Source organism: Anomaloglossus baeobatrachus, chromosome 8 (assembly GCF_048569485.1).
Source record: "Anomaloglossus baeobatrachus isolate aAnoBae1 chromosome 8, aAnoBae1.hap1, whole genome shotgun sequence".
Classification (NCBI taxonomy): Eukaryota; Metazoa; Chordata; class Amphibia; order Anura; family Aromobatidae; genus Anomaloglossus; species Anomaloglossus baeobatrachus.
The window spans coordinates 207,524,298-207,594,558 of NC_134360.1; the positions used below are offsets into that span (position 1 = coordinate 207,524,298).

The following is a 70,261-nucleotide window of genomic DNA, read 5'->3' on the forward strand; positions in this document are numbered from 1 at the left end:
TAAAATATACATTTTCTACCATTCAGTCGTTGTACAGAATTTTTTCTCTTTTTTTAGTTACCTGCGTGACACATTGGTTTCACCCATTTGGATGATTTTTATCTAATGTGTATTGGTGCCTATAGGATTAAAAATTACATCCAGATCCTTCTCGGTTTTACCTTCTCCTCTGTCATATAACCCAGTAGATCCAGATCCATGGTGGATCCGGAGCCAGTGGTCACAGACTCTGCCGTCCTTGTATGTTTTCTTTGTCACATGCACATTTCGAGACTAAATGCTTTGTATTTTCAGCGCATACATTAGGCAGGACCCGATTGTGTAACCTCATTCCTCCTGGTGTAAGACACGCTATGCTGGTACAGATGTGTCAATCAGCCGGTTATTTAATGTCACGGTGATTAATGTCACCCTCATGACTCCGCCGCGCTCATCACTCTCCATATAATGCCACAAAAACAACAACTTTCATTATATAATGTTTTTCTTTAGAATCCTAGAATGGGAATATGTTAATATCATTAAAACATTCTCCCGAGCCTGTGTAATGTGCAAGGAACAATATGTTTATGATCATAGATACTTACTTTTATTATTTTACATCACCACTGCATGTGCAAGGGAGAGTAAAGGTTAAAAAACTGAATCAAGTATAACTATTATAGCAAGTGAGTGCACCAGTGACGTAGAAATGACAAGGCTACGAGAAAAAAAAATATGGGAAAATGCATTGATGTATATATAAAAACACTTCAACTTTGAAATTGTTAAACCAAGAAGGAAAAGTTGTGGAATTACCGTATTTTTCTTTTTATAAGACGCACTGGATTATAAGACGCACCCCAAATTTAGAGAAGGAAAATAGGAAAAAAAAATGCTAATGTTAAAATGAGGTTCCGTCTTATTAACCTAGAATGGCTTATAATGGCTCACCAGGGGGGAGCAGCGGTGGTATTGCAGCTCAGGAGGGTCACAGGAGACAGGGTCAGCGATGCTGTGGGCTTAGAGCAGGGTGTGTCGCGGCTCAGGAGGATCAGTGATACTGCAGGCTCTGAGGTATCGCGGTGGCGGCGACCGCAATTGATCTGCCGATGTGCTGTGGGCTGCGGGCTCTATTGATCTGCCAGCTGTTGATGTGATGGACTCCAAGAAAATGGCCACGCAGGCGCCACATACGCAGATTGGCCTCCATTGCAATTTTCTTGAAGTCCATCGTGTCTACAGCTGGTAGTTCAATGGCGCCCGCCACTGCAATACCCCTGAGCCCGCAGTATCGCCAACCCTCCGTCTACTGACCCTCCTGAGCTGCGACATCCCCTCCTTAGAGCCCGCAGCATTGCTAACCTTGCCTTTTGTCACCCTGCTCCACCATTACGCTCCAAGTAAGACATATCTGTATTATAAGACGCATTCCCAATTCCCCCCACCCCGACACCCACCTCAGTTTTTGGGGAAAAAAGTGCGTCTTATAATCCAGAAAATATGGTATATAAATTGCAGGATGGATAAATGTGTAAATGATCTGCAAATGATGATGAAATGGAAATTAACTTTCAAATTATCTCGATTTCTTCTGTATTGAGTCTGTGCGTCATGTACACAAATCCTCGCACTTACAGTCTTGGCTGCTATCAGTGGGGTTATTAATGGTCGTCTGAAGAATGTTCTGCCACTCTGAATGCACTAGGGCAAATCATCAAGATCTGCTGCTGGCAGCTTCCTTTGTAACCACTGAGTAATGACGTTCCAATTGTGCTTGACAAGAGACAAGTACGGAGATGTTGGCGACCATGGCAGCACGTTTATGCCACATAAGCTGCTCCCAGTAGCACAAGCAACATGCGACCTGGTGTTGGCATGATGAAAACCAGCAGCTAGGACACTTTGGAGAAATGGCTATACTACTGGTTCCATGAACGTACCAGCAGACCTGGATGAAGGCTAGAGGGGTCCAGCTACTTTACATAATGCTACCCCACATCATAAACCAGGGAGAAGGACCGGAGTCCCGTTCCCTTGTGAAGGCCTCTTTATTGACCTCACATCACAGTTATCAAAGCCTATAATGGTGCAGGATAATACAGTAATGGAGGCTGGAGTGGAGGTCTGTCCTCTTCAGCATAGAGTCCTTTTTTTTGTCTTGGACACAATTCTAGCTGGAGATTGGTCTGAAGAACAAATGGACAACACCAGGAAGAGGCCTTCGTGAGGGAACGTAAAACCAGTCCTACTCCTAGGATCATGGTGTCGGGTGGCATAATGTACAGTAGACCTCTACTCTTCATTGATTTGGTTGGAAAACCAGTGGTGCGAACCTTTCTTTTCCCACCATCCTTAGCCTATTTAAAGGTTAGACATTCCCTTTAAGGCATTGTTTATAGAGCTAACATCTGATGACATTAGGACGTGCAGGAGCAGAGTATTACCGAACTCTCAGACGGATATGTATCCTCTCTCTTTGGATTCAGTCTCCACCCTTGACATATACATTTATTTTCCCTGCTGTTCCCCACCCTTTTCTCTGCCCTGTCATCTTTACTCTTCTCTGACTCACCTTCCGCCCCAGTCCTGTCACTTTTGCTGCCATCGTCTTCCCCCTTAGGGGGGAAAATGTAGCAAACTCTTTGTAATGTGATAACTAAATCTTTCTGAAGGGGTAAATTTCTCGAATTTGCAAGACAAGTGTATCAGAGAATCTGAGTGCTCTGCCTACGGGGGAAAGAAGTTCAGTTTCTCAGATACCGGTTCTCAATTTGGCAAAGAAAGATGAAATTCTTGTTGGGAGATGAAGCAAATTACAATGTGATCTGCATTTGCTTTGCACTTATCCATCTAGACTATGTTCTACGTACACTGATGAGGAGCAAGAAGTCCAAAACAGCTGCCTGCAGATGAGTTTCTGGCTGGTCATTTATCTATGGTCATTTCTAAAGACTTATGGTTAGATATTTACATTGTTTGGGATGTGACGCGCCCACGGGGTCAGAGGTTACCCGTCACCGGGACGCAGTTCTTCTCCTGGTTCGCCATGATGGCCTCACCCAGTTCCTTGACCCCGCCTGGTGTCAATAAAGCTTTGGGATGGGGATGATGGGGGTAGTTGCTCATGCCGCTGTGACGCCCTGGGCAAGCCAGGGGTCACAGGTCACAACATCACATGCACCCCACATTCCCGGCAGGTACATCTATGCTAACCTAAAATCCTTGTTGCCTTCCTCCAGGGGCTGATGTCCACACCAGGGGGTGGGCTAGGCGGTTGGCTCCGCCCACCGAGGAGTACACAGCCCTGGAGGCGGGAGAACCAGGCAGTCAAGCTAGGGAAGTGAAGTGTGGAGGAGCTGGAGAGTGCAGTTTAGGAGGAGGAAGTAGAAGGAAGTGGTAGAGGAGCAAAGGAGTAGAAAGTGACAGTTTGAAAAGCCTGAAGCTGGTCCGGGTGTGTGCCCCGGACTGAGACAGCAAGGTCAGCAGACGGCGGTGATAGTCTGCAGGGGGACTGCTTGGAGGTTGCTGGAAGGACCGCGGACGGGTGGTGACCCGGCGGTACCGGAGCAGTATACGAAGAACAGTCAGCACCAGGGCAGGGGCCTTTCGGATCCCGGCAAGGCTAGGAGTCGCCATAATTTGCCAAATCCGTCAGTGAAGGGGACGTCTGTCTCCTAACAACCAAGTCCCGATTGAAGGCAACAGTCCGACCGATGAGGGGAGACACCGCCACCGCCAAGGCACCAGTTTCCCAGGGCCAGCGCCTGCGGGCAAGAGTAGAGCTCCTTCGGCCCAGCTTGAAGCCGAGGAGTGGGTAACCGGTGGGAACCCATCGCTACCAAAGAGACTTTCATAGGTGCAGGGAAGAGACCGTCACCGCTAACTGCAGGGAACATCAGCACCGTGAACCGTCGGAGGGACCCGTCCAACCAGCCGTTTGTTTACCGAGAACTGTGTCGTGTTTACTGGCTGAGTGAGTACCTCCGTGCCGTGCGGCACAGCGCTGCCCCTGCGCCCCTGCACCTCCACAGGCCCCATCCCCGCCTGTCTACCATTCCAATTCCATCACTGGGCCCCGGGATCACCAACCCCTACCCACGGAGGGGCAAAACAACAACTGGCTGCTCCATACCATCACTCCCAGGATCCCCAGCCAAAGCAGCGGTGGTGTCCACATAATCACCACAACCGTGGGTGGCGTCACGGACAATAAACTATCCCCGAACACCAACTCCACTTTTCACTCACGGGCGAGGAGCGCCGCTCGAGTCCCCGGGATCCGGCCCATCGCTCGAGCCACCGAGCAGCGGCAGGCCGCAGCGGCAGCCGGACCCGAGCAGTGGGAGAGCGCGGCGTCCCCTCCTCCGCCCGCGACAACTTGGCGTCACGAACAGGATCTTACCGCTCTGCCGTTGGGTAGAGGTGCGCCTTGTGACCGCCGGAGGTGTCCGGCCGAAAATTTTGTAAAACCGCCATCTTGGGCGCGAAAATTTCCCGCTCGAGCGTCTTCCCCGAGCAGGAAAGGCGCGAAAGTGGAGCCCCGCCCCCTGAAGAAGGAAGTGCTAAAAAGAAGCTAAGGGGGATGCAATGGCGGCTGGCTGCATGTGAACGCAGCTATAAAAGCAGGGACGCCAGGACCCTGTGGCCATCTTGTTGCTAGTTCCTGGAAAGCACGACTGCCGAGATGTCCGCTCCAATCAATAACAGCGAGACCCCCGCGCCCAGCATGGCGACGTGGTTGAGGGACCGGACCGTCCCGCTGAGTAATCGTCTGCAGGCCCATATGCAACTCCTCCTGGAGGAGTGGGAGACCGACATGGCGGACGTGGTGGCTGCTATGTGGAGACGCGAGGTAGAAGAGGATTTGGAGGAGCGGGTAAGCGACCCACGCCCCTGTATTCCTGAGGGATCGGCCATTGGAGCTGAGGGGCCCGGCCGGCTTCCGTTCACTCTGCCTCTCTCCCCGCTACCCGTGATAGCTGCGGCCGCCCCGCCATTAGGCCCGCTACCTGTCCACCCGGTAGCGATACCCTGCCAAGCCGCCTCGGCGGGCGAGCCGGCTGCAGACGTCCAGGACGTCCCTGAAGTGCACCAGGGGAAACCGCTAGGACCGCGGCCCCTTAACAGCATGGTGCCAGAAGTTCCGGCAGTGATCGTGCCAGACCCCGAGTCCGGGACTGTGGCCTGGATGAAAGCCCGGGTGATTCGATTCCACCAGCGTCAGCAGGATCAGATCTTCGGGATGATGGAGCAGTGGACCAACGAGGTGGAGATGCTGATTGCAACTGCGCTGATGTGCGGAGGGGGAATAGATGTAGCAGAACCGACTGGTGACCCACGTCCCTATGTCCTACCAGGACCGGCCGCTGCGGCTGAGGGGCCCGGCCTAGTCTCGACCTATGCATCATCCTTGCCGTTACTTCTGGGGCGCCTCAGCGTAAACTCGCCTGACCTGCTGCCCCATGCTGCTGCAGAGGGCTCTGATGTGCTGGATGCTGGAGGCCAGGAGGCTGCGGCAGCTGGCGGTAACCCGCCTGGCGCAGGAACAAGAGATGATGACTCCGGTCCCAGCCCCGGGTCCGCTGCTGAGTTTGAAGAGGCGAGTGAGCGTTCCCGCTATGTGGGAGACCCCGTGGTTTTCCATACCCCGCGTACCGGTGGAAATGGGTACCGGGTACCCCTGTCACAGCAGGCATGTCAGTGCATGTTTGATATGCTGGTGGCAGAGGATGTGTCCGCCTCAGCAGAAGAATCTGAGTAGGGCAGCGGAGCACCGTTGCACCGTCCCCGTTGGGACCACCAGTGTTTGTGTTTGAAAATGAAAGATAATAAGCAAAATGAAACCGTGAAGTTCACCTGATCGTCTAACCGTGATTGGAAACCGGCCGTTGCCGGCACCGTTGTCCCCGTGGGGACCGTTTAAAAAGTTGCATGAGGAACTGCTCATGGACAAGCCCGTGAACTTGCAAGGCAACCACAAACGTTAAGTGTCTTGTAAATAAGTTGTGTTACCGTTACCGTTTCCGCAATTACCGCCTCCGGAGAGGCAGGTTGGAAGGAGGGCCCACAGCAGAGCAGGCTGGGGCCCAGCCACCACCGGAACCGGTGGCTACCCTCTGGAGGGGAAGGACAGATCCCGCTCGGGTGACTTGTGCTGGACTGGGGTCAAGGGGTGCTGCCTGGGTTTTAGGGGCAGCATCAGGGCCAGGTTGCTTGGGTGGGAGAGAGCGGAAACCGTAACCGTACACTGTTTGCAACGTTTAAGAAATGTGCCTCCCGATGTGGGATGATGTCATAATTTGTATATATGTTACTGTTTTTTCATATCTTTTTCAGAAAAACAAAAAGGAAAATAAAACCGGTGTTGGACGGGCAGCCCGAGGACGGTCTGCGTTTTGCTAAGGGGGAATGTGACGCCCTGGGCAAGCCAGGGGTCACAGGTCACAACATCACATGCACCCCACATTCCCGGCAGGTACATCTAGGCTAACCTAAAATCCTTGTTGCCTTCCTCCAGGGGCTGATGTCCACACCAGGGGGTGGGCCAGGCGGTTGGCTCCGCCCACCGAGGAGTACACAGCCCTGGAGGTGGGAGAACCAGGCAGTCAAGCTAGGGAAGTGAAGTGTGGAGGAGCTGGAGAGTGCAGTTTAGGAGGAGGAAGTAGAAGGAAGTGGTAGAGGAGCAAAGGAGTAGAAAGTGACAGTTTGAAAAGCCTGAAGCTGGTCCGGGTGTGTGCCCCGGACTGAGACAGCAAGGTCAGCAGACGGCGGTGATAGTCTGCAGGGGGACTGCTTGGAGGTTGCTGGAAGGACCGCGGACGGGTGGTGACCCGGCGGTACCGGAGCAGTATACGAAGAACAGTCAGCACCAGGGCAGGGGCCTTTCGGATCCCGGCAAGGCTAGGAGTCGCCATAATTTGCCAAATCCGTCAGTGAAGGGGACGTCTGTCTCCAAACAACCAAGTCCCGATTGAAGGCAACAGTCTGACCGATGAGGGGAGACACCGCCACCGCCAAGGCACCAGTTTCCCAGGGCCAGCGCCTGCGGGCAAGAGTAGAGCTCCTTCGGCCCAGCTTGAAGCCGAGGAGTGGGTAACCGGTGGGAACCCATCGCTACCAAAGAGACTTTCATAGGTGCAGGGAAGAGACCGTCACCGCTAACTGCAGGGAACATCAGCACCGTGAACCGTCGGAGGGACCCGTCCAACCAGCCGTTTGTTTACCGAGAACTGTGTCGTGTTTACTGGCTGAGTGAGTACCTCCGTGCCATGCGGCACAGCGCTGCCCCTGCGCCCCTGCACCTCCACAGGCCCCATCCCCGCCTGTCCACCATTCCAATTCCATCACTGGGCCCCGGGATCACCAACCCCTACCCACGGAGGGGCAAAACAACAACTGGCTGCTCCATACCATCACTCCCGGGATCCCCAGCCAGAGCAGCGGTGGTGTCCACATAATCACCACAACCGTGGGTGGCGTCACGGACAATAAACTATCCCAAAACCCATACCCCTTTCACTCACGGGCGAGGAGCGCCGCTCGAGTCCCCGGGATCCGGCCCATCGCTCGAGCCACTGAGCAGCGGCAGGCCGCAGCAGCCGCGGCAGCCGGACCCGAGCAGCAGTGGGAGAGCGCTGCGTCCCCTCCTCCGCCCGCGACACCGCCACCTGTGGTGTGCGGCTAATGTGGGAGCCGCCGCTGCGGGTGCTTTCTTTTCTGGGGCGGATGGTGACGTAGCTCGGGTGTTTCAGCTCTCCACAGGTAGAGCTAGGCCCCAAGTAGTACTTGCCTATGGCGCAGGGGCGCAATGGTGAGGGCACCAGAAATGCGGAGACGACACAGAGGGCGCAGTTCAAGTTCTTTTTACTCACTGAAGTCACTCTGGCCTTGGTGTGCCGCATCCCGCTGTGATGGGCTCCAGCTGATCCCGGATCCTTTGGAGGTCGAGGCCGGTGTTTCCTTCTGTGCGTCTTCGTTCGATGGTTTCCTTCCATCCCAGCTCCAGGGCTGTGGAACAGTTCACGGGTGCCTTCCGCACTCCCCGTGAACCCTGGGATCCCCCTTCTTTCCTACGAACCCGGGTCAAGCTCACAGCTCCAGGCCACGGGCCCCGAACTATCCGTGTCTTTGCTTGCTTTGTCCCCTGAATCCGAGCTAACGCTTGCTGCGCCCGTAGCTAACTCACTGTTGTCTGTGAGATGGCTCCTACTTCCCCTGTGGAAGCCCCACCTACCGGATTCCTGAACTAGAGGGCAAGAGGTCCCATACCTCATGATGGCCACCCCAGCACCTACACTAGCCCGCTCCCAGTGGAAGAGGTACCGTGTTATGTGTTGGATGGGTGTTTTGGTGGTGGTTACCGGTGACGACCTCCTCCGTATCTGAGATGAGCACCGCACCTCGTGTGAGGTGCAGTACCCTGTAGCACCTAAAGCCTCAGGTGTGCCACATATGTAGTAGAGATAAGCAAAGTGATTAGTAATAAAAAAAATTGCTACAAATTTCCCCCCAAAATTGATATTCTATTAAAGAGAAGTTGTCAGTAGGATTTAGCATCATAAAGTAAATACATGGCCATAATGGTGCTGTGATGCTGATTAAATAAATACCTGCAATGAAGAAATCTGATCTTTGGTTGCTGAATAATCTTCCTCTAAAGTTTTCATGATGGTGTCATCCGTGCATCGCATGTGCATCAAGCAGGACTGCTTCTTCTTCGCCCATCCGCCTGCATCCGGCACCATTTTATTGAAGACCTGTAGACCGCATGCAGAATCACACTTGTTACGCTCACCGAGGAGCGGCGAACGTCCGAAGGTGGACTCACTGGACCGTGCCCCGGACTCCCCTGAGAAGGCGACCAGCAGCAAACCCCTATACAGGGACTGTGCGGTGCGTCCCCAGAAGGCCTAGAGGCACGGCAGCCAGGAACTGGTGGTAGGAGTCTCTGTACGGCCAGGCGTAGCTCGGGTACGACGTCCGCAGCAGGCAGAACACGGGTGTGGCACCGGAGATGATCACGGCAGGTGGCACAGAGATGTTCACTGTGGGTAAGGCCGGTGACGCCCACTACGGGTATGACCGGTGACGTCCACTGCGGGTATGGCCGGTGACGTCCACTGCGGGTATGGCCGGTGACGTCCACTGCGGGTATGGCCGGTGACGTCCACAGCCGGAAGGTACAGATGGCACTACGGTGAGATAGAGTATTAGTAACGGGCATGAACACACAGATAACAGTAGTACAAAGGGGCCTGAACACTAGCAGGGCTCTAGTAGAAGCGTTGCTCGGACGCCTGCTGCCGGGAGAGGTGAACCTAAATAGTCTTTAGGTAACAGGTGGCCTCTGAGGTCAAATGAGGCACTGCTGCTTTAAGAAAGGGGGCGTGGCATCGCGTGAAGCCTAGAGTTGTTCACTGCAGAATTGTGTGGACGGGAGACAGGAAGAGACTGCAGCAGCTCCAGGAAGAGGACGCCTGACCCGGGAGTGAGCAGAGCCATGGGACTGGTAAGAGGAAGCACGTCGCTGCCGGGGGCTGGGACCGGGAGTGCACGTGGGGGCCATGCTGGGGCTGGGCAGATGTGAGGGAGGGTGCCCCCCTCGACATCTGGCGGGACCAGGCGCTACAACACTGCGCACATGCTGCCTACTGCAAATGTGACGCCCTGGGCAAGCCAGGGGTCACAGGTCATCACACCACCACACCCTACACCCCAGTTAGGAACACCAAAGCTACCAAAATCCTTGTTGTCTTCCTCCAGGAGCTGGTGTCCACACCAGGGGGTGGGCCAGGCGGTTGGCTCCGCCCACCAAGGAGTACACAGCCCTGGAGGCGGGAGGAACCAGGCAGTTTAGCTCAGGCAGAGCTAGAGTGAGGAGCTAAGTGAAGGAGTAAACAGTGAAGTGTAAAGAAAGTGAAAAGTGACAGAGGTAAAGCCTGAAGTTAGTCCGGCTGTGTGCCCGGACGGTGACAGCAAGGTCGGCAGACGGCGGTGATTGTCTGGGGGGGTGACTGCTCGGAGGTTTCTGGAAGGACCGCGGATGGGTGGTGGCCCGGCGGTCTGGAGCGGTGTACAGAGGACAGTCAGCACCAGGGCAGGGGCCTTTCGAATCCCGGCAAGGCTGGGAGTCGCCATAGTTTGCCAGGTCCGTCGGTGGGGGGGACGACTGTCTCCCAACAACCAAGTCCCGATAGAGGGCAACAGTCCAGCCGTAACGGAGAGACGCCGCCACCGCCAGGGCATCAGTTTCTCAGGGCCAGCGCCTGCGGGCAAGGTGGGGCTCCTCCGGCCCATATCCAAGCCGGGGAGCGGGTTGCCGGTGGGAACCCATCGCTGCCAACACAGGAACATAAGGTGCAGGAAAAGGGACATCACCGTCACCTACTGGGGAAAGCAAATGCAGCCGTCCGTGGGAACCGTCTTTCCAGCCGTGTGTTTTACCGAGAACTGTGTCATCGTCTCAGGCTGAGTGAGTACCACAGTGCCGCAAGGCACAGCGCTGCCCCCGCGTCCCTGCGCCCACCAGGCCCTGCATCTCCCGCCTCATCACGGGGCCCCGGGATCACCAACCCCTACCCACGGAGGGGCAACACAACAACTAGCTGCTCCATATCATCATTCCCGGGATCCTCATACCGAGCAGCGGTGGTGCCAACAAATCACCACAACCGTGGGTGGCGTCACGGACAATAAACAATCCCCACACCCAACAACCCCCTTTCACTCACGGGCGAGGAGCGCCGCTAGAGTCCCCGGGATCCGGCCCATCGCTCGAGCCACCGAGCAGCAGCAGGCCGCAGCAGCCGCGGCAGCCGGACCCGAGCAGCAGTGGGAGAGCGCGGCGTCCCCTCCTCCGCCCGCGACAACTTGGTGTCACGAACAGGATCTTACCGCTCTGCCGTTGGGTAGAGGTGCGCCTTGTGACCGCCGGAGGTATCCGGCTGAAAAATTTCAGAAGTCGTCATCTTTGGCGCGAAAAGTTCCCGCTCGAGCGTCTTCTCGAGTAGCAGAGGCGCAAAGGCCAAAACCCCGCCCCAATAGAGGAGGGGCCGGAAAGAAGCTAAGGGGGACGCGATGGCGGCTGGCTGCATGTGAACGCAGCTATAAAAGCAGGGACGCCAGGACTCTGCAGTCACCCTGTTCCTGGAAGAAGTCACCATGTGGATGCCGTCCCGCGACACCGTAGCCCCCGCGCCTGGAACCGCGGCGTGGGTGGAGATCCGGACCGCGCAGCTCTACCAACGGCTGCAGGTCAGGATGCAGCTCCTCATGGAGGAGTGGGAGACCGACATGGCGGACGTTCTAGCAGCCGTGCGGAGACGCGAGGAGGAGGCGGAGAAAGGGAGGGTGAGTGACCCACGCCCCGATGCCCTTGAAGGGTCGGTCATCGCGGCTGCGGGACCCGGTCCAAACCCTCTCCCCCTGCTGCCTTCCTCGCCACCCGTCTTGGAAGCCATGACCCCGACACTAGGCCCGCTACCACCGCAACCGGTAGCGATACCCAGCATGCTCACCCAGGCGGGCCGACCTGTAGCCGGAGCCCGTAGTCGACCGGAGGTGCTGCCTTGGAAGGCTCCGAAAACCGCATCGGAGGTGTCTCCAGAGAAAATCCCCAAGCCGGAGCTGATGGACCGTTCCGAGCCGGAGGCCCAGCTGCGGAAAGCCCCTGTGCCCATCCCCCACACCTCGGCTGAGGTAGCGCCGGGTTGTCGCTGCAAGGTGGCGCCTAAGGCCAAGACGCCGCGGGACTTGCTGCCCAGATCTCTGACAGTGGGCAACATCCAGAATGTCCCGCGGGGCCCGACCCGTGCGCCGGAGCTCGCAGCAGCGCCGTATTGGGACAGGGAGCCGGTACCGCTGGGCCTGGAGATCGGAGAGAGAGAGAGGAAGAAGGCGTAGCTGGTGGCCCGAGCCATTAGAGAAAAAGAAAGCCTCCGTCAAGCAACATTCCGGGTCCGGGGCCCGCTGTACGAAGGGCAGGTGAGGCGGTTTGATGTACGCCGGGCTATGGGTTTATATACGAACCGGGCCTGGAGGCCGAAGTGTTTATAGCCCGGCGGGATGTGAATGCCCACTTGCCCGAGGAGCACCCCGGCCGTAATCTGATGCCGGGTGACATTGTGCAGTATACCCGGCACTGTGGAGAGAGGGGGTGGTTCGCCCTGGATGCCAAACTGAGGGGCAGCCAGGAGAGCCGAGTGAGTTCTGCCCCCCCTCCCTCGGATGAAGCTGAATATCCGGAGTAAGGGCAGCGGAGCACCGTTGTCCAGTCTCCGTTGGGACCACCAGTCTGTGTGAGTTGTTTTGTTTGTTTGCAAAAATGATGATAAGCAAAGATGATTACCGAAGCTTCACCAGATTATCTACAGTGATTTGCAACCGGCCGTTGCTGGCACCATTGTCCCCGAGGGGACCGTTTAAAGGGTTGCATGGGGAACTGCTCATGGACAGGCCCGTGAACTTGCAGGGCAACCACAGACGTTGGTGGAATGTGGATGAGTTGTTTGCCATTGCCGTTTTCGCAGTGCCGCCTCCGGAGAGGCAGGTTGGAGGGAGGGCCCGCAGTAGAGCCGGCTGGGGCCCAGCCACCACAGGGACCGGTGGCTGCCCTCTGGAGGGGAGGGACGGATCCCGCTCGGGTAGCTTGTGCTGGACTTGGGTCAAGGGGTGCTGCCTGGGTTTTGGGGGCAGCATCAGGGCCAGGTTGCTTGGGTGGGAGAGAGCGGAAACCGTAGCCATGAACCGTTTTGCAACGTTTAAGAAATGTGCCTCCCGTTGTGGGATGATGTTATGCTTTAAATGTTACCGTTTACCTTTTTATACTTTTACAGAAAATAAAACCGGTGTTGGACGGGCAGCCCGCGGACGGTCTGCATTTTGCTAAGGGGGAATGTGACGCCCTGGGCAAGCCAGGGGTCACAGGTCATCACACCACCACACCCTACACCCCAGTTAGGAACACCAAAGCTACCAAAATCCTTGTTGCCTTCCTCCAGGAGCTGGTGTCCACACCAGGGGGTGGGCCAGGCGGTTGGCTCCGCCCACTGAGGAGTACACAGCCCTGGAGGCGGGAGGAACCAGGCAGTTTAGCTCAGGCAGAGCTAGAGTGAGGAGCTAAGTGAAGGAGTAAACAGTGAAGTGTAAAGAAAGTGAAAAGTGACAGAGGTAAAGCCTGAAGTTAGTCCGGCTGTGTGCCCGGACGGTGACAGCAAGGTCGGCAGACGGCGGTGATTGTCTGGGGGGGTGACTGCTCGGAGGTTTCTGGAAGGACCGCGGACGGGTGGTGGCCCGGCGGTCTGGAGCGGTGTACAGAGGACAGTCAGCACCAGGGCAGGGGCCTTTCGGATCCCGGCAAGGCTGGGAGTCGCCATAGTTTGCCAGGTCCGTCGGTGGGGGGGGACGACTGTCTCCCAACAACCAAGTCCCAATAGAGGGCAACAGTCCAGCCGTAACGGAGAGACGCCGCCACCCCCAGGGCATCAGTTTCTCAGGGCCAGCGCCTGCGGGCAAGGTGGGGCTCCTCCGGCCCATATCCAAGCCGGGGAGCGGGTTGCCGGTGGGAACCCATCGCTGCCAACACAGGAACATAAGGTGCAGGAAAAGGTACATCACCGTCACCTACTGGGGAAAGCAAGTGCAGCAGTCCGTGGGAACCGTCTTTCCAGCCGTGTGTTTTACCGAGAACTGTGTCATCGTCTCAGGCTGAGTGAGTACCACAGTGCCGCAAGGCACAGCGCTGCCCCCGCGTCCCTGCACCCACCAGGCCCTGCATCTCCCGCCTCATCACGGGGCCCCGGGATCACCAACCCCTACCCACGGAGGGGCAACACAACAACTGGCTGCTCCATATCATCATTCCCGGGATCCTCATACCGAGCAGCGGTGGTGCCAACAAATCACCACAACCGTGGGTGGCGTCACGGACAATAAACAATCCCCACACCCAACAACCCCCTTTCACTCACGGGCGAGGAGCGCCGCTAGAGTCCCCGGGATCCGGCCCATCGCTCGAGCCACCGAGCAGCAGCAGCCGCGGCAGCCGGACCCGAGCAGCAGTGGGAGAGCGCGGCGTCTCCTCCTCCGCCCGCGACACAATCATGGCGGTGGTGCGGAATTTCAAAAAGGAGGCATCACTGAATAATCTGAGAACACTGTAGAAGAACAGAGGAGGCAGGCGGATGGGTGGAAAAGAAGCAGAAGACCCTACCCCCAAGTCCTGCCCTAATGCACGGATGACGTCATCATGATAGCTTTAGAGGAAGATTATTCAACAACCAAAGATCGGATTTTTTCACTGTAGATATCCATTTAACTATCCTCACAGCGCCATTATGGCCATGTATTTACTTTGTAGTGCTACATCCTGCTGACAGCTTCTCTTTAAATTTGTCTCTCCTTGGCCTTTCACATACCTATCCCGCTGCAGTCCGGTAATTCCTCTTCGGCCTCCAGGGCACCCTGCACCATCCCATAGGATACAACCAATACCATTGACATTAATGATGTACATTGCACCCCACGTGCTCTCATGTCACTAATGTAAATGCCTTATGTCATGGCCATATGAGGGCCAAGAGGAAAAAATAGAAAAAAGTAGAGAAAAGACCGATGATCCGATTGGAGAACCAGTGGTGGCGGGAGTGGTATGGGTAGACTGAGGACAAGTAGATATCAGATTTTACTATTTTACTCTTCTTAACCCCCTAATTGACAGATTTGATTTGCACTGAATTTATTCATTGCAAAGTGAATTTCCATACCAAATCCGGGCGAATCTGCCAAATTTGACATTTCTGCACATTGGCTCATTACTAGTAGTCACCTCCCCTAGCTGGTACTTGCAAGGTCTTTGTTCTAACAGTCATCTAATTTGCAGATTTCTTTCCCATGGAGCACTTATTGAATGTAAAACTCCAGCTGGTCTTTTTAAGTGGATCCACTACGTCCCCCATGTTGTCATTTTATTGCACGCATGCGAAATTAACCCTTGAAAAAGCCAATTGGAAGGGTATAAGATAAAGGCTTCTATTGCTGCTGTATATATAATGATGATCACTGTTCTAGTAGGTTTTGCATGCAGTTACATTGTTGCACATTATGCACAATCACATACACATTAATGAATTAAATGGTAATATTTTTTAACACTTGGCAAACTAAAATTTTAAACGATATAGCAAATATAACAGGATAATGACCCTACAGCTCAATGTCCCTTAAATCCCCTGTATATGTATATTTCTACATCATGGATTCATTTTACTAGCATCTATATTTGCTCCATCTACCTTTGCAGGTTAATTCTTATAATTAGCAGTGACCTAGTGACATTAATTGAGAGGTGGTTGTTGCTGTAGTTCACTCACTAATCATGTCCTTGCACTGCACATGAATTTCAATTAATTCAATTTCTTTTTAGGTCAACTGGCATTTGATGCACTAATCTTTTTTTTTTTTTTTTAATACAAAAAGCTCACTTTTTTCAAGGCGAACTTAAAAATCGTAGAGTAAACCCAGTCAAAAATGTAGCTCAACCCTCCTACTGAGAGTTCTATCAAGTGCAAAAAGACCACATCAAAACACGAGGCGGTATTAATGCGATTTTTTTTTTTTTTTTTTGCCAGGAGATGTAGATTTGGTGCAGGAATATGGTGTATAAATTTCAGCACCAAGTCTGCATCTCTTGGCAAAAAAATGCTGGTTTATGTCAGGAGATGCAGGTCTATATACTCAGTTGAGATCATTGAGTTCAATGAGGTCACCTTTGATCAGTTTACCTGCAGTCACAGGTGGGGTACCGTGGGAACCTCCAGCTATGAGACCACAAATAAACTGAGTGATGTCACTGCTCATAGTGACAGCTCAGTCAGTCTCTGCTTTGAGCAACAGCATGCGGACATGTTCTGTGCCCGCGCGCTTTGACTTCAGAATGTAGCACAGCCAGAATCTTTGTGGGACTTTGCGTGGATTACGTTGGAGCTGGGTGTTTGTAGTTAATAAATTGAAGAAAAAGGGCTTTTTTGTATTTTATTTAAAATATTTCGGTGTTTGTGTTCATTTATTTTCACTCACAAATTAGTAATGGGGGGATCTCATAGATGCCTCTCATTGCTAATCTAGGGTTTAGTGGCAGCTGTGAGCTATTATTAACCCCTGATATTACAACGATATTACCACAATTGCCACCGCACCAGGGCAATTGGAATGAGCCAGGTAAAGTGCCGGCATTGTTGCATCTAATAAATGCGACAATTCTGGACAGTTGCAGGCTGCTGTTTTAGGCGGGGGGGGCAATAAGCATGGGTCTTCCCAGTCTAAGGATACCAGGGCCACATGCTGGTTTTTAAAATTATTTATTTAAATTATTTAAAAAAAAAAAAAGCCACATGGGGTCCCTCTTATTTTGATTCACAGCCAAGATAAGCACATGGCTAGGGGCTGAAGCCTGTAGCCATATGCTTTATCTGTGTTGGGTATTACAATATTGGGGACCCTATGCCAATTTTATTATTTATTTATTTTTATGCCACTATAGAGACACTAATAGCATGTACGATTCCAAGCAATCGGACACGATATCATGACTGCAACCAATCAGAGATGCTGGGACTGCCAGTGGACGGAGGATGCAGTGAATATGTATGAGGGTAATGAGCAGTCCAGGAAGTAGTGTTACAGCCGCACTGGAGACTCAGTAAGTATAATGCTCCTGCTTTATTCCTATTTTCTTTTTTTTAATTATCTGGGTGGCTGAATCTGGATAGTTACACGCAGTGGCGTAACTAGAGTTTGATGGGCCCTGGTGCAAAATTTGGACCAGGGCCCCCCTCCATGTACACCGACACTTAGGGTACGGGATAATGATGCTGACACTTGGCTTTTACCCACAGCACCCTGCTTTCCCATGATCTGATATCCATCTTATCCTCAGCACCCAGCTTTCCCATGCTCTGTCACACATCTTTCCCTCAGCACCCAGCTTTCCCATATCAGAGCATGGGAAAGCTGGGTGCTGAGAGATGTATAGCAGAGCATGGGAAAGCTGGGTGCTGAGGGAAAGAGCCTTCACACCTCAGCACAAAACATTCCCATCCCATACTTGTATCTTTGTCCCCCCTCGTACATAGTTCTCCAAATACTATAATGGCCCCCACATAGCCTTCCATATAGTATAAAGGGTCCCACATAACCGTTCATATATTAGAATGCACTTCCATAGTCCTCCATGTATTATAATACATTTTCCATAGTTCTCCATATTTTATACTGCACAACATAGTCCTCCCTGTTTTATAATGCACCCCCACAGACCATGTATAAACTAGCCTCCATAGTCCTCCATATATTATAATGTAGCCCCCATAGTCCTATATGTATTATAATGCAGCCCCATGAATCATATTGTATTATGCAGCCCCATACTCCTCCATGTATAATGCACCCCTATAGTCCATGTATAAGGTGTCCTTCATGTTTATTATGCAGTCCCATAGACCTCCATGTATCATGCAGCCAGCACCCCCAGGCCTCCATGTATCATGCAGCCAGCCCCCCAGGCCTCCACGTGTCATGCAGCCAGCTTGCCCCGGGGCCTCTACGTGTCATGCTGCTAGCCCAGCCCCCCAGCCCCACCAGGTGTCATGCAGCCAGCCCCCCCAGGGCCTCTATGTGTCATGCAGCCAGCTTGCCCCGGGGCCTCTAAGTGTCATGCTGCCAGCCCCCCAGCCCCACCAGGTGTCATGCAGCCAGCCCCACCAGGTGTCATGCAGCCAGCCCCCCAGGCCTCCATGTGTCATGCAGCCAGCCCCCCAGGCCTCCATGTGTCATGCAGCCAGCCCCACAGGCCTCTATGTGTCATGCAGCCAGCCCCACCAGGTGTCATGCAGCCAGCCCCCCAGGCCTCCATGTGTCATGCAGCCAGCCCCCCAGGCCTCCATGTGTCATGCAGCCAGCCCCACAGGCCTCTATGTGTCATGCAGCCAGCCCCACCAGGTGTCATGCAGCCAGCCCCCCAGGCCTCCATGTGTCATGCAGCCAGCCCCCCCAGGGCCTCTATGTGTCATGCAGCCAGCCCCACCAGGTGTCATGCAGCCAGCCCCCCCAGGGCCTCTATGTGTCGTGCAGCCAGCCCCACCAGGTGTCATGCAGCCAGACCCCCAGGCCTCTATGTGTCATGCAGCCAGCCCCACCAGGTGTCATGCAGCCAGCCCCACCAGGTGTCATGCAGCCAGCCCCCCAGGCCTCCATGTGTCATGCAGCCAGCCCCCCAGGCCTCCATGTGTCATGCAGCCAGCCCCACAGGCCTCTATGTGTCATGCAGCCAGCCCCACCAGGTGTCATGCAGCCAGCCCCCCAGGCCTCCATGTGTCATGCAGCCAGCCCCCCAGGCCTCCATGTGTCATATAGCCAGCCCCCCAGGCCTCCATGTGTCATGCAGCCAGCCCCCCAGGCCTCCATGTGTCATGCAGCCAGCCCCACAGGCCTCTATGTGTCATGCAGCCAGCCCCACCAGGCCTCCATGTGTCATGCAGCCAGTCCCACCAGGTGTCATGCAGCCAGCCCCACCAGGTGTCATGCAGCCAGCCCCCCAGGCCTCCATGTGTCATGCAGCCAGCCCCACCAGGCCTCCATGTGTCATGCAGCCAGTCCCACCAGGTGTCATGCAGCCAGCCCCACCAGGTGTCATGCAGCCAGCCCCCCAGGCCTCCATGTGTCATGCAGCCAGCCCCCCAGGCATCCATGTGTCATGCAGCCAGCCCCACAGGCCTCTATGTGTCATGCAGCCAGCCCCACCAGGTGTCATGCAGCCAGCCCCCCAGGCCTCCATGTGTCATGCAGCCAGCCCCCCAGGCCTCCATGTGTCATGCAGCCAGCCCCCCAGGCCTCCATGTGTCATGCAGCCAGCCCCCCAGGCCTCCATGTGTCATGCAGCCAGCCCCACAGGCCTCTATGTGTCATGCAGCCAGCCCCACCAGGTGTCATGCAGCCAGCCCCCCAGGCCTCCATGTGTCATGCAGCCAGCCCCCCCAGGGCCTCTATGTGTCATGCAGCCAGCCCCACCAGGTGTCATGCAGCCAGACCCCCAGGCCTCTATGTGTCATGCAGCCAGCCCCACCAGGTGTCATGCAGCCAGCCCCCCAGGCCTCCATGTGTCATGCAACCAGCCCCCCCAGGCCTCCATGTGTCATGCAACCAGCCCCCCCAGGCCTCCATGTGTCATGCAGCCAGTCCCACCAGGTGTCATGCAGCCAGCCCCCCCCCCCCCCAAGGGCCTCTATGTGTCATGCAGCCAGCTTCCCCCGGGGCCTCTACGTGTCATGGAGCCAGCAAAATAACAAAAAACAAGTACAATACCTCTCTTCTCCTTCCGACCCCTGCGACCGCGGTAGTTACGCCCCTGCCCCCATATGTCACACACCCTGCTCCCCATACAGCCTGCATCCCTCCATATCAGTCACACACACACTACACCCCCATATGTCACACACCCTGCCCCACATAACTCACCCTGCCTGTACCCCAACTTACCCCTCTCAAACACTCTGCACCCCTTCACATGCTTCTGTCGCAGTCTGCACTCACCCTGCAGCCCCCCTCCCCCTCATGTTTCCTCTTTTCTCATTACCAGTCATGTGTCCAAAGTATCGTCTCCTGCTTTCTCCCCGGCATCCTGTGTCTCCTCCCACAGTCACATGGGCATGACATCATCGCAGGTCCTGCAGGATGGATTCCGTCTGCCGTGCAGGAGCAGTCCTGCTCTGCTGCAGGTCAGGAACGCCTGGTGGCCTCTCCAGGTCAGGGGCCCCTATGCCCCCTGCTGACACCGGGCTCCCCTGACTCACAGGCCGGCCCCCTAACGGTCGCGCAGTCGGCCACTACACAGCGGCACTACACATAGGGGCCCGGCAGCCGGCTCTGCAGAGCGGCTGCCGGGCCCCTTTAACCCCGCGGGCCCGGTCGCAGTGGCGACCTCTGCGACCGCGGTCGTTACGCCCCTGGTTACACGGAGTTCCCTGAGAACTCCATATCTGGGGTCCGTGCATAGATACAAGGTATCCGTTACGAACCTCATACATTACAGTCACAACCACATTACCAGAGTATCCCGACCACATTACCAGAGTATCCCGACCACATTACTAGAGTATCCCGACCACATTACTAGAGTATCCCGACCACATTACCAGAGTATCCCGACCACATTACTAGAGTATCCCGACCACATTACTAGAGTATCCCGACCACATTACCAGAGTATCCCGACCACATTACTAGAGTATCCCGACCACATTACCAGAGTATCCCGACCACATTACTAGAGTATCCCGACCACATTACTAGAGTATCCCGACCACATTACCAGAGTATCCCGACCACATTACTAGAGTATCCCGACCACATTACCAGAGTATCCCGACCACATTACTAGAGTATCCCGACCACATTACTAGAGTATCCCGACCACATTACCAGAGTATCCCGACCACATTACTAGAGTATCCCGACCACATTACTAGAGTATCCCGACCACATTACCAGAGTATCCCGACCACATTACTAGAGTATCCCGACCACATTACTAGAGTATCCCGACCACATTACTAGAGTATCCCGACCACATTACTAGAGTATCCCGACCACATTACCAGAGTATCCCGACCACATTACTAGAGTATCCCGACCACATTACCAGAGTATCCCGACCACATTACCAGAGTATCCCGACCACATTACTAGAGTATCCCGACCACATTACTAGAGTATCCCGACCACATTACCAGAGTATCCCGACCACATTACTAGAGTATCCCGACCACATTACCAGAGTATCCCGACCACATTACTAGAGTATCCCGACCACATTACTAGAGTATCCCGACCACATTACTAGAGTATCCCGACCACATTACTAGAGTATCCCGACCACATTACTAGAGTATCCCGACTACATTTTTCACCTGATTTGCCACTTTGTCAAAAGTTGAACCTGCACTGATCAGGTTTTAAAAGTCTATCCTAAAGATAAACCATTTCTATTCGGCAAAGTTAGAAAACACCATTGAAGGGAACCTGACATTGGGTACATGGTGTCACAAAGAGTTTTGCGCAAACTTCGCCAACTGTCATGGTGGCGTTGGGCTCTGTTCAGATTTCTGACACTCCACCCGATGGTTTATCTGGTGTCTGGCTTCAACACAGGCAAGCAAGAGTTAATCTCTGCTCTTCTAATTACTCCTTTGATCACATGTTGTGGGGAGGCCTATCACATCTGCTCCCTTCCTACTTATGCTGGTTGAATCTTTCCACCCATGCCAGCTATAGTTTGTCTTTGTTGGTATGTGAGGTGTGGTGTACCAGACTTTCTGGAGAAAGTTGTGCTTATTGCTTGCTGCGGTTGTTGAGTTTACCCCTGTTGTTTTGTAGCTTCTCTCCTGATTTTGTGTTTCCTCCTGAATCTCTAATTGTCTTAACCTTTGTGTGTGCATGCTGTGTGACAGAAATTTGGTTTTCCCTTATCTGTCATTACCCCAGTGAGGGATGGGACAAGAGTTTGATAAACACACAGATAAAGGGGAGGGGGAATGAGATCAGTACTGGTCAGGAGCAGGACCAGGAAGGAGACTCCGGCATCTTCACCTTCAGAAGTATCCCTAAGATTAGGGATAGCATAGGGACCCCTAGATTGAAGGACAGATTAGGAGCCTCGGTTCACTGCGTCACATTTGGATATCATGTATCAGACACTGGCTCTATGATCTCAGTCAAATATGTTTGACTTTGAAAAGCTGCAGCACACGTTCAAATGCCTCCAGGAACTGAGCCACATGAGAGATTAGTCGGAAAGGTGATTCCTTGGGGTCTTCTCCCTGCCTGTTGCACTGGATTGACAGGTCTCTCCCTGCATGTCCTTGTAGGGAGAGAATGGTCACTCCAGAGGTGCGGGCAGGTAGAAGCTGCTGGGGACCCACCTGTCTGACTAGTCTCCCATGCGGCTCAGTCCCTGGCATCTTTTAAGACATAAAAACATACACCGCAGCATTTCAGAATCAACATACCCGACTGAGATTATACAGCCAGTGCCTGAGACATGATGCTTGTGGATCGGGCAGTAGGTATCCGCTGTTGGGGGTCCCTTTAATGGTTTGTGCCAAGTTGGAAAATTATAATGTATCCAGAAGGTGGAGGACTATCCAACATTGGGCTGCCCAATGCAGAGAAGTGGAATGAAGTGATGGTGACATATGCACATTTCACTATATTCATTGCCAATGCAGGGACAGAAATACCGTTGGTACAACCTGTGCAGCCGCAAGGGCCCATGAGGTAAGGGGGCCACTATCACCTCCAAAGCAGGTGTAATTGTTCCTTTCTGATGAGATATTCGACTGCTAAGAGCCCATATATTGTACTTGTGTTCCGGTCAAGTGCCGCCCCAACAGCGGTCGAACCACTCGGATCCGGGTGTGCTACTCGAGGGTCGCCGGACCCGGGGGCTCGGGGTCACTCTGAAACGTGATAGAGGGTTATTTACAGGGGAGTTAGATAGTTTGTGACGCCACCCATGGTGAGTGGTAATAGGGAGTACCGCCGCTGCCATTGGGAGTACCCGGGGTGATGGAGTGGGGCAGCCAGATGACGTTACCCTCCACGGGTAGGGAAAGGCCCCGGAACCCCGAATGGTGGGATGGATTGCAGGGGGAGCGCAGGGTCACTGGTAGCAGGGTTAATCAAGTACTCACTCAGAAGGAAAGCAGACGCTGACAAAGTGGTAAACCAAGTCTCTGGGTACATTAAGCAAAGGAAGAAAAAAGGAACGGCACTCACCGGTAATTGCTGTGAAGTGTTCAGATTTATTTCATGGTCAGAGGATACATGCTTCGGCGTTACAGGGAGGGAATGAGGATTGTTAGCACAAAAAGACTACGGCCGTTTCGCCCCTGTAGGTGGGGCTTCAACAGGTCTTACAGGTCTGGTAAGACCTGTTGAAGCCCCACCTACAGGGGCGAAACGGCCGTAGTCTTTTTGTGCTAACAATCCTCATTCCCTCCCTGTAACGCCGAAGCATGTATCCTCTGACCATGAAATAAATCTGAACACTTCACAGCAATTACCGGTGAGTGCCGTTCCTTTTTTCTTCCTTTGCTTAATGTTCTATGCTCTGATGCTTTTGGAACAAGCACCCCGCAGCTGTATTCAGTATAGTCCGACCTGGAAGTCTCCTTTGGTCGCAGCAGAGATCAATAGCACTGTGTGTGCTTTTCACAACTAGCCGCTGATTGTTTAATGTGGACAGTCCTCAGTGAAAGTAGTGCCCCGCAAATCCTTCTTACTACTACTGCACAAGTCTCTGGGTACTGCTGCCCTCTTGGGGAGCTCATCCAGGTTCCGTCCCCTGCAGCACTGCCTGGTGGTCTGTAACCTGCCTCCGTGCACAGAATTTGAAAGTGTTCAGGTGGCTCGTAAGCTTGGAGCTGTCTGGGCCCTGCTCCCTACTATGGGTAGCAGAGGAGCTTATGCTTGGGATTTCAGTGTGCTGCTTTGCTTGGAAAGCCCTATCCCCTTCGTTGCGCTAGTGCCCCCGATCTCTGAGCTTCGTGGGAACAGTCCATAAAGGCCCTGTCCTCCGCAAGTTAATTGCCGGGTTGCTTAAAGCTTCTCCCCAACCTAGGGTCCAGTACCCTGACGTGCTTTCGGCCCCAGACCGGCTATTGGACTGCAACTGCTCACCATCCTCCTTGACTAAGCCAGCACCCAGTCCCAGTCTCCCGCGACCGGGTCTCCAACTCCTTCAGGTCCAGACCACCGTCTGCAACCCAATCTACATTTTCCTCTGGGAGCTCCAACTCCCAGCTTCCTCGAGCTCCTCACTGCTCGAGGGCTACCACTGTTCTGATTTGTCACCTCCCACCTCCCACCTCCCTGCCTGACGCCTAGGTGGGCGACCATATTCTATCTCAGCAGGGTGTGGTGCGAGGTGTGAATAGGATTTTTAGATGCTGGTGGAGGCAGTACTGCAAGTCGGGAACCCAGAACCATGGGGGGTTGAGTCCTGCATTGGGAGATAAAGAGCGTGCAGTACCCTGTGATGACCTGACTAGTCCAGGGGCATCACACTTGCATCGGGGTCCTCTTCTGTCTGTGTCCACTCCTGGTCTAATAGATTGCCGGAAAAATTTAAGTACTGCTTATGATTGATGGGTGTACCAGGGGTGTAACTTCAATAGATGCAGTGGTTTCAATCGCTCCCAGATCCTAGAGGAAAGAGAGCAAAAAAGTATCTTTGGCGTATATGAAAAAACTTGCAAAAATTTTGGTCCCCGTTTGAACTTTTGAATTGGGGCCCATGAGTTTAACCGAGTGGGATCCCCAAAAGACATAGCAAGTTACCACCTATGCAATTTTAAAACTTAGTGCAAACTTTCTAAAAAATAAAATAAAAATAACTTGTACCTTTAGGGTATGTTCACATGATCAGTATTATGTCCTGGATTTTCCTGCATTAAAAATACAGGAAAAAATACAAGAAAAAAAAACAGTGTACAAATACTACATAGATGCTGAAAGAATTAACACGCTGCAGAATTGAAAAATGCATTGATGCTAAATATATGCAAGGAAAAAAGATCAGCGTGTGCACAAGATTTCAGAAGTCTCATTAGTTTCACTGGTCCTGTAAAACGCAGCGGAGTTTTTTTACGCACGTTAAAACCGCAGTTAAAAAAAAAGACACTGTGAATAGTTAACATGTGCACAAGCTCTTATATTGTGGGAATATATTTTGGATTTCTCTAATGATGCACTGGTGCCCTTTCTTTGCAGGTTGGAACGCCTCTCATGGTTTCTATCTAGTAATTGTATCACGAGAGGAGGAAACGACTGTAGCAATAATCGTGGCATTGACTTGCAAAATCTGCACACAAACACTTGGGTGAGGAGGGAATTCTTCGCAGCCTCTCCCTATTCAAGCTCCTCCCGAGCTACAGGTGACTCAAACCAGACATACAAGTATAGAGAGCAGGTAAGACGAGAGGAACATTGCCCTGCCAACCATGGAGGACGAGCCCGGCGTGGACATGGACACTCTCATAGATGAGTTTGAATATTTCCCTGGTTATTTCCATTTGGAAATGAACCTGAATTTTGAGTCGTGCACCCCGGCCCACTGCAGGAGAAGGGACATTACGCTCAAGAGAGACGTCCTGCAGTTCCAACTGGAGTTTGACTCAAGTTTCCAGCAATGTGGGATCAGGAATTTATTGGGAGTCTTCTCCTTTTACCTGGACGAAATTACCAAAGCCAAGGAGATTTTTCTAAATATTTGCAACCAGGATCCCAATAATTTAAATGCTTGGGCCAACTTGTCTTGTGTCTATGACAAGCTGAACATGGAAGAAGAGGCCACGCAGTGTGCGGATAAAATATCCTACCTGATGAAGCTGGACACGGATGGGGACGGTGATGAGTCCAGACTCATGGCCGCACGCTGCCTGGCAGAACAGGGCTACGCTCACGCGTTCGATGTGGGCCAGATCACCGACCCAGACAACATGGGGAAACTGCTGATGGGAATAAGTCTGTATGATAAAGCTGTGGCCTATGGGAAACACAAGGTCAGTTTAAAAATATTATATAGTATTCTTCAAGGTGATCCAGCATGTGCCATATGCCTAACATTATGACCATTAACATACATTTTTCAGTTCTGCCGTCACAGTTTCTAATGAAGATCACTTGTGTAGATAAGGATATTTTACTGAATTTTTTTTTCTTGTGGTATAATATAACTTGAAGGTGCAAAATCTCCAACAAGACCCCCAACTTTCACAGTATTGATTTTCTTATATGACCCAAAGGGTCCTTTTGGGCTCTCCCAGGCTCCATGGCCCGGGTTGCGGTGGGAACCACTATAGTTATGCCCCTGAAGATAGCCAGGAAGACTTAAGGCCGTTTTACACGCTACGATTTATCTAACGATATGTCGCCAGGGTAACGTCGTTAGTGACGCACATCCAGCCTCGTTTGACATATCGTAGCGTGTAACACAAATGAGCGACTGTGAACGAGCAAAAATACCTTATCGTTGCTTGTTGACACGTCGCTCATTTTCAAAAAATCGAACGTCCGGTTGTTCATTGTTCCCGAGGCAGCACACATCGCTCCGTGTGACACCCCGGGAACGATGAACTGCAGCTTACCTGCGTCCCGCCGGCAATGAGGAAGGAAGGAGGTGGGCGGGATGTTTACGTCCCGCTCATCTCCGTCCCTCCGCTTCTATTGGCCGGCCGCTGTGTGACGTCGCTGTGACGCCGAACGTCCCTCCCCCTTCAGGAAGAGGATGTTCGCCGCCCACAGCGAGGTCGTTCAGGAGGTAAGTACGTGTGACGGGGGTTACTCACTTTGTGCGACACGAGCAACAAATTACCCGTGCCGCACAAACGATGGGGCCGGGTGCGATCGCACATGAAATCGACGCATGTAAAGCAGCCTTTACACTGCAATCAGTCCATCACACAACATGCTTTCAGTGACAATTTATTCTAGAAAAGAAATTTCATCAATTGCAGGAGTAAGAAAAACTCTCGGTGCCAAAATAAAATCGCCATTGGTCCTTCAAGTGTAGCAGGATAGATGTCAGATCGCAAATCTTTCATCATATTGCCACCATAATGGAAATCAATGGAAAACCCAAGCATTTTCAGGAAGCTCTTCTGGAAAAATGCTCAAGTCCCCCATTGACTTCCATTATACTCGAGTACGAGTCGTGCCATTAGAATATCCAACTGATCGTTACGACTACAAAGCACCCGAGCATGGTAGTGCTCACTCATCACTAGTTACGAGTACCGAGCACCCAAGCATGGTAGTGCGCGCTCATCACTAGTTACGAGTACCCGAGCATGGTAGTGCTCACTCATAACTAGTCACGAGTACCGAGCACCCAAGCATAGTAGTGCTTACTCATCACTAGTTACGAGTACCGAGCACCCAAGCATGGTAGTGCGCTTATCACTAGTTACGAGTACCCGAGCATGGTAGTGCTCACTCATCACTAGTTACCAGTACCAAGCACCCAAGCATGGTAGTGCTCCCTCATCACTAGTTACGAGTACCGAGCACCCAAGCATGGTAGTGCGCTTATCACTAGTTACGAGTACCCGAGCATGGTAGTGCTCACTCATCACTAGTTACCAGTACCAAGCACCCAAGCATGGTAGTGCTCCCTCATCACTAGTTATGAGGACTGAGCACCCGAGCATGGTAGTGCCCGCTCATGACTAGTTACCAGTACCGAGCACCCGAGCATGTTAGTGCTCCCTCATCACTAGTTATGAGTACTGAGCACCCGAGCATAGTAATGCTCTCACCTCACTAGTTACGAGTACCGAGCACGGTAGTGCGCGCTCATCACTAGTTACGAGTGTCGAGCACCCGAACATGGTAGTGCTCACTCATCACTAGTTACAAGTACCGAGCACCCGAGCATGGTAGTGCTCACTCATCACTACTTACAAGTACCGAGCACCCGAGCATGGTAGTGCCCGCTCATCACTAGTTACGAGTACCCGAGCAAGGTAGTGCTCACTCATCACTAGTTATGAGTACCGAACACCCGAGCATGGTAGTGCTCACTCATCACTAGTTACGAGTACTGAGCACCCGAGCATGGTAGTGCTCGCTCATCACTAGTTACCAGTACCGAGCACCCATGCATGGTAGTGCCCGCTCATCACTAGTTACAAGTACCGAGCACCCGAGCATGGTAGTGCTCACTCATCACTACTTACAAGTACCGAGCACCCGAGCATGGTAGTACCCGCTCATCACTAGTTACGAGTACCCGAGCATGGTAGTGCTCACTCATCACTAGTTACGAGTACCGAACACCCGAGCATGGTAGTGCCCACTGATCACTAGTTACGAGTACTGAGCACCCGAGCATGGTAGTGCCCGCTCATCACTAGTTACGAGTACCGAACACCTGAGCATGGTAGTGCCCACTGATCACTAGTTACGAGTACTGAGCACCTGAGCATGGTAGTGCTCGCTCATCACTAGTTATGAGTACCGAGCACCCGAGCATGGTAGTGCTCACTCATCACTAGTTACCAGTACTGAGCACCTGAGCATGGTAGTGCCTGCTCATCACTAGTTACGAGTACCGAACACCCGAGCATGGTAGTGCCCGCTCATCACTAGTTACGAGTACTGAGCACCCGAGCATGGTAGTGCTCGCTCATCACTAGTTATGAGTACTGAGCACCCGAGCATGGTAGTGCTCACTCATCACTAGTTACAAGTACTGAGCACCCGAGCATGGTAGTGCCCGCTCATCACTAGTTACCAGTACTGAGCACCTGAGCATGGTAGTGTCCGCTCATCACTAGTTACGAGTACTGAGCACCCGAGCATGGTAGTGCTCGCTCATCACTAGTTACGAGTACCGAGCACCTGAGCATAGTAGTGCTCGCTCATCACTAGTTACCAGTACAGAGCACCTGAGCATGGTAGTGCCCGCTCATCACTAGTTACCAGTACCGAGCACCCATGCATGGTAGTGCCCGCTCATCACTAGTTACGAGTACCGAGCATGGTAGTGCTCACTCATCACTATCAGGGGGTCCTATTGGAGATTTTGTATCAGTGTCCATGAGCTTCCACCAATGCCTGCAGTAGGTCACTTGTTTAAAGTGATGGACCAGTTTCTATATGTCGTAGTTATTGGGATCTTTTGTCTTCGGTACTTTGAATTTTATGCACTGGGGAACACATTTTTTTTCAGGCACATTAGAAATTTGGATGCACTCTACCCATGTAGAAGCTAGTTTACCTTACAAGATGCTCTAGGCCTTAAAGGAGTGGCCGCGATACCAGAATATGCCCTCGATTTACCTTGTATATCAGGTGTCAACAAAGAAGTCAACAAATACTGTATGTGTCGTTTCTGGAGCACATTCTTCTGTCTACTTCTTGCTGGAGAACACCAGTATTACATTAAGGGAAAACATCCCTGCTTTTCCCAAAACAGTGCCCCCCAGGTCCAGAGGCTATGAGTGGAATTGCATGGAGTGAATGGCAATAGCAGAAACGACTCATGGAGAAAAGCGACTCTATTTACGGATCCGGGATAACTTCCATTCATTGTCTATGGGACTGCTGGAAAAAGCCAAGCTTTGCGCTTCACTATTTTGGTAATGCCATATAGAGTGAAGGGAGTAGATTTCGAGCATGTGCATCTCTGATCTATTCAATATAGAATTGCAGAGCACCATTCTCGGGATTGTGGGTGGTCCCAGTGGTTGAACCCCCAGCGATCAGTAATTTATACTCTATTTTATGGATTAACATTTGGGAATACTTGTCAATAATGTTCAAATCCTGTTTGTTGTAAATAAATTGCAGAAATGTTTGTGGTTTAAAAAATTCCCTTTAAAAGGAGTTGTACTTAAAGGAAACCTGTCACCTCGGACAATGCTTTTTCACCTGCTGCTATAGGCTAAAAATCTGTAGGTAAATAACATTTCAATGCTGCAAGGCCGCCTTACTGAAAGTGCGGCTACTGGGAGAAAATTAACTTAATTTCTCCTGGGAGCCACTGGCTTTCAGTCATAAGAGCGTGCATGAAGCGGCTACAGTAACCGGTAATAGCAGCTGTTAGCATGCTCCAGCAGTGTGATTGACAGCTTGGTCTGCACTGATGCACTGCACCGCCAGCTGTCAATCATAGCTCCAGGAGTTCTTAAAGCCTTACTGAAAGTGCGGATACTGGGAGAAAATTAACTTAATTTCTCCTGGGAGCCGCCAGCTTTCTGTCATAGGAGCATGCATGAAGTGGCTACAGTCACTGTTCATAGCAGCTGTAAGCATGCTTCTGCAGTTTGATTGACAGCTTACTCTCCACTGATGCACTGCACCGCCAGCTGTCAATCAAAGTGGCAGGCATTCCTAAAGCCGCTTCTCACAGTCTTGTGTGTGGGGCTTTAAGCAGTGACTGTAGCTTCTCCATGCACACCACCATGACTGAAAGCCGGCGGCTCCTGGGAGGACTAAAGTTGATTTTCTCCCAGAAGCCGCACTTTCAGCAAGGCAACTGGGCAGAGTTGTGCATTGTAATGATATTTACCTGCAGATTAACCCTATAGCTGCAGGTAAATAGCATTTTCCGAGGTGACAGGTTCCCTCTAAAAGAGACAGATCCAGCTAATTGTCAAGGTTTAAAATGGTTTTACAGGTTGGTTATAAGATCAGATGGTGACAGTGGACATGCATCTGATGTAACTTCATGCTAAATTGTAATAAATAATAAAAATATCCACGGACATAATACAGCAAAATAATGTAGAGCAAAAAGAACAGCAAAGCTATTTTTTTTCACCTAGACCTGACATTGTTTTATAGACAGAACACTACCTATTGTAGATTATCTATGTATGATTAATACAGCATTTATCAAACAATGGCCCCATTATAGTATTGTGTGTTGCTCAAAAACAAGCACAATAAGCTTTTAATATGTCCACACGTGATCTGAGGATGATCTCTAGTGACCTCTGCGGATCTCGGTGATTTAGCTAATACTACATATAGTCAGAAATCCTGCACTGACCAGTCTGCCACCAAATTGGGTTGTCACATCTGATGCTAATATTACCCTACTGTGTCCTTACCAATCTATTGGAGAACATATACTGTATGATCACTGGTGATAAATGGCTGCCAGACACTGTTGGCGTTCCAAATCGGTTGGGAAACAAAGATTGTTCGAATTTCGTGATAGTAAAAGATGGGAAGTTGGGCTGCCCCTCATTAGATCTTATGGTCTTCCTCATATGGGCTATATTTTAGTCTCACAACTGTTGAGTTTGCCAATTGTCCCTGAACATCCAAAAGGCTTCGGAGGCATCCCAAACCCCAGGACAGTGTAAAAACCTCCCAGGAATGGTGTGTCTGGGGACCAAGCCATGAAACATAGAGGTGTCAGTCAATAAAGGCTAGTATTGGTGCCTTGTATCTGAAAGAGGAGGACATTGTGACTGTGTCGCAACGCCTGTACTTGGAGTTTAGTTGCATCCAACAATGACCATGGTTTGGCCGCTCTGTGCACAGATTATAACCAGTGAACACAAATTTCCAACTATGAGATGGGCCAGAATTCAAGACCTAACCACCAGTGGTTGCAGCAATAGGTTGTCACGCTAAGTACGGGGACGTTCCAAGCGAACAGCAAATGGGAAGGGAAACCCTGTATCTACGGAAGGAGGAGATGGTGACCCCTGACCAAACCTACTGGTGGTCCCTGGGGTCCTTCACCACCCTAGATAGGTTCCGCACCTATGCGCCGAGGAGGATACCTGACCCTTGGTATCCCAAGTGCTGGACTTTAAATAGGGAACGAGTGGGATGAGCTCTTCGTCAACGCCACTAAACACTATAGAAGACACAAAAAGGACACACAGGGGGAAAAAGCATGAACTATTTATCCAAAGATTACACAGGTAGAGGTTCAGCAAAGTTATGGCAACCACCGTCACCCGTGATACACCCGTGACATAGGTCAGGAGTACTGAAGCCAAAGAGCCCATCTGACTGCAAAATAAAAAATAAAAGGGGCAGAGATAGTAAAGGAAAATAGGTCCGGGAAAAAAACCCTTCAGAGGTGACACTCCTATAAAGATAAATAACTGAGGCTGGGAAGTCTAAGAAAACTATTGTAATGGAGCCAGAGATTGTGTATGGCGAAGACCATTAGTATGAGCCACAAAAAGGATTGGTAACCCAAGGCTTAGGCAAGGAGCCATTAGAGTATAAAACAGGTTGAGGGTGTGCTGAGGGTGGAGTAAAAATGCATTGTGTCTGCAGGTGACCGCACCAGGGAACCTACTAACACGAGCACTTTATCTCTTTCTCCTGCAAGGAAGAGGCACCCAGAGCAAAAATGACGGAGTGACACATGCTCCTGTACTATACAAACAAGTTAAAGTGTTACTATGGACTTGGACTTTGTAATAATAGACCTCTTTCTGTGCAGTTTACATGCTGTAAACACAATAAAGTGTCTGTGACACTCCAGCGAGTACAGTGTAACTCATCACTTGTGCAACTGTAGTGCCACAGAATATGGTCTTTTTACTGGTGCAGTCCTATAAAAGTGAACGGAAGACGTGATTATTTACCTCACAATTCCTCTGTGCAGAGCATCTTGCACACAGATGATGCTCTGCCGAGCCTTCCTGAACTACAGAGCCTGCAATGACATGCTTCCTTTGTGCAGAGTATCTTGCATTTGGAAATGCCCTGCTGTGTTTCCCTGAGCACTAGCTTACAGGTTGTTTGACAGCACAGGATTCCATGCAGGTTCTGGGAGGTGCTTTTACTCAGGTGTTCCACCTTCCTGGTTCTGTTTCATTGCTGCTCATACTCTCCTAGACCTCGCCAGTCGTACTCTCTGGTTCTGCAGTTGTGTTCTTGGCTTGTGTTCTGATCTAAGTTTCTTGACCCCGACCGTTGTTTCACTCCTACCTACCCGCTCCCTGTTCTTGTCATTACCTCCTGGCTTCTGACCTTGGACCGTTACCTGACCACGTCTCTGTCTGCTCCCTGAATCTAATATGTACTTTCCTGGAATTCTGACCCTTGGCCAGTGAATTGACTATATTTCTGCTTACTCCCTGTGTCCTGTCATGTCCTCCTGTTTCCTGACCCGGCTTGTCTGACTACCCTTCCGTCTATACTGTCCGTAAGTAGTGACTAGCATTCCAATTTAGCAATGTTTCCCATTTATTTCTATTGGAATGTGACTCCACTAATGTGGCAAGTAGAGAATCGTATTATGCAATGTCTCCACCTGGAAAGTGCGGACCACGTTGTCTGTGGTCGGCCTCACGGAGGCAGTTGTCATTAACACTGGGGAATAATAGCCGTTCTGATGTCACCTTTGTTGGTTTCCATAGTTGATTGTAGGGTGTTTATTTTTTTTTATTAGACCACAGACCAGAGATGTACAAGTTATACAATATATGTGGCTGATCCGTCATCACTTGGTTGTTATTTTGCTTTTTTTTAAAAAATTGTGTGTTTTATCGTTAAGAAAATATTCCTTACATAAGTCTACGTGTACAACAGTCATTCCTGGTGTGCGTGGTCAGAGGAGTGTCCCTGTGCAAACAGCTCACATGTAAATCATCCTGTGCGCTCTACTGGAAAACATCAGTGCCGAAAAATGTTTAACCATTTTCTCCCCCATAATGTCAGAGTCATATGTAATCCATACTTGCCAAGTCTCCTGGACTTCCAATGGGTTTGGCAAATCTCCCATGCACCACCTTCTTTCCCAAAAACAGGCATAGTTACTTGCAGAAATTCCAGGAGCAGTGCTATGGCTATGCATGGTGCACTGATAGATGTTGTCTAATCTTCTGCAGGAGAGCATCGGCCTGCTGCATCAATGCAGGAGAGCATCGGCCCGGCTGCATCTATGTAGGAGAGCATCGGCCCGGCTGCATCTATATAGGAGAGCATCGGCCCAGCTAGATCTATGTAGGAGAGCATCGGCCCGGCTGCATCTATGTAGGAGAGCATCGGCCTACTACATCAATGCAGGAGAGGATCGGCCCGGCTGCATCTATGTAGAGAGCATCAGCCCGGCTGCATCTATGTAGAGAGCATCAGCCCGGCTGCATCTATGTAGAGAGCATCAGCCCGGCTGCATCTATGTAGAGAGCATTAGCCCGGCTTCATCTATGTAGGAGAGCATCAGCCCGGCTGCATCTATGTAGAGAGCATCAGCCCGGCTGCATCTATGTAGGAGAGCATCGGGCCGGCTGCATCTATGTAGGAGAGCATCGGGCCGGCTGCATTTATGTAGGAGAGCATCGGCCTGCTACATCAATGCAGGAGAGCATCGGCCCGGCTGCATCTATGTAGGAGAGCATCGGGCCGGCTGCATCTATGTAGGAGAGCATCAACCCGGCTGCATCTATGTAGGAGAGTATCGGGCCGGCTGCATCTATGTAGAGAGCATCAACCCGGCTGCATCTATGTAGGAGAGCATCGGCCCGGCTGCATCTATGTAGGAGAGCATCGGGCCGGCTGCATCTATGTAGGAGAGGATCGGCCCGGCTGCATCTATGTAGGAGAGCATCAACCCGGCTGCATCTATGTAGGAGAGCATCGGCCCGGCTGCGTCTATGTAGAAGAGCATCGGGCTGGCTGCATCTATGTAGGAGAGCTTCAGCCCGGCTGCATCTATGTAGGAGAGCATCGGCCCGGCTACATCTATGTAGGAGAGCATCGGCCCGGCTGCAGCTATGTAGGAGAGCATCGGCCCGGCTGCAGCTATGTAGGAGACCATCAGACCGGCTGCATCTATGTAGGAGAGCATCAACCCGGCTGCATCTATGTAGGAGAGCATCAACCCGGCTGCATCTATGTAGGAGAGTATCGGCCCAGCTGCATCTATGTAGGAGAGCATCGGCCCGACTGCATCTATGTAGGAGAGCATCGGCCCGGCTGCAGCTATGTAGGAGACCATCAGCCCGGCTGCATCTATGTAGGAGAGCATCAACCCGGCTGCATCTATGTAGGAGAGTATCGGCCCGGCTGCATCTATGTAGGAGAGCATCGGGCCGGCTGCATCTATGTAGGAGAGCATCGGGCTGGCTGCATCTATGTAGGAGAGCATCAGCCCGGCTGCATCTATGTAGGAGAGCATCGGCCCGGCTGCATCTATGTAGGAGAGCATCAACCCGGCTGCATCTATGTAGGAGAGCATCGGCCTGCTACATCAATGCAGGAGAGGATCGGCCCGGCTGCATTTATGTAGGAGAGCATCAGCCCGGCTGCATCTATGTAGGAGAGCATCGGCCCAGCTAGATCTATGTAGGAGAGCATCGGCCCGGCTGCATCAATGCAGGAGAGCATCGGCCCGGCTGCATCAATGCAGGAGAGCATCGGCCCGGCTGCATCTATGTAGAGAGCATCAGCCCGGCTGCATCTATGTAGGAGAGCATCGGCCCGGCTGCATCTATGTAGGAGAGCATCAACCCGGCTGCATATATGTAGGAGAGCATCAGCCTGCTACATCAATGCAGGAGAGGATCGGCCCAGCTGCATCTATGTAGAGAGCATCAGCCCGGCTGCATCTATGTAGGAGAGCATCGGCCCGGCTGCATCTATGTAGGAGAGCATCGGCCCGGCTGCATCTATGTAGGAGAGCATCGGCCCGGCTGCATCTATGTAGGAGAGCATCGGGCCAGCTGCATCTATGTAGGAGATCATCGGCCCGGCTGCATCTATGTAGGAGAGCATCGTCCCGGCTGCATCTATGTAGGAGAGCATCGGCCCGGCTGCAGCTATGTAGGAGAGCATCGGCCCGGCTGCAGCTATGTAGGAGAGCATCGGCCCGGCTGCAGCTATGTAGGAGACCATCAGCCCGGCTGCATCTATGTAGGAGAGCATCAACCCAGCTGCATCTATGTAGGAGAGCATCGGCCCGACTGCATCTATGTAGGAGAGCATCGGCCCGGCTGCATCTATGTAGGATAGCATCGGCACGGCTGCGTCTATGTAGGAGAGCATCGGCCCAGATGCATCTATGTAGTAGAGCATCAGCCCGGCTGCATCTATGTAGGAGAGCATCAGCCCGGCTGCATCTATGTAGGAGAGCATCGGCCCAGCTGCATCTATGTAGGAGAGCATCGGCCCGGCTGCAGCTATGTAGGAAAGCATCGGCTCGGCTGCATCTATGTAGGAGAGCATCAACCCGGCTGCATCTATGTAGGAGAGCATCAACCCGGCTGCATCTATGTAGGAGAGCATCAACCCGGCTGCATCTATGTAGGAAAGCATCGGCCCGGCTGCATCTATGTAGGAGAGTATCGGCCCAGCTGCATCTATGTAGGAGAGCATCGGCCCGACTGCATCTATGTAGGAGAGCATCGGCCCGGCTGCAGCTATGTAGGAGACCATCAACCCGGCTGCATCTATGTAGGAGAGTATCGGCCTGGCTGCATCTATGTAGGAGAGCATCGGGCCGGCTGCATCTATGTAGGAGAGCATCGGGCCGGCTGCATCTATGTAGGAGAGCATCGGGCCGGCTGCATCTATGTAGGAGAGCATCGGCCCGGCTGCATCTATGTAGGAGAGCATCAACCCGGCTGCATCTATGTAGGAGAGCATCAACCCGGCTTCATCTATGTAGGAGAGCATCGGCTCGGCTGCATCTATGTAGGAGAGCATCAGCTCGGCTGCATCTATGTAGTAGGAGAGCATTGACCCGGCTGCATCTATGTAAGAGAGCATCAACCCGGTTGCATCTATGTAGGAGAGCATCGGCCCAGCTGCATATATGTAGGAGAGCATCGGCCCGGCTGCATCTATGTAGGAAAGCATTGGCCCAGCTGCATCTATGTAGGAGAGCATCGGCCCGGCTGCATCTATGTAAGAGAGCATCGGCCCGGCTGCATCTATGTAGGAGAGCATCGGCCCGGCTGCATCTATGTAAGAGAGCATCGGCCCAGCTGCATCTATGTAGGAGAGCATCAGCCCGGCTGCATCTATGTAGGAGAGCATCGGCCCAGCTGCATCTATGTAGGAGAGCATCGGCCCGGCTGCAGCTATGTAGGAAAGCATCGGCCCGGCTGCATCTATGTAGGAGAGCATCGGGCCGGCTGCATCTATGTAGGAGAGGATCGGCCCGGCTGCATCTACAAGTTATACAATATATGTGGCTGATCCGTCATCACTTGGTTGTTATTTTGCTTTTTTTTTTTTTTTAAATTGTGTGTTTTATCATTAAGAAAATATTCCTTACATAAGTCTACGTGTACAACAGTCATTCCTGGTGTGCGTGGTCAGAGGAGTGTCCCTGTGCAAACAGCTCACATGTAAATCATCCTGTGCGCTCTACTGTGTATAAGTCAGCATGGAAAACATCAGTGCCGAAAAATGTTTAACCATTCTTTCTCCCCCATAATGTCAGAGTCATATGTAATCCATACTTGCCAAGTCTCCTGGACTTCCAATGGGTTTGGCAAATCTCCCATGCACCACCTTCTTTCCCAGAAACAGGCATAGTTACTTGCAGAAATTCCAGGAGCAGTGCTATGGCTATGCCTGGTGCACTGATAGATGTTGTCTAATCTTCTGCAGGAAAGCATCGGCCTGCTGCATCAATGCAGGAGAACATCGGCCCGGCTGCATCTATGTAGGAGAGCATCGGCCCGGCTGCATCTATGTAGGAGAGCATCGGCCCAGCTAGATCTATGTAGGAGAGCATCGGCCCGGCTGCATCTATGTAGGAGAGCATCGGCCTGCTACATCAATGCAGGAGAGGATCGGCCCGGCTGCATCTATGTAGAGAGCATCAGCCCGGCTGCATCTATGTAGAGAGCATCAGCCCGGCTGCATCTATGTAGAGAGCATCAGCCCGGCTGCATCTATGTAGAGAGCATTAGCCCGGCTTCATCTATGTAGGAGAGCATCAGCCCGGCTGCATCTATGTAGAGAGCATCAGCCCGGCTGCATCTATGTAGGAGAGCATCGGGCCGGCTGCATCTATGTAGGAGAGCATCGGGCCGGCTGCATTTATGTAGGAGAGCATCGGCCTGCTACATCAATGCAGGAGAGCATCGGCCCGGCTGCATCTATGTAGGAGAGCATCGGGCCGGCTGCATCTATGTAGGAGAGCATCAACCCAGCTGCATCTATGTAGGAGAGTATCGGGCCGGCTGCATCTATGTAGGAGAGCATCAACCCGGCTGCATCTATGTAGGAGAGCATCGGCCCGGCTGCGTCTATGTAGGAGAGCATCGGGCTGGCTGCATCTATGTAGGAGAGCATCAGCCCGGCTGCATCTATGTAGGAGAGCATCGGCCCGGCTACATCTATGTAGGAGAGCATCGGCCCGGCTGCAGCTATGTAGGAGAGCATCGGCCCGGCTGCAGCTATGTAGGAGACCATCAGACCGGCTGCATCTATGTAGGAGAGCATCAACCCGGCTGCATCTATGTAGGAGAGTATCGGCCCAGCTGCATCTATGTAGGAGAGCATCGGCCCGACTGCATCTATGTAGGAGAGCATCGGCCCGGCTGCAGCTATGTAGGAGACCATCAGCCCGGCTGCATCTATGTAGGAGAGCATCAACCCGGCTGCATCTATGTAGGAGAGTATCGGCCCGGCTGCATCTATGTAGGAGAGCATCGGGCCGGCTGCATCTATGTAGGAGAGCATCGGGCTGGCTGCATCTATGTAGGAGAGCATCAGCCCGGCTGCATCTATGTAGGAGAGCATCGGCCCGGCTGCATCTATGTAGGAGAGCATCAACCCGGCTGCATCTATGTAGGAGAGCATCAACCCGGCTGCATCTATGTAGGAAAGCATCGGCTCGGCTGCATCTATGTAGGAGAGCATCAACCCGGCTGCATCTATGTAGGAGAGCATCAACCCGGCTGCATCTATGTAGGAAAGCATCGGCCCGGCTGCATCTATGTAGGAGAGCATCAACCCGGCTGCATCTATGTAGGAGAGCATCAACCCGGCTGCATCTATGTAGGAAAGCATCGGCTCGGCTGCATCTATGTAGGAGAGCATCTTCTCGGCTGCATCTATGTAGGAGAGCATCAGCCCGGCTGCATCTATGTAGGAGAGCATCGGCCCGGCTGCATCTATGTAGGAAAGCATAGGCCCGGCTGCATCTATGTAGGAGAGCATCAACCCGGCTGCATCTATGTAGGAGAGCATCGGCCTGCTACATCAATGCAGGAGAGGATCGGCCCGGCTGCATTTATGTAGGAGAGCATCAGCCCGGCTGCATCTATGTAGGAGAGCATCGGCCCAGCTAGATCTATGTAGGAGAGCATCGGCCCGGCTGCATCAATGCAGGAGAGCATCGGCCCGGCTGCATCAATGCAGGAGAGCATCGGCCCGGCTGCATCTATGTAGAGAGCATCAGCCCGGCTGCATCTATGTAGGAGAGCATCGGCCCGGCTGCATCTATGTAGGAGAGCATCAACCCGGCTGCATCTATGTAGGAGAGCATCAGCCTGCTACATCAATGCAGGAGAGGATCGGCCCAGCTGCATCTATGTAGGAGAGCATCAGCCCGGCTGCATCTATGTAGGAGAGCATCGGCCCAGCTAGATCTATGTAGGAGAGCATCGGCCCGGCTGCATCAATGCAGGAGAGCATCGGCCCGGCTGCATCTATGTAGAGAGCATCATCCCGGCTGCATCTATGTAGAGAGCATCAGCCCGGCTGCATCTATGTAGAGAGCATCAGCCCGGCTGCATCTATGTAGAGAGCATCAGCCCGGCTGCATCTATGTAGAGAGCATCAGCCCGGCTGCATCTATGTAGAGAGCATCAGCCCGGCTGCATCTATGTAGGAGAGCATCGGCCCGGCTGCATCTATGTAGGAGAGCATCGGCCCGGCTGCATCTATGTAGGAGAGCATCGGCCCGGCTGCATCTATGTAGGAGAGCATCGGCCCGGCTGCATCTATGTAGGAGAGCATCAACCCGGCTGCATCTATGTAGGAGAGCATCAACCCGGCTTCATCTATGTAGGAGAGCATCGGCTCGGCTGCATCTATGTAGGAGAGCATCAGCTCGGCTGCATCTATGTAGTAGGAGAGCATTGACCCGGCTGCATCTATGTAAGAGAGCATCAACCCGGTTGCATCTATGTAGGAGAGCATCGGCCCAGCTGCATATATGTAGGAGAGCATCGGCCCGGCTGCATCTATGTAGGAAAGCATTGGCCCAGCTGCATCTATGTAGGAGAGCATCGGCCCGGCTGCATCTATGTAAGAGAGCATCGGCCCGGCTGCATCTATGTAGGAGAGCATCGGCCCGGCTGCATCTATGTAAGAGAGCATCGGCCCAGCTGCATCTATGTAGGAGAGCATCAGCCCGGCTGCATCTATGTAGGAGAGCATCGGCCCGGCTGCATCTATGTAGGAGAGCATCGGCCCGGCTGCAGCTATGTAGGAAAGCATCGGCTCGGCTGCATCTATGTAGGAGAGCATCAACCCGGCTGCATCTATGTAGGAGAGCATCAACCCGGCTGCATCTATGTAGGAAAGCATCGGCTCGGCTGCATCTATGTAGGAGAGCATCAACCCGGCTGCATCTATGTAGGAGAGCATCAACCCGGCTGCATCTATGTAGGAAAGCATCGGCCCGGCTGCATCTATGTAGGAGAGCATCAACCCGGCTGCATCTATGTAGGAGAGCATCAACCCGGCTGCATCTATGTAGGAAAGCATCGGCTCGGCTGCATCTATGTAGGAGAGCATCTTCTCGGCTGCATCTATGTAGGAGAGCATCAGCCCGGCTGCATCTATGTAGGAGAGCATCGGCCCGGCTGCATCTATGTAGGAAAGCATAGGCCCGGCTGCATCTATGTAGGAGAGCATCGGCCCGGCTGCATCTATGTAGGAGAGCATCGGCTCGGCTGCATCTATGTAGGAGAGCATCAGCCCGGCTGCATCTATGTAGGAGAGCATCGGCCCGGCTGCATCTATGTAGGAGAGCATCGGCCCGGCTGCATCTATGTAGGAGAGCATCGGCCCGGCTGCAGCTATGTAAGAGAGCATCGGCCCGGCTGCATCTATGTAGGAGAGCATCGGCTCGGCTGCATCTATGTAGGAGAGCATCAGCCCGGCTGCATCTATGTAGGAGAGCATCGGCTCGGCTGCATCTATGTAGGAGAGCATCAGCCCGGCTGCATCTATGTAAGAGAGCATCGGCCCGGCTGCATCTATGTAGGAGAGCATCGGCCCGGCTGCATCTATGTAGGGGAGCATCGGCCCGACTGCATTAATGTAGGAGAGTATCAACCCGGCTGCATCTATGTAGGAGAGCATCAGCCCGGCTGCATCTATGTAAAAGAGCATTGGCCCGGCTGCATCTATGTAGGAGAGCATCAACCCGGCTGCATCTATGTAGGAGAGCATTAGCCCGGCTGCATCAATGCAGGAGAGCATCGACACGGCTGCATCTATGCAGGAAAGTATCTGCCCGGCTGCATCTATGCAGGAGTCCACTGGACCGGATGCATCACTCGCAATAAAAAAGGCAGGCAATGTGATGCTGATCATTATCATCATCTTATCATTATCAGCATAGTGATTATATTGTGTGTGACAGAACAGTTACTAGGAATACACGGGTAGGGGTGACGGGAAACATGACCCAGGAACTAATTTCTCTGAGATAACTAAAGAGAACCATACACATTAGATGTTTGTCCATAGCCGATAATACATCACACATGGCACTGATCAATATAGGATTTTTCCAGCCGACCATGCAGCCAGTGCTGATTACTGGCCGAAAAAATTCAACATGTCTGACCAGTGTTATAATAAACATTCAGAATTCAAAAGTAAGTCATTCATTATGGAATATGTTGGTCATTTTGTTCAACTTTAATTTAATATGTATGGGCTTTCTAAGATTTCAGCAGAATTTCCACTTTTAGGGGTTGTCCAGGACTAACTCAGGGGCGGATATATCATTGGTGCAGCCTGTCCAGCCACACAGAGGTCTAAGAGGCAGGGGGCACAAGGACCCAAGAGATTGGGGGCCCATTTGTACCTCCAAACCAGGTTGAATTGTGTATTTTGAGCTGCAAAGTGCCCTTATCTGTCTGTGTCTGCCAGTGCAGACTGTCTCTTACCTCATCTGCAGGGCATTGCAGTAGCTTAGGTATCCATGGTTGCAACCACTAGCAACTAATTGTCACTGTATGAGTGGTCGTAACCATGGATGCATAAGCTGCAATGCACTGCACATGAGGTAAGAGACATACTGTAGCTAATCAGGAGAACTATACTACGTTTACAACTGGAAGTATTTGCTATTAATAATAATAATAATAATAATAATAATAATAATAATATTCCTACTATATATTGGGATAGGATCTTGAATGTGGGAATACCCCTTTAAGTTATATATAGACAACATTCTGTCCTGATTTATTAATATCTTGTGATAGATGTCAAAGCTCTATTTTTTTATGTTGAGTTGTATTAACAAAAATGTGCCGCCCCTGCAGCAGTGGAACCGCTTGGATCCAGGGTTCCTGTGGTTCGAGGGTCCCCGGACCTGGGGGCTTGCGGAAACTTCAAATGCAAAGGGGGGTATTTATAGGGGAGTGAGAGTTTGTGACGCCACCCGTGTTTCGCGGAAAGGGGAGTACCGCCGCTGCCGATTGGAGTACCCAGTGGAGATGGAGTGGGGCAGCCAGATGATGTTCCCTTCACGGGTAGGGGAGGCCCCAGGACTCTGGATGGTGGAGGAGAGGGGAGCGTGGTGCAGATTGGAAGCAGGGGAGGACAGCGTACTCACTCAGGCCGTGTTGGTAGTGATGCGACCACAAAGCAGACTCTGACACAGAAGTAAACCAAATCTCTGGGTGCTGCTGCCACTTCAGGGGATCTCGATCGGGAGTCCGCTCCCGTTGGTATTGCGGATGGTCTGGAGCCTGCCTCCGTGCACTGTATTTTAGATGTTCTGAGTGACCCCTCGGCTTGAAGCTGTCGGGGTCCCGCTCCCTACTGTTAAGTAGGGGCGCTGTGCTCTCGATGGCTGACACTTGGGATTTCAGTGGGCCGCATGAGCTGGAAAGCCCTATCCCCCTTGTTATGTTGATGCCTTCGATCTCTGAGATCTTGGGGAAAGTTCATAAAGAGACTATCCTCCACAGGTTAATTATCAGGTTGTGTGAAGCTTCTCCCTGATCTAGGGTACAGTACCCCGCCATGCTCGGTACCGGTTCACTTACTAGGTACTCCGTGCCGACCGTCCTCCAACTCTTCTCTAATACCCTGCGACCGGGTCTCCGACTCCTCCGGTACCAGACCACAGTCTGCGACCTAGCCAACATCTCCCAGGGAGCTACAACTCCCTCAGCTCCTCACTCTCTGAGAGCTACTTCTGTTCTGACTTTGTCCCTCCCACCAGTCTGCCTGACCCCTAGGCGAGTGGCCCTTTTCCAGCTAGACCACCCACTGGTGTGCCTGACAGGGTGTGGTGTGATGTGCGGCTAGGATTTGGATGCTGATGGAGCAATACCAACGGTTGGGATCCCAGACCCATGGGGGGGTTGAGTCCTGCACTAGAAGGAAAGGGGTGCAGTTCGCTGTGACACCCTGACTAGTTCAGGGGCGTCACAAAAACATCTGAAAAAAAAAATATATACATCCATCCAAAGGAGGGAGGGAAGTGGGAGGGAGAGGGGAACGAAAGAGGGAAGGGTGAGGGGTAAGAGGGAAGGCGAGAAGGGGGGGGGAAGGGAAAAGAGGGGAAGGGGAAAGGGGAGGAAGGAAAAAGAGGGGAAGGGGAAAGGGGAGGAAGGAAAAAGTGGGGAAGGGGAAGAGGGGGGGTTAATGGGAAAAGGGGGAGGGGGAGAGGGGAGTGAAAGAGGGAAGGGTGAGCGGGGAAGGGGAAAAGGGAAGGTGGGGAGGGGAGAAGAGAAAAGGAGAGAGGGAAGGGGGGGAAGGGGAGCAGAAAAGTGGAAGGGGAAGGGGGGATTGAAGGGGGGAGGGAAGGGGGGGATCCACTGATCTAGATAAAAGGTACTGGGCCCTAGTTCAGGAGCAGTTTGAATGAAGAGGTTAACATGTTTGAACATTATTTTTTTTTTTTATTTGTATGATTATAATAAAAACACTACAAAATGTTTTGGTATCTAAAAAATGAAAATAAAAATATTGGGTGATCATGGAGCAGCGTAGAAATCCCACATCTGTATAATCGTGATTGTGCTACAACTTGAATTTGGAGGGAAAAAAGATGAAAATACTATTTTTTGCATTTTTTTAGTTATTATGTTACTACTGGAGCTGTTGATGGGAAATATAGAGTGTATGTACTGTACGTGTGTGTTAATATTTGATGTCTTCTTATGCAGGTCTCCGTAGAAGAGAAGAGAAGTTGGTTTTTCACAATGGCGTCTCTCTGTATGAGGTATGGGCTTTTATATTCACCACATGTTGAACCTAGCAAAGTTCGCCTATTTTTGGAACTTAAAATTGGGAAACTTTGGTATCACAACCACTATTTGTAATTTAGGCAAATTTATAGATCTCCAAAAGAGGTGGATTGAGAGGAATTACTTACTGTTCACAAAGAGACATTTCTGCATGTTGGGTGGTACATTTGCCAAAGTAACGCCATGAGTATCACCAATACCAGCGCACGATACCCACCATATGTCATTGAGTCATTTTTTTTCACGCAGCTCTACAATTTTTTTCTGCAGCTATAATGGGCGACTTTACAAGAAATCGTTATGATGGTTTGAGGCGTTCAAAAATAAAAAGTCTAAAGCGGTTCACGAGATTTTGAAGGAGTTTTACTTTTCCTTGAAAAGTTTTTGAAACTTTTTAGAAGTTTTTTTTCCTGTAATATTTTACGCAGCCTTGGTTACTGGCTAGTTTGGAGCGAATTCCATAAAAATTCACTCCAAAGACGTGACATGCACTTTGCGTTTTCTAGAACCTGAAATGGGAAAAAATTTACAAAAAGACCCCCTTTTATGAATTGCAAAGAGTATTAACATTGAAATGAATAGAAATGATTTTTAAAGTTTTTTTTAAGCAATTTTTATGGAATTCTTGGAGCAAATCCGCTTAAAAAAAAAGTCCTTTGAAAACCTTGTCTGCATATAGCCTTATTGAAAGTTCAGCTGATGGTCCATTCAGCTTATAGGGCTGAGTACAGCAATTTTACTAAGTTCTTACACTCATAGAAAATGGCACCTTGTGCTGACACAATGGTTCCAAACAGTCCTAGGGAATCTGTCAGTAGGGGAAACCCTCCTAAACTGTCTACACGAGAATCTAGGTCCTTACCTATTGTACCATCACCCATTCCCTGTAGACTGTGAGCCCTCGCGGGCAGGGTCCTCTCTCCTCCTATACCAGTCTGTTTTGTACTGTTAATGATTGTTGTACGTATACCCTCTTTCACTGTAAAGTGCCATGGAATAAATGGCGCTATAAAAATAAATAATAATAATAATAATAATAATAATAATTATTATTATTGAGAGTTGACTAAAATGATACCTTGATATCTGCAATGCAATGTCATATTCCAGAGAAATACACATTTTTCTTATATGTAAATGAACTGTTAAGATCTTTAGGCCGGGCAGATCTTCCAGAGAATCTGCCTCTGGAGCTTATTTTATATGAAAGAAGTTGTTACCAGTGTGAGACACATAACGACTGACGGCCAGCTCTCTGGGTCCACTTGTCTCACACTGGTAACGCCTCTGTGATGCTCAATCACTAGGTGTCACTAGATACAACAAGTAGAGGAGTTGATAAACAAGCCGTGGGTAAGGAATCAGGAGGTCATGTATAGAACACAAACAGAAAGTGGAGCCAAGGTCAGTGTACAAGCCGGAGGTCAGGAGCCAGGAGGTCACGTATGGAACACAGTGAGAAAGCGGAGCCGAGGTGAGGATACGAGCCGGAGGTTAGGAGCCAAGAGGTCACGTATAGAACATAGGGAGAAAGCGGAGCCGAGGTCAAGGTATGAGCCGGAGGTCAGGAGCCAAGAAGTCATGTATGGAAAACAGGGAGAAATCAGAGCCAAGGTCAGGGTATGAGTCAGAGTTCAGGAGCTAGGGGGTAATATCAGAGTCAGGGGCACGAGTGGAGAAGGGTAACTAAGGTCCGGGGGTCAGAAAACAAGATCAGAACATTACACTTACAGGAGCTTGAAACACTAGCTGCAGAACAGGAACTACAATTGGTAGCATTCCGGGTGAGGTTGCTCCCTAATGAAGCAGAGCAATCACCCGGAACAAGGTTCCTGTGAAGATACCCCTCCCCAGCACCAACTCAGGACCTGAGGCCAGGAAACAACTCGTCCACCGGAGCATAATACAACAACAGACCATCAGCAGGAGAGCAGAGCACCGTAAATCAGAACCATGACAGCCTCTTTTCATATAAAATAAGTTAAGGAGGTAAATTTTCTGGAGGATCTATGTCCGGCCTAAAAGTCTTAACAGCTCATTTACATATTAAGAATAATGTGGATTTCTCAGGAATCAGACATCACATTGCAGATATGAAGGTGTCATTTTATTCAACTTTCTAGGACCTGCATGCCCGTATCGACAGCCAAGGAGGATTGATCCTACTGACAGATTCCCTTTAATAGCCAGGAATAATATTTTTTTATTCTCTCTATTAATTACAGATTAGATGAAATATTCATAAAAAAGGAAAATGGTGAAAAAAAACGACTCCAGTTTTATAACAAGACGCTGATGCTCCTGCGGGAAGCTGCAAAGTCGTCTAATAATAATTACAAAGGTAATGTATTCTGTATGTTATAATAGGTAGTGTACACTGTGTGTTATAATATCCTGTGTATTATAATAGGTAGTGTATACGGTGTATTATAATGGGCACCAAGTTTATTATCACCTTATTACAGGCTCAATTTACAAATCCTTTGTTACACTAAGTTATTTGACTTTTCGGTTTCAATACTAAGGGGTACTTTACACGTTGCGACATCGCTAGCATCGGCTAGCGATGCCGAGCGCGATACGTACCCGCCCCCTTTCGCACATGCGATATCTTGTGATAGCTGCCGTAGCGAACATTATCGCTACGGCAGCTTCACACACACTTACCTGCCCTGCGACGTCGCTCTGGCCGGCGACCCGCCTCCTTCTTAAGGGGCGGGTCGTGTGGCGTCACAGGGCAGGCGTTCAATAGAAGCGGAGGGGCAGAGATGAGCGGGACGTAAACATCCCGCCCACCTCCTTCCTTCCGCATAGCCGGTGGAGGCAGGTAAGGAGATGTTCCTCGCTCCTGCGGCTTCATACACAGCGATGTGTGCTGCCGCAGGAACGAGGAACAACATTGTATCTCCTATTGGTGCGACATTATGAAAATGAACGACGCTACACAGATCACCTATTTTCAACGCTTTTGCGATAGTTTATCGGTGCATCTAGGCTTTACACGTTGCGACGTCGTTACCAGCGCCGGATGTGCGTCACTTTCGATTTGACCCCGACGATATCGCAGTAGCGATGTCGCAACGTGCAAAGTACCCCTAAGACTACATGACGCTCAGGTTCTTGTTTTCAGACTCTATATAAATGGATTATACTAGAAGGGAAACTTGTTGATATATACATTTTTCTTACATTGACTTCCTAAGTATATTGGGTGCCATTTAAAGGCGATAGCCAAACGCTGCACTCAGCTATCTATGGTAGTGTCAGAAGCAATGAATGGAGCTGTGGTGCAAATGAACAACTTCTGCTCCTTTCAGATGGGGCTCTGTAGAGCTCTGTTTTTGGGATTGTTAGCGGTCCCAGCTATCAGACTCCATTGATCAATAGTTACCCTCAATTCTATCAATATGGGATAACTTAAAAGTGTAGGAATAATTATTTAAGCCATTGTAGTCAAATGCAAAAAAAATGTTGGGTCACCTGGTGAGGTCTGTTCTCCCAGCCATCTGTCCAGATGAGCAAATGGAATGCCCCATGGCCTGGAGACCTTAAAGGGAATCTGTTAGCAGGTTTTTGCTACCTCATCTTAGAGCAGCATAATGTAGGCAAAGGGATCCTAACTCCAACGATATATCACTTAGATTACTGGGTGCAGCTGTTCTGACACAATCAGAATTTTTAGGTTTACCATGTAGCAGAGCTGAGAGAGCTGTCCCTGCCCAGACCAGACTCTCTATAGAGATTGTACATTGGACAGTGAGATGTCAATCAGAGCAGAGGGCGTGCCGGACTGCCCTGCACTTGACATTGTAGTCTGAGCAGTGATAAATCCTACTGCTTAAACAAACATAACAAATAAAAACAACAGATCGGACTTTGACAAGACAGGCATTCCTGAATTCTGTGTTAAGCCTTGCAGCATGCAGCCTTCAGCTTACATAGGAAAAACCTGCTGACAGATTCCCTTTAATTCAGTGATGTGAATGGAGCAAAGGAAGCTGTAGAGGCTGAGTGGCAGCTGTTGGAATAGAGGCTGTAGAGGCCGAAGACTCAGTGTTAGAAAGACCAGTGAAGCAGAGTCTAGTAAAAGGCACAGAGATGGCTCAGCAGTGTGGCAGAGCTGAGTGGCAGAGCTGAGTAGATCGGGAGACTTACTGAAGTGATGTAACTGAGCTGAATAAGTCAGGAGACCCACAGTAGCAATGAAGCTGAGTCCAGCAAAGTTCGGTATGTCAGGAGCCACACTGTAACAATATAGTAGAGTCCAGTGATGTAGCAGAGCCGAGTATTTCAGGAGGCGCACTGTAACAATATAGTAGAGTCCAGTGATATAGCAGAACTGAGTATGTCAGGAAGTGCATTGTAGCAATATAGTAGATCCCAGAGATGTAACAGAGCTGAGTATGTCAGGAGCGCACTATAGCAATATAGTAGAGTCCAGCGATGTCGCAGAGCTGAGTATGTCAGGAGTGCATAGTAGCAATATAGTAGAATCTAATGATGTAGCAGAGCTGAGTATGTCAAGGGGGCACTGTAGCAATATAGCAGAATCCAGTAATGTAGCAGAGCTGAGTATGTCAGTAGCGCACTGTAGCCATAGTAGAGTACAGTGATGTAGTAAAGTTAAGTATGTCATGCATAGTAGCAATATAGTAGAACCCAGTGATGTAGCAGAGCTGAGTATGTGAGGAGCGCATAGTAGCAATATAGTACAACCCAGTGATGTAGCAGAGCTGAGTATGTCAGTAGCACACAGTAGCAAAATAGTAGAGTCCAGTGATGTCGCAGAGCTGAGTATGTCAGCAGTGCCCTGTAACAATATAGTAGAGCTGGGTATATCAGGAGGCGCACTGTGGCATTGTAAAAGAGACCAGCGATGTAGGAGAGCTGGGTATTTCAGAAGGCACAGTGTGGAAAATGAAGCAGTGGACATAGTAGTAGAACTACCTGAATACTTTGGCAGCTGTCTGCCACCTGAGCTGGTCTATAGAGGTGCTGAACAAGAGAGAGCGAGCAGGTGGAAAAAGCAGCGCCCTACAGGAGAAATGAGTGTAAGTAATCAAGTTATGTTTTAAGGCATTTTAAAGGGTTAAACATTGACTTACAGTTTAGTATCTTAAAAGTGACAATAGAGAAGAGTTATTTTCCATTGATTTTCCCATTATGCATTGCCTAACTCCATAGAAGATGCATAAGGAATAAGTATGTTTGGAGAGACAACGTCAGATGAAATCTACACTGCTGTCTAAAAATTTGCCTGAACCAGTGATCTGTAACCGGACATAGATCCTACTTTGCTAACTAAACATTGTTCATTCTTTCTAAAAAGAAAGAATAAACAATGTTTACTTAGCAAAGTAGGATCTATGTCCGGTTACAGATCACTGGTTCAGGCCAATTATGAGAATTAAGGCCACACCAACACACACACACACACACACACACACACACACACACACACACACACACACACACACACACACACACACACTGATAGCATAGGCTGTTAGACCGCTTATAACTTTCCCATGCTTAAAGAAAACACTCAAGTATTTTCTAAGAAAGGAAGAAAGCTATAGAATTTTCAAACTTACTAATATATATATAGAAAATGAAGTATTTCTCCCAGAAAAGAATTGCAATTACATGATTTATCATATACATGTCTATTTCCATTCTGTATATTGGAACGACACAAAAAAAAAAAAACACAGAGGAAGAAATACAAATTGAACAAAAGTTCACACAAAACCCCAAAACTGGGTTGGACAAAATTGTTGCCACCTTTCCAAATCTGTTTCCAGCATGTGATGCACATTCAAATTCACCTGTGGCAACTAACATGAGTGGGCAATATAAAAATCACACCTGAAATCAGATAAAAAGGGGAGAAGTTGACTCAATTTTTGTATTGTGCTTCTGTGTGTGCCATACTAAGCACGGAGAACAGAAAGAGGAGAAGAGAACTGTCTGAGGACTGGAGAACCAAAATTGTTGAAAAATAGCAACAATCTCAAGATTACAAGTCCATCTCCGGAAGTCTTGATGTTCATTTGTCCATGATGGCACTGTAGCTAATCTCCCTGGATATGAATAGCAAAGAAAAACTGATGAAAGGTTGCAACACAGGATAGTCCGGATGGTGGATAGGCAGCTCCAATCAACTTCTAAAGAAATTTAAGCTGTCCTGTAGGCTTAGGGTGCATCAATGTCAGTGTGAACTATCTGTTGACATTTGAATAAAATGAAACGCTATGGTGGAGACCCAAGAGGACCACACTGCTGAAACAGACAATAAGCAGCTAGCCAAAATGTACGTAAGCCAAAATCCTTCTCGGAATTTGTCTTGTGGACAAATGAGACCAAGATGGAGCTTTTTGGTAAAGCACATCATTCTACTTTTTACTGAAAACAATAAGGCCTACAAAGAAAAGAATACAGTACCTACAGTCACACATGTTGGAGGCTCAAAGATGGTTTGGGGTTGTTTTGCTGCCTCTGGCACTAGATGTCCTGACTGTGTGCAAAGCATCATGAAATCTGAAGATTGCCAAAGGATTTTAGGTCACAATGTAGTGTCCAGTGTCAGAAAGATGGGTTTGCCTCCTAGGTCACGGGTCTTTCTGCAGGACAATGATCTCAAACATACTTCAAGATGCCCCCAGAAATGGATGGGAACAAAGCTCTGGAAAGTTCTGAAGTGATAGTGTGAGGTTGGTCTAAATCAGACCATTAGATATTTTGGATGGTAGTCAAATTGGATGGTAAGACTGCAGCCAGTATGCGATCGACGCAGAATCAATAATGAAGTACCATAAATTTATTGAGAAAATTACTCATATTTATACACAGGCTGTGTGTGGATGTGTTAGCCAAAGTCCATTGTGATCTAACACAGCTTATGATCGCATGTCCTAATATTACGCCTGACATTTGCAGTTTTGGTCAGCACAATTAATACAGATAAGCAGTCTTCATCAATAAATTGTACCTTACAATGAGTCCGGATCTAAATCCCATTGTACAACTGTGGAGATATCTTAAAATTGCTGCTGTTAGAGACCTGGAGCTGTTTGTAAAAGAAGAGCCCAAAATTCCAGTTGAGAGGTGTAAGAAGTGATTGATTGCAGTTATTTATTCCAAAGGGTGTGCAACTAAAAATATAAAAACATGCAGCAAGAAATAGCCAATAATGCACAATACATGGTGCATCAGCTGCAGAACCATTCATTATTAACCCCGGATGAGCATCCTTTAGCTGTTTTAGCTGATGTTCCAGGGGTTCTTTGATTTAGAAAACCTATTTTCATACATTTAATTGGGGAATTCTGAGCTAATAGAGGGGATTCTCTGTTCAGGACCCTCTTCAATTAGCCAGAGTAGAAAGCAACTGCAAAGAGCGTCTCTCTCCCTGGAGGACCTGTCCTGTCCTGTGTTGCATAGACAACCTATTGCTTTCAATGCGCACTGTGTAATTCCTCATTTTCCCTGTGGTGGCGCTGTTGGGACATTGAATACATACTATACTTTTTACCACTGATTACACCTGATTGTTGGGAGTCCCATTTGGGGACACTTTGTGATAACCTTATTGTCAAGGAGCCCATCTAACAAGTAATTGTGCAAAGTAAAAGACCCTTTTTAAGTCTTTCTTGTTAATGTTTCACTGCGAAATGTGATTAGTTCTATATAATAAGTACAAGGAAGTTGTGTTGTGTCCTATAGTCTCACATATGACATTACCTATTTTTTTTAGCTTTGTCCTGGTGCTACATTGGGATGATGCTGGAGAAGCAACATTCGTTTTCCACCACACCAATGGGAATTCATGACTACGGATTTTCAGGAACAGACCCCTTGGATTGCTTTAGCAAGGTTTGTCCAACAAGATCTCATTTTGTGGATGTTTATACTATTACTCTTTGTACTGTATGGGTTCTATGCAATTCATAAGCAGTCTACGCTCTATGGAAAGCCGAGGAGAAACTTACGATTTCGAAGTTGATATTGGGAACACATAGTAGCCAATATATTTTGCATGTATGCTTTTGGAAAAACCTATTTTTGGGAAAAAAGGGCCTCTTAACACTAAGCAAATTGCAAAATGCTGTAAATCATCTGCAATCTGTGGGGAAACCTAGCAGAAAGTGTGCAATTTCCCTACAGTGCCTCCGCTAGTGAAACTAAGACGGGCTTTACACGCTGTGACATCGCTAGCAATTGCTAGCGATGCCGAGCATGATAGCACCCGCCCCTGTCGCACATGCGATATGTGGTGATTGCTGCCGTAGCGAACATTATCGCTACGGCAGCTTCACACGCACATACCTGCTCGGCGACGTCGCTGTGACCGCTGAACAATCCCTCCTTCAAGGGGGAGGTGCGATCGGCGTCACAGTGACGTCACCGCAACGTCACTAATCAGCCGGCCAATAGAAGTGGAGATGAGCGGGACATAACATCCCGCCCACCTTCTCCCTTCCGCATTGCCGGTGGACGCAGGTAAGGAGATGTTTGTCGCTCCTGCGATGTCACACACAGCGATGTGTGGAGCTGCAGGAACGACAAACAACATCGTACCTGCGGTCGACCCGACATTATGGAAATGAACGACGCTACACAGATCACCGATTTGACGCTTTTGCGATTGTTTATCATCGCACCTATGATTTACATGTTGCGATGTTGCTACTGGCGCCGGATGTGCGTCACTAACGACGTGACCCCGACGATATTTCGGCAGCGATGTCGCAACGTGTAAAGCCCCCCTAAGTAATGCCTAATGCAGGGGTCGGGAACCTATGGCTCGCGAGCCAGATGTGGCTCTTTTGATGGTTGCATCTGGCACTCAAACAAATCTTTAATAAAAAAAATACCGTATTTTCCGGTTTGTAAGACACACTGTTTCCCCCAAAACTGGGGGGAAAATGGGGGTGCATCTTACAAACCGCATATGGCTTATCGGGGCGGTATGATTGGCACAGAGACTGTGGGGTGGTGCGGCGGAGAGTCCGCAGTAGCCGTCAGACTGTGGGCTGCTTTGAATCTCCCGCGGTTGACGATATCGACTTCAAGAAAATGGTTGCAGTGGCGGCGCGTGCGCAGATAGAACTCCACGGCCATTTTGTTGAAGTTCAATACATCGATCATTGATTCAAAGCAGCCCCCTGGTAGATCAATGGCGCCTGCCGCCGTGACATCCCACGAGCCCGCAGCAGTATTGTTGACCCTCCGCACACTGACCCTCTTGAGCCGCGACACCCAGTCCCCTGTGCCCGTAGCATTGTCTACCCTGATTCCTGGGACCTTCTGAGCCGCTCCACCACCACCGCTCCCCCTGGTGAATATGGCTCTCACGGAATTACATTTTAAAATATGTGGTGTTCATGGCTCTCTCAGCCAAAAAGGTTCCCGACCCCTGACCTAATGCATAAACTTCTTAAATTGGAGTATGTCCAATGAAAATATAATCATTCATGCAAATATTTCCTAAATAATTTTTTCACATAACACATGGTATAAGGGGTCCAGATATTCATTTCGCATTGGAGCAACACTGTTCACATCTGCAGTAGAATACGACATTTGGACGATATCTGCTCGTTCTGCACCTATAGACACCAGATAATCGGCACAACTTACCTACCAATGATAGCTGACTAGGTAGACTTCTCTTGATCTGCTAACTTGTGTTTTTTTGTTTGTTTTTTTAAATACAAACAGGCCATAGAAATAGGAAAAGGCGACCCTCTGATCCTGAACCATCTTGCCAAAATATTTCACTTCTTAGGAAAGCAGGAGATGGCTACGGGAATCTGTAACATGGCACTTGATGCTCTACAAGACCCCAAACTGAACTGGCAGGCGTACTGCACACGATCCCAGGTAATACCTACTGGAAAATATATCCAATCCATCTGCATGCCCCACACTCCGAAAAATTCCAGACTTGTAATTAATCAATCTAATTAATTTTATTGCTGTTTTTTTAATTCATTTTAGATTTACTATCTGTCAATAATTTTGGGATAGCGGGAAACTGGGGCACCTAAGGTGTCCCTCAAGCTTGAGGACCCTAGGATATCCCTAACCTCAGGGATACTCCTAATGGTTGAGAGGCCTGAGTCTCTTCCTGGCCCTGCTCCTGACCAGTCCTAATCGGATTCCCCCTCCCCCCGGAGAGGTACGGGACAGGAATGTTTAGAAACCCACACATAAAGACACACAAGGGAAAAAACAAAACTGTGTCACACAGCACGCACATAGGATAAGACATTAAGACATTCAGGAGGAAAACAAGAGCTGGAAGGAAGTTCAAAACAACAGGGGTAAACTCCACAACAGGAACAAGCAATAAGCACAACTTTCACCAGTAATTCTGGGACACCACACCTCACAGACCGACATAGAATAAACTATAGCTGGCATGGGTAGAAGGATTCCTCCAGCATAAATAGGAGGAGAGGAGGTGTGATAGACCTCCCCCAAAACATGTGATTAAAGGAGCAAGCAGATCAGCAGAGATTATGTCTTGCTAGCCTGCCTATGAATCGGCACACAGCAGGTCAGCGCCTGAGTCTGCCTGTGTTGATCCGAGACACCAGAGAAACTATCGGGCAGAGTGTCAGAATCTACAATCTGAACAGAGTCCAATGCCACCATGACAGTCGGTGAAGTTTGTGGAAAAACTGTGTACAACTATCTATGTATATTGAGTTATATAGATACCATAAGTCTGATTAATTATTGCAGTTGCACCTTTTTTTGACTAGTTTTTGGTGGTTTTTTTGCCTGTTTTTCATTTGTACCTTGTTCTTCTTTCAATTTGAGTATTTTTTTAAAAGTCTATTTTATATGGGCTTGCTTATGGATTTTTTTTTGTTTCCGGATGTTTTTGGCTGCTTCAATATATTACAACTTTTTAAACAGTCGCCACATTTTTGCTCAAACGTATAACAGTCCTCCTGGAGTCATTTTATATACATCTGAATTTTTTTAATGCAAATTTTGTAACACTTTAGCAGTACAACTTTTTTTGTGCTAAAATATTGAAATAAAAATTAAGGAGAAGCATGTTTGAGTTTGTAGAATATTCAAGAACCATGTGTTGTTTTGAAGAATCTGGTGCAAAAATGGTCAACGAATGCACCTGTAAAAGAAAAAGTGACAAAATCCCCCCCCCAAATGATGAATCTGTTCCTGTGTGTTTGTGGCAATGTCTTATTTTTAATTGTAAATGACAAAAGTCGGCATTTCTGGTTAATTAACATCATTTTTACATTTGCTTTTCTTTAGATTTTTTTATGGATGTATGTGCGAGACTTGGAACGGGCCAAGTTAGGGTTAGGAGGAGTGCCAGACAGAACCCATCTTACCAATGCCAAATCTGACATGGACAGCATTATAGACGTGTACCCCTGTCTGAAAACATATCTGGAAATGGGGCAAGTGAGTACAGCTAAACTGTGATTGATGCATTTATTAAAATGAGAAAACGGACGGTACTTCCGAGCAGACAAATGTGAACAGGTGCAAACTGAACATGATATATACTCTAACAAATATACAGCTGCACTCTGAGACGCTAAGGCATACAAACATTGAATATAGGAATTTGGACATGCATTACTACTAAGGAAATAAATTAAAAAATCGAGACACTAAAGGCCCCATCACACACCACGAGATCACTAACAAGATTGTTGCTGAGTCACGGTTTTGGTGACGCAGTAGCGATCCCGTTAGCGATCTCGTTATGTGTGACATCTACCAGTGATCAGGCCCCTGCTGTGAGGTCGCCGGTCGTTGCAGAATGGTCCGGACCATTTTCTTCAAAGACGATGTCCTGCTGGGCAGGACGCATCGCTATGTTTGACGCTGTGTGACAGGGTCCCAATGACCGCCGAGATCGTTACTGCGACCTGTATCGTTACTGTGTTGTTGTAAAGACCTGACTGTGTGACATCTCACCAGCGACTTCCCAGCGACTTACCGGCGATCCTTATCAGGACGTATCGTTGTCGGGATCGCTGGTTAGTCCTTGTGTGTGACTGGGCCTTTAGGGCATAAAAAAGGCCAGTTTTAGGTGAGCCCAGTAGCCAGCGTCAAGACGTATTTCTTTGCTGCGTCCCTACTTATATGCCTTTAGCCAGACTGAAAAGCCTACAATTTTATGGGGGGGCAGGAACCTGCTGATAGAAAATCATTCTTCTGAAGCCTGAGTACATGACACGTCCTACGTCATCCACACTAACGGCACTGAGGTCCTGCGCAGGCGCACTTTGATTTGTCCTGAGCAGGGCAGAACAATGTATTGTAGTGCGCCTGCGCAGGACCTCAATGCTGGCTATGGTGGAAGACGTAGTACGCGTCATGCACCCCGGCTTCAGAAGAAGTAGGACAAAGATGGCTGAAAGAGGAGGCGCCGGCTCCGGAGAACGGAGACATCCATCTGACCAGTCTGCACCGCACTGACCGTTTAGGTGAGTATTATAAAGTGATTTTTAGGTTCTACACAGCGGCCTGGGCTCTTATATACAGTATGTTAGAATGCTGTATATAAGAGCCCAGTGGTGGTGGCCGCAGTTTATAGTCACCAAATCTGGTGACAGGTTCCCTTTAAATAAAACAAAAACTATACACGTTTGGTATCTATGAACTCATACTGACCTGGGGAATCATCGAACCAGGTCAGTTTTAACATACAGTTAACCTGGTAAATAAAAACACACAAAAAACAATTGTGGAATTAAATTGCACTTTTTTTTTGCAATTTCACCGCACATGTAATTTTTTTCCATTTTCCCTGTACAATATAGGGCACAATCAATGGTTTCATTCAAATTACAATCCCGCAAAAAACAAGATATGGCTATATTGAAGGAAAAATAAAAACGTTATGTCCCTTGCAAGAAGGGGAGGAAAAAATGAAAAACGGAAAATCACTGGGGGGCTTGGGGGATTGTGAAGGGGATTATAATGATGTGTTTATGGGCCAATGAAACTATGGGTCCGTGTGCTGGTCAATAAAATGGAGACGGCACACGATGTGTAAATGCAGCCTAAGGCCTCCTTCACATGTCCGCGGTGAAGGTGTGTGTGCTGTCCCTGTGCTACCTGTGTGACATTCGGATAGCATATGGACAGCATGAGCTGGAATACTTACCTGTCCCCGGTGCTGCTGTTACTTACGGGTCCGCAGTGAGTGCAGTGAATATGCATTAAGCCTGGAAGCAACAGCAGCGCCGGAGACAGGCAAGTATAAAAAGTCATTATTTTTATGCGACCTGTGTTTTCTCCATTACTTGCACACTGATGTGATCCGTGTGACATTACTGTGACGGGCCGTGTGACACCCATGCTGCTGGCAGAAAACGGACATGTCGCCGTGTGGAGCCCACGGACACATGGCCCATGTCAAAACACGGACGTGTGCACATACCCACTGATTTTAATTGATCTATGTGTGTCCGTGTCTACGGCACGTGTGAAAACGGATGTCATACGTACCAGAAACACGGTTGTGTGAAGGGGGCCTAATACTAAGGGGTACTTTGCACGTTGCAACATCGCTACTGCGATATCGTCGGGGGTCAAATCGAAAGTGACGCACATCCGGCGCTGGTAACGACGTCGCAACGTGTAAAGCCTACAAGCACCGATAAACGATCGCAAAAGCGTCGTAAGCCGGTGATCTGTGTAGTGTCGGTCATTTCCATAATTAAGCTGCAGCGACAGGTACGATGATGTTCCTCGTTCCTGCGGCAGCACACATCGCTGTGTATAAAGCCGCAGGAGCGAGGAACATCTCCTACCTGCCTCCCGCCTGCAATGAGGAAGGAAGGAGGTGGGCGGGATGTTTACGTCCCGCTCATCTCCGCCCCTCCGCTTCTATTGGCCGCCTGCCGTGTGACGTCGCTGTGACGCCGCACGACCCGCACCCTTAGGAAGGAGGCGGGTCGCCAGGCAGAGTGACGTCGCAGGGCAGGTGAGTGCGTGTGAAGCTGCCGTAGCGATAATGTTCGCTACGACAGCTATCACAAGATATCGCATCTGCGACGAGGGCGGGGACTATCGCGCTCGGCATCGCTACAATCGGCTAGCGATGTCGCAGCGTGTAAAGTACCCCTAAGAAAAGGGAGAGCAGATATCTGACAGATTTGTGCCGCTTTTGCAGACACGCCAGCTAGATGGCGGATTTACATATACTCTGTAAAAAACAGTAGACAATTCTAGTTTTCTACTTTTCCATTTAAGAAGCAAAAAACAATAAAAAATGCAAAGTTATACATAGCCTTTAAGCCTTTTCTTTATGCCATTTTCCTGCCTAAACAAAAAAGCATGCAAATACTGAACCGCCGCGTCCATAGAATCAATTGTTCATCAATTCCATAATGTTCTCTTTTACAAATAACATGAGGCAAAACTTCTGTAAAACTTTTACGTGTATGGTTTACGATGTGGTTCCTACCACACCCCTAATGGCCCATATGACTGTACCCTAATACCTCATAGTGCCAGCCATTGTTCTCACAGCTGCCGTCTATCTTTATTCCAGGTGTGTTATTACATGGGTGTGGATGCGGTGGAGGAGCTCATGTTAACGGATGAAGGTTCCATAAATCACGCTTTAGTTTGCATTGCCAAAGCCATGGAGTACGACCTGGGCGATACGCTCCCCGAATTTCAGTTACTGAAGGGCAAATGCCTTAGAGTTAAAGGTGAGGAACAGAACGCAATCGAGTGCTTCAAGAAAGCCATAAATCTGGACAGTAAAGGCTCCCCGGCCACAGAGACCTTCAGACATTTAATGGAAGCATTACTCAGCCTCTATGGTCAACATAAAATCGATGCCAAGACGCTGATCCAAGAGGTAGACTCTTGGGTCAAAGAAGCTCAAGAGAAGTATGAAGAAGAGAGCGTAAGTCAAGAGCTGCAGGCCGTCTGCAGGAATAACACCGCCGAGATCGTCAGCCTGTCTAAAGTGATGATCGCCGATGGTAAAATGGACCTGGTTAGGCTTTTGTTTCAGTCTATGATGGTCAACGGCAAGAAACCCAGACTAAAACTGAGCAGCCGCTCATCTTCCATCTAATCAGTAGATTCACAGTATGGAAAAACTCAGCATTTTCCAATTACATCTATATGGGGCTTGTAGGTTCTTGCAAAGTCTCTACTTTTAGCTCAAGCATCAAAAACGTGCCTGGGTTAATGTCTAAAGGGATAAGTCACACAACTGTATTTACGGCTGGAAATTCAGGCCCAATCTCAAGTCTAGTGATCTAAGGTGCCAAAGATTCTATTAGTTTGGGTCACAAAAGCCATGGATAGGCTTAGACTTACGGCCACAATATGAATGAGAAAATATACCCACTTTATGGTCATGTGGATGAGCCAAGACGGTGGTCTCGGGATACTCATAATGGTATTATCAATGGAAACCCTTAAAGAATCTAAGGTGACAACCAACATGGCAGCGCTTCTTGATGTCACTTTTGCCAAAATGACCATTACAATGGAATAGAAAATTAGCAATATCTGTGTAAGTAGAAGAAACTGAATAAACTGTCTGCTGCTCTAAGGCTATTTGCACACAGTGCTTTTTTGATGCAGATTTTGATGCTGTTTTTTGCAAAATCTGTACCAAAATCTGCATGCCTATCCTGAAGCCAGCTAAGTCTGAGATTTCTAAAGTGCTGCGTGCATGCTGCTTTTTTTTTCCTTGCATATTTGCTGCATAAAATAAATCTGCAGCGTGTCAATTGTTGGGGCATTTTTTTAGCTTTTCCAGCCATTGACGTAAAAAAACCCACCAAAAACGCATGCGTTTTTCTGCCAGAAAATGCAGATTTCATGCAGATAATTACATTTCTGCACCAAATCTGCAGTGTGTGCACATAGCCTAACTGTTAATTTACTAGTACATGACAATTTTCAGGTTTTAGGTGGTATACACTGGACAATTATCGCTAGTTTTGGAATGACAAGACCATAAATTGTCCACATTGCCCAAAAAGATTAATGAAAAAAAAATTCTGATCAATTGATCATTTTAGTGTATTGTACCTGCGTAAAAACTGTGTGAGGAGATGATATCAGTAAACATTTTAAGAATACATCTCTATGTGGAGCATCATATAGCGGCACATGGAGGCACTGCTGCACTATACGAAGCTAGAGGAGATCAAAATACAACCTTAGCAGCTGTCAGACAGATGACAATGGCTTCCTATACATAAACACGCTCAGTTACACTGCGTGTCCATGTGTTTTCTATGAAGAAAAGGCAGTAGGCTGCTCTCAGACAACTGTGGTGGCAGCTTATCTCCTTTAAGTAGAAAAGGATTGGGCATGCTGGAATTCGACATGCCTCATCCTTCCCTTTTCCCCTGGCAGATACCTAATACACAATACATAGTTGGCCATTGCAGACTATATAGCAAATTTTTAACATGTTTGGCTTGATTGGTGATTTAATAAAAGGTCACAACCAGTGATTCCTCGTACCAAATCGTCAAGTGTGGTCTTTTATTATATCCATTGTATTAACAGTTTTGGTTTTGTTAATCAGGCCGATCATGTTGACGTTGTCTGAACACGCCTTCTTATATTACGTATGATCACTGAGTTTCCTTGGTCATTATTATGTTGTTTTAAGCATTTTTGTGTAAATCCGCAAAACGGAATGTGATTTCATAAAAAATAAAATAAATGAGCCAATGTTTGTCCATGTAATTTCAATGTATCTTAATGGCATTAATAATAAGGCACCGATTCGTCACCATGTGTCCAGACTAGGACTGAAAACTCAGTTTTGAAATTTGGGGGCACACACACCCCCTTATTGTATGGTGAATGTGAAATCTCCTTTGGCAATTGTGGGTTATGGCTGATCGGTGTGTATGGTACATTTACACAATAAAAACAGTCACCAAATAATACAACAATACAACTATAATCACTGAACAAAATTGAGAATGGTAAGACCAACATTACCAATAATACCACTATACCAGGGAAAAATAATACCGCCATACTGTAACCACATAGTGACCAAATAATACCACTATACAACTATAATCACTGAAGAAAATGGAGAATGGTAAGACCAACATTACCAGTAATACCACTATACGAGGGAAATAAAATACCGACATACAGTGACCAAATAATACCACTATTAATGCCATCATTAGCTATCAATAAAACCATCATTAACAAAACAAAACTGTGTATAAAGATCAATATCATGATAAATACTGCCACGCATGGGGCAAATAATACCGCAAGCCCAAAACGACATATTACCAGCATAGACAGCTGGGATACAATCATTCTGATCATTAACAAAAAAAACCTCTACTAATGGCAATATCATCATGAATATGAGACAAATAATACTGCCAGACAATAACTTTATATTACCAACATATACAGTGGTGATGATACCACCATTCTGATCATTAACAAAAACCACTGTAATGAGACCATATTACCACCATACAGTGCTATATGGCCCCATATAGAAATAGTGCCCCTTCTATGCCTCCATATGGTTATAGTGCCCCTTCTGTGCTTCAATATAGTATATGCCTCCTCTGCCTCCATATGGTAATTAGACTGCCCACTTCTGTAGCCCCATATAGTAATTATGCCCTCTCTATGCCTCCATATGGTAATAGTGCCCCTTCTGTTTTTCCATATAGTATATGCCTCCCCTGACTTTATATTGTAATTGTGGTGCTCCCTTCTGTGACCCCAAGTAGCATTAGTACCCCCTCTATGCCTCCACATTGTAATAGTACCCTCTCTATTCCTCCACGTAGTAATAGTGCCCCCTCTATGCCTCCACATTGTAATAGTGCCTCATTTATGCCTCCATATAGTAATAGTGCCTCCTTTATGCCTCCATATAGTAATAGGGCCTCCTTTATGCCTCCATATAGTAATAGTGCCCCCTCTATTCCTCTATGTAGTAATAGTGCCTCCTTTATGCCTCCATATAGTAATAGGGCCTCCTTTATGCCTCCATATAGTAATAGTGCCCCCTCTATTCCTCTATGTAGTAATAGTGCCTCCTTTATGCCTCCATATAGTAATAGGGCCTCCTTTATGCCTCCATATAGTAATAGGGCCTCCTTTATGCCTCCATATAGTAATAGGGCCTCCTTTATGCCTCCATATAGTAATAGTGCCCCCTCTATTCCTCTATGTAGTAATAGTGCCTCCTTTATGCCTCCATATAGTAATAGGGCCTCCTTTATGCCTCCATATAGTAATAGTGCCCCCTCTATTCCTCTATGTAGTAATAGTGCCTCCTTTATGCCTCCATATAGTAATAGGGCCTCCTTTATGCCTCCATATAGTAATAGGGCCTCCTTTATGCCTCCATATAGTAATAGGGCCTCCTTTATGCCTCCATATAGTAATAGTGCCCCCTCTATTCCTCTATGTAGTAATAGTGCCTCCTTTATGCCTCCATATAGTAATAGGGCCTCCTTTATGCCTCCATATAGTAATAGTGCCCCCTCTATTCCTCTATGTAGTAATAGTGCCTCCTTTATGCCTCCATATAGTAATAGGGCCTCCTTTATGCCTCCATATAGTAATAGGGCCTCCTTTATGCCTCCATATAGTAATAGGGCCTCCTTTATGCCTCCATATAGTAATAGTGCCCCCTCTATTCCTCTATATAGTAATAGTGCCCCCTCTATGCCTCCACATTGTAATAGTGCCCCATCTATTCCTCTATATAGTAATAGTGCCTCCTTTATGCCTCCATATAGTAATAGGGCCTCCTTTATGCCTCCATATAGTAATAGTGCCCCCTCTATTCCTCTATGTAGTAATAGTGCCTCCTTTATGCCTCCATATAGTAATAGGGCCTCCTTTATGCCTCCATATAGTAATAGGGCCTCCTTTATGCCTCCATATAGTAATAGGGCCTCCTTTATGCCTCCATATAGTAATAGTGCCCCCTCTATTCCTCTATATAGTAATAGTCCCTCCTCTATGCCTCCATATAGTAATAGTGCCTCCTTTATGCCTCCATGTAGTAATAGGGCCTCCTTTATGCCTCCATATAGTAATAGTGCCTCCTTTATGCCTCCACATAGTAATAGTGCCCCCTCTATTCCTCTATATAGTAATAGTGCCTCCTTTATGCCTCCATATAGTAATAGGGCCTTCTTTATGCCTCCATATAGTAATAGGGCCTCCTTTATGCCTCCATATAGTAATAGTGCCCCCTCTATTCCTCTATATAGTAATAGTCCCTCCTCTATGCCTCCATATAGTAATAGTGCCTCCTTTATGCCTCCATGTAGTAATAGGGCCTCCTTTATGCCTCCACATAGTAATAGGGCCTCCTTTATGCCTCCATATAGTAATAGGGCCTCCTTTATGCCTCCATATAGTAATGGGGCCTCCTTTATGCCTCCATATAGTAATAGTGCCACCTCTATTCCTCTATATAGTAATAGTCCCTCCTTTATGCCTCCATATAGTAATAGTGCCTCCTTTATGCCTCCATATAGTAATAGGGCCTCCTTTATGCCTCCATATAGTAATAGGGCCTCCTTTATGCCTCCATATAGTAATATAGTAATAGTGCCCCCTCTATTCCTCTATATAGTAATAGTCCCTCCTTTATGCCTCCATATAGTAATAGTGCATCCTTTATGCCTCCATATAGTAATTGGGCCTCCTTTATGCCTCCATATAGTAATAGGGCCTCCTTTATGCCTCCATATAGTAATAGTGCCTCCTTTATGCCTCCATATAGTAATAGGGCCTCCTTTATGCCTCCATATAGTAATAGGGCCTCCTTTATGCCTCCATATAATAATAGGGCCTCCTTTATGCCTCCATATAGTAATAGTCCCTCCTCTATTCCTCTATATAGTAATAGTCCCTCCTTTATGCCTCCATATAGTAATAGTGCCTCCTTCATGCCTCCATATAGTAATAGTGCCTCCTTTATGCCTCCATATAGTAATAGGGCCTCCTTTATGCCTCCATATAGTAATAGGGCCTCCTTTATGCCTCCATATAGTAATAGGGCCTCCTTTATGCCTCCATATAGTAATAGTGCCTCCTTTATGCCTCCATATAGTAATAGGGCCTCCTTTATGCCTCCATATAGTAATAGGGCCTCCTTTATGCCTCCATATAGTAATAGGGCCTCCTTTATGCCTCCATATAGTAATAGGGCCTCCTTTATGCCTCCATATAGTAATAGTGCCCCCTCTATTCCTCTATGTAGTAATAGTGCCTCCTTTATGCCTCCATATAGTAATAGGGCCTCCTTTATGCCTCCATATAGTAATAGTGCCCCCTCTATTCCTCTATGTAGTAATAGTGCCTCCTTTATGCCTCCATATAGTAATAGGGCCTCCTTTATGCCTCCATATAGTAATAGGGCCTCCTTTATGCCTCCATATAGTAATAGGGCCTCCTTTATGCCTCCATATAGTAATAGTGCCCCCTCTATTCCTCTATGTAGTAATAGTGCCTCCTTTATGCCTCCATATAGTAATAGGGCCTCCTTTATGCCTCCATATAGTAATAGTGCCCCCTCTATTCCTCTATGTAGTAATAGTGCCTCCTTTATGCCTCCATATAGTAATAGGGCCTCCTTTATGCCTCCATATAGTAATAGGGCCTCCTTTATGCCTCCATATAGTAATAGGGCCTCCTTTATGCCTCCATATAGTAATAGTGCCCCCTCTATTCCTCTATATAGTAATAGTGCCCCCTCTATGCCTCCACATTGTAATAGTGCCCCATCTATTCCTCTATATAGTAATAGTGCCTCCTTTATGCCTCCATATAGTAATAGGGCCTCCTTTATGCCTCCATATAGTAATAGTGCCCCCTCTATTCCTCTATGTAGTAATAGTGCCTCCTTTATGCCTCCATATAGTAATAGGGCCTCCTTTATGCCTCCATATAGTAATAGGGCCTCCTTTATGCCTCCATATAGTAATAGGGCCTCCTTTATGCCTCCATATAGTAATAGTGCCCCCTCTATTCCTCTATATAGTAATAGTCCCTCCTCTATGCCTCCATATAGTAATAGTGCCTCCTTTATGCCTCCATGTAGTAATAGGGCCTCCTTTATGCCTCCATATAGTAATAGTGCCTCCTTTATGCCTCCACATAGTAATAGTGCCCCCTCTATTCCTCTATATAGTAATAGTGCCTCCTTTATGCCTCCATATAGTAATAGGGCCTTCTTTATGCCTCCATATAGTAATAGGGCCTCCTTTATGCCTCCATATAGTAATAGTGCCCCCTCTATTCCTCTATATAGTAATAGTCCCTCCTCTATGCCTCCATATAGTAATAGTGCCTCCTTTATGCCTCCATGTAGTAATAGGGCCTCCTTTATGCCTCCACATAGTAATAGGGCCTCCTTTATGCCTCCATATAGTAATAGGGCCTCCTTTATGCCTCCATATAGTAATGGGGCCTCCTTTATGCCTCCATATAGTAATAGTGCCACCTCTATTCCTCTATATAGTAATAGTCCCTCCTTTATGCCTCCATATAGTAATAGTGCCTCCTTTATGCCTCCATATAGTAATAGGGCCTCCTTTATGCCTCCATATAGTAATAGGGCCTCCTTTATGCCTCCATATAGTAATATAGTAATAGTGCCCCCTCTATTCCTCTATATAGTAATAGTCCCTCCTTTATGCCTCCATATAGTAATAGTGCATCCTTTATGCCTCCATATAGTAATTGGGCCTCCTTTATGCCTCCATATAGTAATAGGGCCTCCTTTATGCCTCCATATAGTAATAGTGCCTCCTTTATGCCTCCATATAGTAATAGGGCCTCCTTTATGCCTCCATATAGTAATAGGGCCTCCTTTATGCCTCCATATAATAATAGGGCCTCCTTTATGCCTCCATATAGTAATAGTCCCTCCTCTATTCCTCTATATAGTAATAGTCCCTCCTTTATGCCTCCATATAGTAATAGTGCCTCCTTCATGCCTCCATATAGTAATAGTGCCTCCTTTATGCCTCCATATAGTAATAGGGCCTCCTTTATGCCTCCATATAGTAATAGGGCCTCCTTTATGCCTCCATATAGTAATAGGGCCTCCTTTATGCCTCCATATAGTAATAGTGCCTCCTTTATGCCTCCATATAGTAATAGGGCCTCCTTTATGCCTCCATATAGTAATAGGGCCTCCTTTATGCCTCCATATAGTAATAGGGCCTCCTTTATGCCTCCATATAGTAATAGTCCCTCCTCTATTCCTCTATATAGTAATAGTCCCTCCTTTATGCCTCCATATAGTAATAGTGCCTCCTTCATGCCTCCATATAGTAATAGTGCCTCCTTTATGCCTCCATATAGTAATAGGGCCTCCTTTATGCCTCCATATAGTAATAGGGCCTCCTTTATGCCTCCATATAGTAATAGGGCCTCCTTTATGCCTCCATATAGTAATAGTGCCTCCTTTATGCCTCCATATAGTAATAGGGCCTCCTTTATGCCTCCATAAAGTAACAGTGCCTCCTTTATGCCTCCATATAGTAATAGTCCCTCCTCTATTCCTCTATATAGTAATAGTCCCTCCTTTATGCCTCCATATAGTAATAGTGCCTCCTTCATGCCTCCATATAGTAATAGTGCCTCCTTTATGCCTCCATATAGTAATAGGGCCTCCTTTATGCTTTCATATAGTAATAGTGCCCCCTCTATTCCTCTATATAGTAATAGTCCCTCCTTTATGCCTCCATATAGTAATAGTGCCCCCTCTATTCCTCTATATAGTAATAGTCCCTCCTTTATGCCTCCATATAGTAATAGTGCCCCCCTCTATTCCTCTATATAGTAATAGTCCCTCCTCTATGCCTCCATATAGTAATAGTGCCTCCTTTATGCCTCCATATAGTAATAGTGCCCCCTCTATGCCTCCATATGGTAATAGTGCCCCTTGTTTTTCCATATAGCATATGCCTCCCCTGCCTCTATATGGTAATTGTGCTGCCCCCATCTCTGACCCCATGTAGCATTAGTGCCCGACCTTCCGTGACCTAGCAAAAAAAATAAATAAATGACGCTCACATCCCCTCCCTCCCATGTTGATCAGTGCTTCCCTCTTCTGGTCATCACTGGCCCAGGTGGCTTGATGAAGCAATGTCATTACCCCACCTGTATCCTGAGCGCCCGAACATCTGGCAGGTAGAAAGCCTGCACCATGCCAGAGGGAGCAACACAACAGGAGCCGACGGACACAGATTTTAACAGTATTTGCATCCTACAATAAACCCCCATGCCATGCCGCAGGAATCCTCCTGCATTTGCCCTGCTCGTCTCTTCCACTTTGAGTTGCAGAAGATATTGCAACAGTAGCAGAACTCTGGACGAGAGCAAAAGTCCTCCGGAGTGTTATGGCCCTGAGGTTCAACCTATGAAACAGATGCACATCTACAGTAGGGAGTTTTGTGCAGCTCCACCATTGTTCCACTCCCACTTTCTGTGGGGACAAGAGTTGCCGGTGAGTAGAAAGGCTCTTTCACCTGTCCGTGCAGTTCAGTCCGATGTTGGATCGCATTGCCTGGACTGGTCTCGGCTCTCCAGTCCTGTGCTGTCATGCTCGGCTCGGGGGAGCCACGGCCAGTCCGTCCATTGTGATCCAACATCAGACAGAATTGCACAGACAGGTGAAAAAGCCCTAAGGCTGCTTTACACCAGACAATCTATCGTGCGATAGATCGTCGGGGTCACGGTTTTTGTGACGCACATCCGGCATCGCTGGCGATGCCGGCCTGTGTGACACCTCCTAGCGACGCAGTATCACTCACAAATCGTGAGTCGTGTACTGGTCGCTAGGTTCCAAAATATCGTTTAATTTAGTTGTTCATTGTTTCCGTGGTAGCACACGCCGCTCCGTGTGACACCACGGGAACGATGAACAGCAGCTCACCTGCGTCACACGGCCGCCGCTGGCTATGTGAAGGAAGGAGGTGGGCGGATGTTTACGTCCCGCTCATCTCCGCCCCTCCGCTTCCATTGGCCGGCGGCCGTGTGACGTCGCTGTGACGCCAAACGTCCCTCCCACTCCAGGAAGTGGACATTCGCCGCCCACAGCGTGGTCGCACGATAGGTGTGACGGGGGTTACCGACTTTGTGAGACACGGGCAGCGATTTGCCCGTGACGCAAAAACGACGGGGGCGGGTACGATCGATTGTGAAATTGCACAATCAGTCGTACCGTGTAAAGCAGCCTTAAGGCTGAGTTCACATGTCCTGTAATCATCCGTTAGATCGGATCCTGTAGAGATCAGTTAGCAAAAACAGTTCTGCAAAAACAACTTTTTTGTCTGTTGTTAAATAACTGATTTCTGGAGGAGGAGGTGAGCTGTGACATCACTTATTGTGATTGCTGTTTATCTTCCATTTGAAACAGATCCTGTGAGAACAAAAACTGATCCTTTACAAATTAAAGAAAAACGGACGGCTAACTAGCAATCAGTTAGCGGATGCGTCCTCCATAGAGACAGATCCCGCAGAAATCAGTTACCAACGGACAAAAAAGTTGTGTTTGCCCTACTGGACGTAGGAAATCAACCTAAGTGTATTGGCTGCTCCCATTTATGCTCATGGATAATGTTGAGAAAAAGACACTTTTCCAATAAAATGAGGAAAAACAAGACTGTCTCGATATAAAGTTCCATAGCTCAGTGGTCCAACAAATTATATTCACAAAAAGTGTTCTTTATGATTTTAGAGACGGGAGAAGACCTTCTGAGTAACCACATGCCTCCTTCATTGGCTCAGCATTCAGCCATCAGCTGCTGCTCACATCTCCAATCTGTACATGTACACTCTGAGCGTGCATGCATCCTCAATAGAAAGGGATGTAAGCTGCTGTGTAGGGGGGTGTAAGGCTCGGCCCACCCCAGACCTTCACTGTCTGTAATATGTATTTTTAGTTTCACTTTGTAATTGTATTGTATTTTGTAAAGTGGCACGAGATGGCCATGGGGTGCTTCCCTGGTGCGGTTAGGCAGTAAGGGGTTAGTGGGGTGGAGCAATAGGGACAATATAAAAATCCCAGGAAGCAAAGGGCAGGAGAGTCCTGGAGAGTGAGCAAGAGATACCACACCTGTGTGAGGTGAAGGCCCATTTAGTGAATTACTGGACCCTAAGGGTCAATCCTAGACCAGTGGACATGTGGGATTCTGGAACCTGAGGATTGTATCTACCGTAACTGCGTTCCCCGGAGAGGGGTATAAGTCCAGCCGGTAGGGAAGGCAACCATTCCTCTGCTGCCCAAAGAACCCCCCTGGCAGCCGAAGGTCAGTTGTACCCTTTGGAGTAGGGTAGGTTTGGTCCTGGCTAGAAGCAATAGTCTAAGGAAAAGTACGCTGTGGACCTTTTCAGGCAGAATTCAAGTCCCTGTGGGTGGGATGAAGAGGTTTAGGAGCTTGAATGATCTGGACTCGGCACGTGACGCTAGCCAGGGGGATGATTGGCCTGGGAGAGCCTGAAGGTACCCGGGTACCAGGGAAGAGGCTGACCGGGACCAATCTTGGTGCCCTGACTGCGGAGTTTGCTGAAAATAAAGAATGTTAGTTTAAGAGAAATCCGTGTCTTCTCCTGTCTCAGGAGTATGATGTGACATCAAGTGGAAGACACAGAAATCTCCCTTTAATTGAAGCAGAGACTGGGAGGCATGGGGTTAACCGCCGGCCATGCTGCGGCCTGGTAACCCCTGAGCCTACGGTCACTACTGCCTCCAACAGCTGCATGATGGCCCTGAAAACAAAAGGATGGGCAATATGAAATCCAATTGTCTGATCCTTCATGCTCTTGGCTTCTGCCTCCGGTGAAGAGTCAGAGATCCCCCATACAAATTAGAAGAGCGGTCCTGCATTTCAGCTCTGTGCTGCCAACTATATAGCGACCAAAGCAACACCAGCATCAAGCTTCCCATTGCATCCGGCCTTCTTGTGGGTTTTGTCACTGTCTCCCTTGTCCTGATTAGTTTATTTCACCACATATGGGACCTGCCATTGCACGTTATGCTCAAAACGCAAAAAATACAGTAGTTTGTCCTACTTCACTTACTGTTCTTACCAAAAAAATGTACAGATCCAACACGGACCAAAAATACAGCATGGTCCTTCTCTGGCATGAAAAATCGTGGCACACTGATCATCAGTTTCAAAGCTGTGATTAAAATGAAGAATAAAAAAAATCAGCATTAACACACTGGAATTTAATATACCCGACTGTATGTGTACTGTGCAATAAAA

General features: G+C 48.9%; 1 protein-coding gene across 1 annotated transcript; it reads left to right on the forward strand.

Moving 5' to 3' along the window:
* Positions 1-24,827: 24,827 nt before the first annotated feature.
* TTC22 (tetratricopeptide repeat domain 22) lies at positions 24,828-60,698 on the forward strand. The gene is made up of 7 exons (XM_075320109.1): positions 24,828-25,595; positions 43,899-43,954; positions 46,205-46,320; positions 51,736-51,854; positions 53,703-53,864; positions 55,275-55,427; positions 58,537-60,698. Exons 1-7 carry the CDS (start codon positions 25,035-25,037, stop codon positions 59,071-59,073), a joined length of 1,704 nt encoding a protein of 567 aa, XP_075176224.1. The 5' UTR covers positions 24,828-25,034; the 3' UTR covers positions 59,074-60,698.
* Positions 60,699-70,261: the final 9,563 nt, after the last annotated feature.

Coding starts and splice junctions, on each gene's coding strand:
- TTC22 (XM_075320109.1), top strand. CDS start 25,035: ATGGAGGACGAGCCCGGCGTGGACATGGACACTCTCATAGATGAGTTT. Junction 43,955..46,204: donor ATGGCGTCTCTCTGTATGAG/GTATGGGCTTTT, acceptor TATTAATTACAG/ATTAGATGAAATATTCATAA. Junction 51,855..53,702: donor CCTTGGATTGCTTTAGCAAG/GTTTGTCCAACA, acceptor AAATACAAACAG/GCCATAGAAATAGGAAAAGG.